Consider the following 72,089-nt stretch of genomic DNA (forward strand, 5'->3'; position numbering starts at 1 on the left):
TTTTAATTATCTCTGTTTAATTTATAATGAATTTCCAAAGTCGGAATAGGGAATCCAAAAACTGTTCTGGCCCTGTTTCGCGAAAACCTAAATATCTCTTAACATACAACTCATATGATAGTTTCGTTTCTTCCATATGAAAGTATATTCATCAAGGTTCGATTAAATAATTTATTCACTATTTAATTCCATTCCTACTAATTTTAGTGATTTTTCAAATTTACAACACTGCTGCTGTCAGCATTTGCCTTTAAGGTAGACTTTGACTATTTCATAGTTTCCATGATTCAACTAGCCCTTTAGCATATATAGCACAAAATATGACCATGATTAACCATTCCAATGGCTAATCGTTTCCAAACATTTCCATGCCTCTTAATGAACATATACATACAAGATGATTATAACATTATGCTCAAAATATATATAAGCCATTTTCGCATGGCTATCCAAATTTGTACAATACCGAACGGTACATGACCAACATAAAAAAGGGTAGTCCTATACATGCCATTTCAAAGTTCAACCAAAAGTGTACCAAAGGGCTTTGATAGTGTGGGCGACTTCGACTTCGACACTCCCGAGTCCGATAGCTGACGAACCAAAATCTATAAAACAGAGATTCAAAGAAACAGAGTAAGCATTTAATGCTTAGTAAGTTTTGAGCCATAAAATTTGACACAACTAAAGTGTAACATTCATAAGGCTAAACGGATAATTTCACATGCACAAATTCTCAATATCATACTTACTTTACATTACCAACCCTTATATTCATACACAAAAGATCAACTTAGCCAAAGGCCGGTAGCTCATTTATCGACTGAGCGAATACTATTTGTAAGGGATCAACTAATTCAAAGCATATACGAAACATACCTCATCACTGGGATTTTACGAGCGTATTAATTGAAACTATTACAGCAAGGTCGTTCATTCCCAGGCCAAGTACCTTCGGGATTTAACCGGATATAGCTACTCACTCAAATGCCTTCGGGACATAGCCCGGATATAGTAACTCGCACCAATGCCTTCGGGACTTAGCCCGGATATAGTAACTTGCACAAATGCCTTCGGGACTTAGCCCGAATATAGTAACTCGCACAAATGCCTTCGGGACTTAGCCCGGAACTAGTCACTAGCGCAAATGCCTTCGGGACTTAGCCCGGTTATCATCCAAATATTCATGCACATATCAATAAATCATGACACATCTATATTCCATTTTCATAATTAGAGTTCAAACACAAGTCACGTATTAAGCAATCCCATTTTCGGCTCACTAGCCACATACAAACAGCATGGTTTAGTTTGCTTTATGACACGATCTCTATGCACATACGGCTACCCGTCCTATGTATAGACTAATTAACTCAACATATAATTCAAGTAGAATCATCATATCACCGTATATTTGTTATGCTGATACGTCATGACTTAATCAAATCGTAAACTAAGTTTCGTTACTCGAAAACTTACCTCGGATGTTGTCGAACGATTTCGATGGCTATTCGACCACTTTTTCCTTTCCCTTATCCAACTTTGGTCCTCTAAGCTCTTGAGCTAATTCAAACAAATTTAACTCATTAAAGTCTCATTATGCTAGCTTATGGCCGAATACGACATGGAAATTTGATAGGTCATATGGCCACCTTTAGCTCAAATACAAAATGGTCATACACATTTTTTTTATCACATTAAGCAATTTGATACAATTAATCTAATATTCCTCATGTGCACCTTTATGACCGAATACACATATCATTAACCTAATATCAATGAACCAAGCACTTTAACAAATTCTCCTTAACTATACCCACATTCGGCAATGACAAAGACAATTTCACAAACCTTAAATTCAACTTATAACAATACATACTCAATATTCAAGGCATTCAACATCACTTCATCATATTTTTTTCATCATGGCGGAATGCTCCTTCTACACTATTTACCTTCACAAAGCATGAATTTCATCATCCAACTTACAAGCTTATAATCCCATGAAGTTTAACCTCATAGTATCTATCAAACTCTCACTCATTAGCTTCTATCATAAATCTCCAACAACACCCAATAAACATATACTTCGTGGGTCTAAGGTAGAACCAAGAAAGGAACTCATAGATATCAAGATGTAAGCAAACTACCATTGTTCATCTAGGTTTAGTATGAAACAACAATCATCACCCTTATTAATTTTTTTCATAGCCGAAAACCTTACTCACCCCAAAATCGAAATTTCAACATGGTTTACAAAAATCACTTGATATCTCACTCAATATCAACTAAAATTTCAAGAACTAGTACAACTTCCTTACCTTAATAGTGACCTAGGATAACCGAATGCTTCACTCCCTTATTCCTTTTTTCCTTTCGGCCAAGGAGAACCAAAGAACACAACTTGTTTTCTTTCTTCAATTTACGGCAATTGGGGGGCATGGATGAGACAATTTTTTTTCATCACTCCTCCCTTTGCATTACTTTAATCCTAACCCCTTTTTTTATTCTTTCTAACATAACACACTAACACAACATGTTTACAACATGTTTCCACCCATAGCATGGTCGGCCACTATGCTTTAATTTTGGGAAATTTAACATGCAAACCCATCATTTTCACAACATGCATTAATAGGCCACTTTACATTTGCCTAGCACATTTCTAAATTTTCTCACATATGTCCTATTTGATAAAATTCACTTACAATTAACAAAATTCAAACATGAAAATTTCACACATGCATATGTACATATAATGAGCATCAACTATGACGGCTAATTATTTTTATGACTCGGTTTAGTGGTCCCGAAACCACTTTCCGACTAGGGTCAATTTAGGGCTGTCACATGGTTAGCCCTTCATGATGTAACAGTGAATTGTGGTAGTAAGTATATTAAGTTAAAATGCCTAGATGGTAAGATTCTACGGGTCAAATCAAGAGAATTGGGTTCGTCGCTGGTTGTAATCACGACAATGGTGGCCCAGAGATATATAAGGAAAGTATATGAAGCCTACCTTGCATTTGTACTGAACACTAAGGAAACAAAGCTGAAAATCGAGTCCGTGCTGATAGTATGTGAGTACCCAGCTGTGTTTCCAAAGGAATTACCCGGACTACCTTCTGAAAGGGAGATAGAGTTTGGTATTGAATTGGTTCCAGGGACGACTCCCATTTCTATTGCCCCGTACAGAATGGCACCTATCGAGCTAAAGGAGTTAAAAGCACAGTTGCAAGAGCTGACGGGTAAAGGATTTGGTAGGCCAAGTTTTTCACCTTGGGGTGCCCCCGTGTTGTTTGTAAAGAAGAAAGATGGTTCGATGAGGTTATGTATTGATTATTGGCAACTGAACAAGGTGACTATCAAGAATAAGTATCCTTTACCAAGGATCAATGATTTATTTGACCAGTTGAGAGGGGCCACCGTATTCTCCAAGATAGACTTGAGGTCTGGCTATTATCAGCTACGAGTTAGAGACTCAGATGTACCCAAAACAACTTTTAGAACGAGGTATGGCCAGTATGAATTTCTTGTCATGTCGTTTGGGCTGACGAATGCACCGGCTGTGTTTATGAATCTAATGAATAGGATCTTTCAGCCATATTTGGATAAGTTTGTGGTTGTGTTTATTGATTACATTTTGATCTACTCTAAAGATGAGACAGAACATTCGAAACACCTGAGAATTGTGTTGCAAACCTTGCGGGAAAAGCAACCGTATCCTAAGTTTAGCAAGAGTGAGTTTTGGTTCCAGGAAGTTGGATTTTTGGGTCATATAGTTTCGGGTGAAGGCATCCGAGTTGATCCAAGTAAGATTTCTGCAATTGTTGAATGGAAATTGCCTAAGAATGTAACCGAGGTTAGAAGCTTTTTGGGCTTAGCCGGTTACTATCGAAGGTTTGTAAAAGGATTTTCTATGATAGCAACTCCGATGACGAAGCTGCTACAGAAAGACGTTAAATTTGAATGGAAGTTAAAGACATTGCTGACCGAAGCTCCTGTTTTAGTGCTACCTGAACCGGGAAAAGAGCTTGTGGTCTACAGTGATGCATACTTAAATGGATTGGATTGTGTACTTATGCAAGATGGCAAGGTGATAACCTATGCTTCACGACAATTGAAGCCTTACGAGAAGAATTATCCAACCCACGACCTAGAGCTTGCCGCTATTGTTTTTCCCTTGAAAATTTGGAGGCATTTTTTGTATCGCGAGAGTTGCTTTATATTCACGGACCACAAGAGTTTGAAATACTTGATGACTCAGAAAGAATTAAATTTGAGACAGCGAATAATATGGTTAGAATTAATTAACGGTTTTGATCTGATTATCGACTATCACCCGGGAAAGGCGAATGTGGTCGTTGATATATTGAGTAGAAAATACCTGTATGCTTTGAGAGCCATGGATGCTCGTTTGAAATTGTGTGATGATAATCCAGTTCTGGCTAAGCTAGAGGCTAGGCCAACATTTCTACAGGAAATTCATGATGCTCAACTTAATGATGATGACTTGCAAGCAAAAAGAGCTCAATGTGAGTCCGGTGTTGAGTTAGATTTTTGAATTAGTTCTAATGAATGTTTAATGTTTAGAGATAGGGTTTGTGTACCCAAAGATAATGAACTTATTTGGAAGATTTTGCAAGAAGCGCATAACAGTCGTCTGTCTGTTCACCCGGGAAGTACCAAGATGTACAACGATTTAAAGAAGATGTACTAGTGGAATGGCATGAAAAGAGATGTTTCTAAATTTGTATCGAAATGCTTGGTATGTCAACAAGTTAAAGCTGAAAATCAAGTGCCTTCAGGTTTGTTACAGCCTGTAATGGTCCCCGAATGAAAGTGGGACAAAGTTACCTTGGACTTCGTGACGGGATTACCTTTAACTCCGAAAAGGAAAGATGCCATATAGGTTATAGTGGACAAATTGACAAAGTCGACTCATTTCATCTCGATAAGGACGGATTATTCTCTTGATAGATTGGTCGATTTGTACATTTCTGAGATAGTAAGATTGCACGGAGTACCACTATCGATTATTTCAGACAGAGACCCAAGGTTCACTTCGAGATTCTGGAAGAAGTTACAAGAAGCCTTGGGTACAAAGTTGAGCTTTAGCACAGCTTTTCACCCTTAGACTGATTGCCAGTCTAAGCAGATGATTCAGATTCTCGAGGACATGTTGCTTTATTGCATCCTCGAATTTCAGGGTAATTGGGAAAAATATCTGTCATTGGTAGAATTTGCGTATAACAATAGTTTCCAAACAAGTTTGAAGATGGCACCTTATAAGGCCTTGTATGGCAGGAAGTGCCGAACTCCATTGTACTGGACAAAACTCAAGGAAAATTAGATTCATAGAGTTGATCTGATTAAAGAAACTGAAGAAAAATTTAAAGTGATACGGGATTGTTTAAAAGCGACATCAGATAGGCAAAAGTCTTATGCTGATCTGAAAAGAAAGGAAATTGAATTTCAAGTTGGAGATAGAGTATTCTTGAAAGCATCTCCATGGAAAAAGGTATTGAGATTTGGTTGGAAAGGTAAATTGAGTCCACGATTTATAGGACCGTACGAGATCATTGAAAGAGTTGGACCGTTAGCCTATCGGTTGGCGTTGTCACCCCAACTAGAAAAGATTCATGATGTGTTCCATGTATCCATGTTAAAGAGATACCGATCAGACCCCTCTCATGTGAAGATATTGGCTCGTGAAGTTAAACAGTTGAGAAATAAAGATGTGGCTCTAGTAAAAGTTTTATGGCATCGACATGGTGTAGAAGAGGCTACATGGGAGCCGGAAGAAACAATGAGAAGACAATATCCGAATCTATTTTCTGGTAAGACTTTCGAGGACAAAAGTCTCTTGGCTGGAGAAATGTAACATCCTAAAATAGGGCCTAGTCAGAATGGTGGTTTCGGGACCACAAATCCAACATCAAAATATTTACTTTATGATTATTATGAGGCCTAGAATATGAGTAAGGTGTTCAATTGGAAATTTGGGACTAAATTGAATAAATTTCAAAACTTGAATCCTAGATGTAATTTGTATGACATTGCTTTGGGTTATGAATTAGAAGGTCTTGGATAGAAATTTTCCAAAATTCTAAGTTTTTGGACAAAAATGGGCTTGCATGGGTGGAATTTTAAGGAAAAGACTTAAGGGCATTTTGGTCATTTGGTATTTTAATGAAATAAAATAGGAAAAATGAACCAAAATCAGCCCATTTTCTTCCTTGTCCAGCCAAATCTTCAAGGGTTTCCGTAGCTAGGGTTTTCAAGCTTTCCAAGCTTAATAGTAAGTGCTTCCAAGCCCCGTTTTTCATGCTCTTTGTATTTTTAAAATCCTAGTAGCTTGCTCTCTCCATTTCTACCCATATTTTATGCTAGGGTTCATGTTTAAAAATTTACCCATGCATGAGTTGCTTGTATTTTGATGGATTATGGAGGAATATGAAAGATGAATGTGTATTAAACATCTTTTCCTAGTTGATTTTCATGAAAAACTCTTATAGGGACTATTTTACAAAAGAGGTAAATGTGTGGTAGAAATGAGAAAATAATGGAAAATGTGGGCTACCATAAGAAGGAAAAGTTTTCGGCTAGGCTTCGGTAAGATAGAAAGTGCATGTGTTTCATTATACGAGCCTAGGGACTAAATTGTAAAAATGTGAAAGGTTAGGGGCAAAACGATCATTTGGACCGGGGTAGATATTAAACTTGAAATGTATAATGTAGTGTATTAATGAGTTAAAATTTTCTATTATAGACCTCGAGGAACAAATCCTGGAGGTCGATCGAGGTAAACGCAAGGTTTCGGAATAACCGAAACACAATTCTGAAAAGAATACCAGGTAAGTTCGGATAACTTAAATTAAACCCCTAATATGCATAATTGAATGATTTATGAATGCATGATGATTGCATTTGTTATTAGCATGAAATATCATAGAAATGCATATTTGATGGTAACATGTGAAAAATGTCTCAGATGAGGTTGACAATGGGAATTCGATGGATAAACCCTCATTGATATGTGTAAAGAGATCCTGCATGTGTTGCAGTAAGGATTTAGCCCGGACGGGTAATCCATGATCTCAACTATTAAAAGGATCTAACCTGGATGGGTGTTTCTTGAATGATCAAGCCTCCTGAAGAATATGTGTGCATTATGGATTTAGCCCGGACGGGTAATCCGATTAGGGTCTGAATTTAGCCTGGACTAGTAATTCAGATCCGAGCCCATTAAGGGTGTTTGTCGTTATAAGCGATTTACCTGGACTGGTAATCCCGCCATAAAATGTGAGCTTCGCAGGAGTGCGTATAAGGAATGATCATTCATATGAATTGACGGTTAATGGGTATTCTATTGAGATTTCCTAGAAACTCAATGAGATTAACATGAGATGTTTGTGTAAATGAGAAGTTGAATAATAAGCTCATCTAGTTAAATTATATGATGCTTGATTATGTTACTAACTTATTGATTGAGTGCATGTAATACGAAACCATTTAATGATTGTTGGTTTCCTTATCTATCATGGATTCATGTTAAATACTTGGTAAGTTTACTTTCCTGTTATTCGAGCTTACTAAGTATGTAAATGCTTACCCCTCTCTTTTTTCCTATCTTCCAGAGCTCGAGGACTCGAAAGGATTGGAAGATGATTGGAGAGTCAACACACTATCAACTAGACAAGCTTTGGTATAAAGACTTTGTTTGTTTTGTTTAGTGGCATGTATAGTATTATTGAGTATTTTGTTATATGTGTCATTTCATTTGCCAAATGAAGGCATGTAAAAATATGTTTATCTCTTTGTATATGGCCTCGAAAATCTGCTTAATTGAAATAGGTTATGACCTATGAATTTATGCATGGTTTTATTTATAAATGATGAGTCGTTACCAATTGGCAATGAGTCACATGAACGAGCCAATTTCGGATGAATTAAAGTGACATGGGAACCTATCAACACTAAATAAGAAATAACCTATCATGTATGAAACCAATTATATGAGGTTTCCATACATCTAGTTTAATCAAGATTATTTACAAGTTACTTTGAATTTGGTAACTACTAAGCACAAGTAGTAGAAATGGGTGACTAAAGGCTTGGAAAATAGCCTATTAGAGTCTACATGGTTAGACACACGGGCGTGTGTCTAGGCCATGTGTGACACATGGTTCCCTCCCATGGGCGTGTGCTATGGCCGTGTGTCCTCTGCACTTAAAATTTTAGCTCAATGTTGTACACGGGTAGGCCACACGGGCGTGCACCATGGCCGTGTTAAAAAGACAGTGTCGTCCATGAGCAGGCAGCACGGGTGTGCATCGTGGCCGTATTGATAAGTCAGTGTTTCCCACGACTGAAGGGCATGGGCGTGCCCCAATTCATATGGGCGTGTGACACTTTATGATAAGGAAAAATTTCCTAGGGAGCCCAAGGTTTATCGAACGTACCCAAATTTGTCCCACACTGCCTCTAGGTATGTTATAGGCCTCGAAGGCCTATATAAAGGACGAGTGGTTCATGGATGAAAAGCTTAAATTTTGAAGAAAACTTGGTGACCCAATTTGGTACGTTTCAAAATGTAAAGTCCTGGTAATGCCTCAAACTTGGTACTTAAGCAGTCTTAATGACTCACCTCCTCTTCTCTGGAATCCTACTTAGTGCATAGCATTTGTTCATTTTAGCCAACAAGTCCTTGTTCACGGGCCAAGGTAAGTAATAAACCCATAATACAGAGAAATTATCGAAATACCCCCAGTTTGTAAAATTATCGAAGTACCCCCAGTTTGTAAAATTACCGGAGTACCCCTAGTTTGTAAAATTACCAAAATATCCTCAATTTTTAAAATTACCAAAACACCCTCAATTTGTAAAATTATCGAAATACCCTCGATTTGTAAAATTACCGAAATACCCTTGACTTGTAAAATTACCGAAATACCCTCGATTTGTAAAATTACTGAAACACCCCCGATTTGTAAAATTATTGAAATACCCTTGTAGTGTAAAATTACCGAAATACCATTGTAGTGTAAAATGACCGACATACCCTTGTAGGGTAAAATGACTATTTTGCCCTTGAGGGTAAATGATCGACTTAGACTTCAAATTTGATTGATTTGATTATGAATGTATGACTGTGTTTTAATTGACTTAACTGTGGTTGTATGACTGATATGCTCTTAATATATGTTTAAAAGACTGCTACTGGGTATGGCCATTCTGCATACACGTGTGATGATTGAGCATGACATACACGACATATTGCATGGGTTGGGAATTATAGAACGGGGGAAGTATATGACGATCGCATGGTTGCTTGATGATCGTGGATACACCGATGGCTATTAAGCCTAATATTTAAATAGCAGCTTGTTGCAATGAAGGTAGTACCGCAACCGGGCTACCATTGATGTATATCGGATGGGTGGGTCGATATTTATATCCCCACATGATGTATACCGAGGGACGGAGTTGGTGTGTGTCGGTTGGATTATTGAGGTGGATTGCACAGCATTGCAAGTATGATATTATTTTTATATTATTGCGATGTGGGCTTCGGCCCAACTAGGGCTAAGATGGGCTAGGCCCACTTTATTCTGTTATGGGTTGTGACCCAAATGATATTGTTACGGGCTTTGGCCCACGTATGCTCTGAACTGGACTGTAATGTTACTGTAGTGGGCTCCGGCGCAGACTGATTTTGAATTCTATCTGTTTACTGACTATTACTCTTGTAAGGGGATTACACACTGAGTTTTCGTAAACTCATCCCATTTATTAACTGTGCAGGTAATCCACAGTGTTAAGTGGATCGGTGTCGCAAAGGGACTCAGAGACGACCACACAACTGCACATATTTTTCTATTTCGTTTATTTAGTTAAGCATTTTGGTTTTTGATTTGGGTTGTATTAAGGCCTCTTTATTTTCTTAACTTTTTATTTGTGAAATTTATTTAGTATGCTAAATATCTGTTAGAAGTAGGGTACTGTTTTCCAAAACAACAACTAGTTACAAAATATCACGTTTCCACAACTGTTTAAAAGTAAGCTTCCGCAACAAGTAAGGTTTTAAGGGAATTAACGTTTCACAAGTTTTAGCATGGCCAAAGGTTTTGGGTAGTAAGAAGGGTTTTCAATGAGAACATGGTTTTCGAAAAACACTTCAATGTGACACGCCAGATTTGAGCCTAACTTCTAGGCCGGGTTTGGGGTGTTACACCTCTGCCAAAGTATCAATTTTTCTACCCTGAGTATCGATCCATGTGATAGAGTATTAATACCAAATTATAATTTTGATTTCACACACATTTCAAATCACAGACGTATCTTTTTTGTAAAAAGAATATCGATACCTCTACTTCAGACCAAAAAAACAACAACATACATAACCATATAAGTCATTCCAACATGTAACAAATCATCATGCTATCATATCATCATCAAATAAATGTCAATAATCTCAAACATCGAAAGTACATCCGAGCAATAATCAATATAATACGAAACAAATCTCATAAACTTAGGAACAAATAATCTATGGAAACATCCAAAACATCATGGTAAATACCAATAAAGGTCTACAACATTGCCTTATATAAACAAATAACAATAACACCTACGAAATCATGGAAATGGACTTGCTTGGATCACCCCTTGACAACCACACTGCTCACACGGTTAGACTACTAACCTGCAATGGTTTAAGAAGGGAGCGGGTGAGCTTAACAAGCTCAGTGAATGCCTAGAACAACTATCATGCAGACAATTCATCAAGCATCAACAAAACAACCATATAGCATAACCTCAACAATTCCAACTCTAGTGTCATATTATACTTACTCGTGCATTATGTTCTAGTTCTTTTACATGGTAAACATATTGACTTTTAAGCATATATAACAAAACACATGTAATTACATAATGTTCATGCATACATCAACAGTTCCAACTCTAGTGTCATATTATACTTACTCGTGCATTATTTTCTAGTTCATTTACATTGTAAATATATTGACTTTTAAGCATATATAACAAAACTCATGTAATTACATAACGTCAATGCATATATCACAATACTCAAAAACATGTTTATAGATAACTTGCATAATGGTCACATGTCATACAACACATATCACAATACACACATATTCATAATTTATGATAATTTGGCACTTAAGCTATGAAATATAAAAGTGAGCTCTATCATCACTCATCGGATACACGAATCTCGAACAGACCACATAGACTGATAGAGTTAAACATGTCCCAAAACTGAAGCATAAAGCTAATACTTTCCTTATTTACCCTCTCATGTCCCATTGAATGGAGCTTAGCTCACATTCCCTTATCCCTCTAACATGTCCCAGGGTCTCAATGCCCAAAATCACTATACATATAGGTGAGTGCTCACAATCCTATGGCATGCTCCAACGGTTTCAAGATCACAATACCAAAATATATGAAATAAAAAATGTATCATTTGTCAATAATCCTTGTACTATCACTGCAGATTAGCATCCTTTAAAAAACACTGTCACTAACATTTAAAATATACATAACATGTACACATTTGTTGTAACAGCCTGTTTATAGTGAAATCAGAACAGTGGTTTCGGGACCACAAATCTAAAGACAAAAAAATTATTTTATTATTATTTTATTACCTACGACATGATAGTAATACCATATAAAAATTTCATCAAGAAAATTTATCGTTTACATGCTCAATTTGATAAAAAGGACTAAATTGCATAAAGTGCAAAAATTAAGTTCTAATAGCTAAGGTATTAAAGTGAAAGTCCTTATATGTTAATTAGACAACTAATGAAGATAGTGGAATGTGATGGATGGCTTGGCAATTGTGTAGATTTTGATTTTTTATAAGGTTAAGTAAGTAATTATTATATTAAAGATAAATTAAGTAAAACAAATTAAGGTTATCATCTATCATTCATCTTCATCAACCAAAATTTAGGGGTTTGGAAACCATTTTTGAGTTAAGCATTCGGCAATCCTAACCTTTCTCATGGGCAAGTGATTTTTATGTTTCTGAGATTGTTGTAGCTTAATCTAGCTAGCCCTGGGACTTACTTGTGAAACTATCAAACTATTAAGGTTTTACCATTGATCCATGTATGTGAGTTTTGAAGTTTGATCTTAGAAAATGAATGGTTGTTGTTAGATAAACAACTTTTGTAAAGATATTTTTGATGAAATTATCAATTAGGGGTTAAATTGAAAAATGTGATAAATTCATGGTATAATTTGTGAAATTATGAAATTTGTGGGCTATTATAAGTTTGTAATAATCAAATAGGCTTGGGTAGGGGTAAAATTGCATGAATTTCATTTTTCAAGCCTAGGGATTAAATTGTAAAAAAATTAAAAGTACAAGGGAAAAATGGTAATTTTGTTAAAAATATGGTTTGGATTAAATTGAGTGAATTATATGTTGAATTGAGTTAAATTTATCCATATAGATCCAGTTAGACCTCGTACGGAGTTAGATCGGGGCAAACAGAAAGTCTTGGATTAATCGCCTCTGTATTTACGAATACTCGTCAAGGTAAGTTCTTTTGATTAAAATATGTTTATATGTTTTATATTGAATTAATTATGAATTGTGAATTGTTATAAATCTACATAGTTGCATGTCCAATGAAGTTCGACAAATATCGAGTCTCGTTTGAACCTTAGGAATCCATAGGATACAAATGACATGTCATTAGGGTTACCTATTTATAGCTCGTAAGAGCATACTGATTTATAGCTCGTAAAAGCATACCTATTTATAGCTCGCGAGAGCATACCGATCTTCATCTCGAATGAGCATACCGATTCACATCTCATATGAGCATACATGTACACAGATTGATGGATTACAGTTATATGAGCTAGCACACTATGTGTGAGCAATCCCTGGTATCCAACGGTATTCTAAATGGTTCAATGGGCAATGTTTTGTTACGGAACGATATGAGTTCGATACGAACTATTATGTCTATACACATGAAATACATAGAAATGATGTTATATGATATATAGATTAAGAAATGGATGATACATGTATATGGAACTTGATTAATTGTTGAGCTCATCCATGATTATTGGTTCGTATATGTATTTACATGACTAATATGGTTGGTGTATATGTGCTTAGGCATTTGGCTAAAATGTGTTAGGATAAGTTTTTTTACTTAACTATTACTTGATCAAATGGTAAGTTAAAATCTATGTTATACAAACTTACTAATCTTAAAAGCTTATTGTAACAATCTGATTTTGGGCCTAGTCGGAACAGTGGTTTCGGGACAACAAATTCAACGTAAGAAAATTTATTTTTATTATATTCATATGGTCTACGATTTCACGAAATGATTTCGTGAAAATTTCATTCAAAAATTTTGACGTTTGGGCACTCAATTTAGTCAAAAGGACTAAATTGTAAAAAAATGCAAAAGTTGAGTTCTACACTCTAGAGTTGTCTAATTGTTATGAAAATTTAAATTGGAGGTTCTTATATGGTAATTAGACCAACAAAAATGGACATGGTTAGGCATGTTTCCAAAGATTTTCATTAAGGGCATTTTGGTCATTTAGTTATTAAAATGAATTAAAAACAAAATTAAAAGCCAATTTTTGTCCATCTTCATCCCCTTGGCCGAAAGTTGCATGGAGAAATCATGGCTAGGGTTTTCAAGCTTCCAAACTCGATTGTAAGTCTGTTCTAGCCCCATTTTTAATGATTTTTACGTTTTTAAAATCCTCGTACAAGATCTATATATTTCTACCACTAATTTGAGATATGGTTAAAGTCTAGGGTTTTGACCCATGATGAATATGTGTGTATTTTGATGTTTAATGGTAGGGAATGCATATTTATGGTTAGAGAAACGACTTTTACTAAGTGATTTTAGTGAAAATGCCAAAAAGGACTAATTTGTAAAAGTTATAAAATATATCATAAAAGTATGTTTTAATGGAAATTGTGGGCTATTGTAGTTATGAAAATGGTTCGGGTAGGCTTAAAGTACAAATAAATTGAATAAAAATCATTTTACGAGCCTAAGGGCAAAAGTGTAAATATGATAAAGTTTAGGGGTAAAAATGTAATTTTTTCCAAATATTTTTTTGGACTGATTTGAATAGTATATTGATAAAATAAGTTAAATGTGATGTTATAGATCAAGAAAACGAGGTTCAGACCTAAATCGGGAAAAAACAAGTATTTGACGAATAAGTCATTGTTCACTGATTTTGCTTATGAGGTAAGTTTGTATGTAAATAATGCATCAGTTTTACTTACATTATCACATTTTATTATGTTTTATGAAATGTGGCTGAATATTGAATGAAATTGACAAGTATCAAAAAGTGAGAAATTTCTTGGTTGAACATTAGGAACAGAATAGGATACAAGTGACATGTCACTAGTGACTCAAGTGTGGTACTATGTGAAGGCCACTTTGAGAAGTGATATTGGTCAGAAGTGTGGTACTATGTGGAGGCCACTTTGTAAAGAAAGATAGCTTTGGTCACATGTGTGGTACTATGTGAAGGCCACTTTGTGAAGAAGGTAGCTTTGAATACAAGGGTGGTACTATGTGCAGGCCACCAGGTATCAGTTATTACTCCGATGTGTTCAACGGGAAATGACTAAGTGTAATTGAATATGACTATGTGATGAATAAGTGCAGGTGCGTGTGTGTAAACTTATGAGCAATGTGCTCGATATGTGATCGAACTTTGGTAAGATTGATACGGAGTAAGTGTTACAATGAAAGTTACTATAAAGAAAACATGAAAGAGTGAAATTAGTAATAAAATAGTTTTGGACAGTAGCAGGTGTGACTTTGAAAAATAACCAAAAATGGTGAAAATCGAATTAGAGGCTGAATAAGATATGACATTAAATATTATTGAGTCTATTTTCATATAAAGGAAATTGTATAAGCAAAAAAATTTCATATTATGAGATATTTGAATTTTGGTGAGGCAGAGTCGGAATGATTTTAGAATCCCCTATTCTGATTTGGGAAAATTATTAACAATTGTAAAAAAATAATTATGGGTTATAATTTATATGCTTAAAATCCTTAATGAGTCTATTTTCAAAAGAAACAAACAGGAACATCATCCGAATTCAATATGAAGAGATAATTAATTTTTAGTAAAGAGGGGTTAGAATTGTCGGACAGCAAAATAGGGGTGATTAAAGAATAAACTATAATAATTGGCTAAACCAAAAAATTTTGAAAATTTTATGGTAAGAATTTGCAAGTCTAGTTTCTGGAAAAATTAGTGGATCTTAATTTGGAGCTCCATAGCTCCAGATATAAATAATTTAATGACTATGACTCACGTAGACAGCTTGATACTAACATGAGTGAATAGTGGAATTATGTGCAATTATGATTGTATTACCTTGAGAACATGTTGTGAGAATTGGTGAAAACATGTTAATAAATTGCTTATTATTTTCATACGGGCTTACTACCCTTTTCCTTATTTTATAAGGTCACTAAGCTCTTGGGTCGGAGATTGTCGGAGATTCTACCACACTATCAAGCTATCATTTGGGTATAAGTGAATGCAAGTATTTTAAGTCTATGGCATGTATAGGGACTTAGTCATTTTGTGTATGTGTTATTATGTTTTGGCCAAATGTATTGGCTTGTAATGGTTAAAGGTTAATGTAGTATGTAGCCATTCTAATTGGCTTATATTGGCTAATTGATTGTAAGCCTATATATTCATATGCATATGCCAATATCTTATGATGGGAGTTATGTTTGCATGATACATGATGAATTATGGTTTATGGCCCAAAGACCTAATGGCTGACTGTGCTAATAGTCTTGATGTTGAATGTCAAAGTTTGGCTCAATGGTATGGTATGATAATTAGATATAACTATGCATGTATAAGAGTTATTGATGATGCATATTGAATGTGGCTAAGTGTGACTATGTATGATGGTTTTTAAATGACAAGTCTAAGGCTAAATTGTTGATGCATGAAATGTGCCATTAAAGTTGTGTTTAAGTATGTACGAATGAGGGTGGCAAATGGCTTGGTAAATAGCCATTTTATTGACCACACGGGCAGAGACACAGCCGTGTGTCTCAGCCGTGTACTGGAAACGACCCCGGGACATGGGTGTGTGCCTAGGCTATGTGAAGTCTGCACCTGATTTTTGAGAATTTAATTCACCACACGGCCTACTCACACGGGCATGTGACCCTCCAAAACTTGAAAATTTTCTAAGTGTTGAAAAAATTCTGAAAGTTCTCATTTAGTCCCGAACCACTCCCAATGTATGTTTTGGGCTTCGTAGGCCCGTATAAGGGACAATATGCATGTGTATAAATGGTTTTAAATTGAATAAAATTTTATAACCCAGTTTTGTATGAATGTTTATGTTTAAGTCTGATAATGCCTCGAACCTTTTCCCGACATTAGACACGGGTAAAAGGTGTTACACTTACTCTGTGTTATTTTCTGTGTTTTATAGTGAATCGGAAGCTCGTTCGGGCTGGATGCTTGTCAAAGCTATACCACACTATCCACAGTCTCTTTTGCTACTTTTGGATATTTAATTTTGGTTATAATGGCCTATATAGATATTTTGGCTAGTGTTTGCCTATATGTTTGGTTATGAATATGGCCATTTGGCTTGGCTTGTGATTTGGCACTTGATGATGTTATGGACTTAGTTTTGGGCATGTAAATATTATTCTTAGTATGGTTGATAAATTGCTTAATGTGTTTGATTGATGCAAGGGGAAATAATAGTTGAACGTGGATGATATATATGTCTTATAACTTGTTGTGAATTGGTATTTTACTATAGAAGACATATATGTATGTTAAGGCTAGTAATTAAGTGGTTATTTATGTAATAGCCCGGTTTAGACCCTAGTCAGAATAGTGGTTTTGGAACCACAAATTTGAGTCAGAAAAATATTTAATATTATTTTCTGTGCTTATTATATGTGAATTAGTATGTGTGAAAATTTCGTATGAAAATTTAATCATTTGTGTGCTCAATTTGATAAAAGAACCTAATCGCGTAAAATTTAAAAGATCTGTTCTATTTGTTAAAGTGCCTATTTGCTATGTCTTTTTAAATGAGAGGTCCTTATGTTGTTATTTGACCATTGAACTTATGAGTGGACATTAATGGACTTAATATAAGTGATTTTATAATGTTTTATTATAAGGGCAAATTGGTAAAATGAATAATTATGTTAATAAAAATAAACTAAAAGCATGAAATAAGCCATTATGTGTTCATCCATAGCCAGAATTAGCATAGAAAAAGAAGAAGAAAAAGCTTTTAGGGTTCAGCTAAATAATTTGAGAATTAAGGTATGTGTTTGATCTGTTTTTTTATAATTTCTACGTTTTTGTGATCGCTGCTTAGTAATCTTTCAAGCCCATGCTTCAATTTTCGATTTTGATGATGATTTTAAGTTGAGCCATTGATGAAACTATGATTTTTATGAAGTTTGATGATAGTAAATGGAAGATATGTGTTAGATTACTAAGCTTTGTCTTTGAATTTTTTATGAATTTGAGTAATTTGGACTAAATTGTAGAAAGGAGATTTTGAGGGGCTAAAATGTGAAATAAATGGAACATATGGACTTATACGAATACTATGAGAATTCGGCCTAACATGGGTATATGAAACTTATGTGTATTTTGTGATTTTTTTAATTAAGGACTAAAGTGTTAAATTGTGTAAATGTGAGGGCTAATTTGTAAAATTCCCTAAAATGTGTTTTTGGATTGATTTGAATGAATATGAGTTTGAATAAGTTAAATTTGAATTGATTTAGATCAAGAACCAAAGAAAATGGAATTAGACCGGAGAAAGTCGAAAGTCATTGAATAGTTGACTCCGTTCGTTCAAATTCATACCAGGTAAGTCGATATACAAATAAATGTGTTTGAATCAATTTAGTTATGTTTATATGCTATTGAAATGAATTAATAACTTTGGAATATGAATATGTGTAATTGTGAAAGCATCAATAGTGTTTCGACGTCCGAAAAGCCCCGTACGAACCATAAGAATAGTTAGGATACATATGTCATGACATACGATCTGATATTTGATTTCGTGTAAGACCACGTCTAGGACGTTGGCATCAACTTATGATTTACGTGTGAGACCATGTCTAAGACATCGGCATTGTGTTTGATTTCATGTAAGACCCTGTCTGGGATAGTGGCATCGATATTTGATTACATGTAAGACCACGTCTGGGACGTTGTCATTGTACTAGCTTTCCGAGCTATTCGAGTATCCTTATTGATTCCGAACGGTTAAGGGAATTCTGAGAAAATGGATGACTATGTGAATTTTTATTCAATCCAGGTACGTTTGAATTGTATACCATGTTTGAGAATGAAAGGTAAGTATATGTACCTTGGTGAACATATGATATAAGTATAAGTTGCTACGAGAAAGAGTTATGATATGTATATGTGAATCAAGTTCAAATGAACATATGGTTATGTGAATGTATTTTGCGTTCAATTATATGAATGAATTGATCTAGATTGATGTTATTTGTTAAATTTATTTGTATATGGCTTACTAAGCTTTTGAAAGCTTACTTTGTGTGTGTTTGCATTGTTTTATAGACATCAAAGCTACTGGGAGCTCAGGGATCGTCAAGGATCATCACCACACTAGCGAACTCTATTTTGGTACAATTTGAAAGTGTAAATATTGGAGTATGGCATGTATAGGCTAAAGGTATTTGGATATGTTTTGTTAAGTGTATATTTAGCCATGTGATGTGGCTTGGTTTTGGTTGTGTATGTGAATGAGTTTTTGGTATGAATTATGCGATGCAATAATGCTAATATGATGTGATCATGAATGGCCAAGAGAATTGGTTAATTTGGTAAGTTTTTGGTATGTGCTTATTTGTGAAATTTGGTAAGTATTGGCATGAGAATGAATGAAATGAATTAAGAAAATGAAATATATTTTTTCTTATGTCTTTGGCTTATGATTTATCATGTTTTGGTATGGATTATAAGCATAAAATTAGTTCATCATAATATGGTATGATTGGTATATGTTTTAGTTGTGAAATAATTGAGAATTTGGTATAAAATGATGTGGTTTTGATGCTTGTAGATATGGCCTAAAATGGGTGGCAAATTGGCTTTTCAAATGCCCTATTTTTGTCCACACGGGCAGAGACACGGGCGTGTGTCTCAGCCGTGTGTGACACATGGTCATGTTACATGGCCGTGTGTCCCCTAGGGTAGTTCTACAATTTAAAGTCAGTCTTGAGCATAGGCAAGACACACGGGTGTGTGGCTAGCCGTGTGTCCCAAGTCAGTTTCAACCACGGCCTGGGACACATGCGTGTCATGTGGCCATGTGGACAAGTTAGTATGTATGCCCTGTTTTGCCACGGCCTAGACACACATGCATCTCTAAAGCCGTATGAGGCACATCGCCTGTTCACACGGGCGTATGACCTGTACAACTTTGAAAAATGTTTAAAGTTTTGAAAAATTTTGTATGAGCTCGGTTTAGTCCTGACCCCTTTGTAATGCATGTTTAAGGTCTTGATGACCTATATAAGGGGCTCTATGATAATGTTTGACTGTGATTGTGGATGATGTATACGAATTGTGCGTAAAATGTTTTGGTTTGTCTGTGACGCCTTTAACCCTAGTCCGGCGACGGATACAAGTTAGGGGTGTTACAATTTGGTACCATTTGGTATGCTTTGGTAAGGTAACCAAATGTCATGTATTGATGCTAATGTGTCTATAATTTAGTTGGGTATTTTGGACAAATAGAGTGCATGATTGAACATGTTTATATATTATTATTTGAGGTGCCTAAGGGCATATTGGTTGTATGAATTTATACCATATGTAAATGACTTGTTTATGCTTGATTTGAATGCCTTTGTATGGCTTGTAAGTATGTGCAATTTTGTGAGTAGGTACATGCCAATTGTGGGTTAAAAAAAATGGCCTATTTTTGTCCACACAGGTAGAGACACGGTTGTGTGTCTCAGCGTGTGTGACACATGGCTAGGCGAGGTGTGTGTTCCCTATAGCTTTCAACGGGTTGCAAGTTAGGCAGTTACACGGCCTAGCACACGGCCTAGCACACGGCCTGTAACACGAGCGTGTCAAGTTATTTTGAAGGGTACACGTCCTAGCACAATGGCATGTGGCTTCGTCATGTAGCCCAAGTCAGTGGGTTACATGGGACACGTCTGTGTGTCCCCTTTTCGAATGCCCACACTGCCTTGCCACCGGGCTGTGTGACCCCTATGTGATGAAAATTTTCAATGTTTTCCAAAAAACTCTTTGAGTTTCTGATTTAGTCCCGACTATTTTCTAATGCATATTTTAGGCCTCGAGGGCTCGTATATGGGATAATACAAATGATTTTGATTGGTTTTTGATATGTTTATTGCTATGATTTGAAATGTTTGAAATTTTTGTCCGATTGATTTATAAACTCCGGTAATACTCTGTAACCCTATTTTGGCGATGGATTCAGGTTAGGGTTTTATATTTATTGGTATCATAGCTATGGTTTAGTCGATTCTCGGACTAAATGTAGTGTGTACGAGTCTAGCTATACATGCCATTATATAACTTGTGATAATGTGATATCTCCTGACTGTTTAAAAACATTTTCATATAGCAATGACATTCAACCGAGATGACTCCGATGAAGAAGAGAGTAACGTTCAAGCCTCTGTTCATAAAGTAGCATCGAGTGGTACAAGGCTCATACCTGAAGGTGGGTGAGGAGAGGCTAAAGAAGACTTCTTCCAGATGATGAACGAATGGTTTACTGGGTTTGTACGGACGAACCTAGCTACTCAACAACCTCCACCTCCTCTTGCTCCCCAACCAGTTCCCGTTATTCCTCAAGGTTTGGAACCAATCCAAGTTAATAAACAACTTATTCTGTAAGTATGGGGCTGAAGAATTCCAAGCTACTACAGAAGATGATATCGAGAGAGCTGAATTCTAGTTAGAGAATACAATCAGGGTTTTGATGAGCTATCCTATTCACCAGCTGAGTGTGCTAAATGTGCAGTATCGTTATTGAAAGGTTCAGCTTACCAATGGTGGAACACGTTAATTTTTGTTGTGCCTAAAGAGAAAATTAACTGGGAATTCTTTCAAACCGAGTTTCGAAAGAAATATATTAATCAAAGGTTTTTGGATTAGAAACGTAAAGAATTTCTTGAGCTTAAATAGGGTCGTATGACTATGTCAGAGTATGAGGGGGAATTTGTTAGACTGAGTAAATATGCCCGGGAGTGTATTCTGTCTGAGACTGCTATGTGTAAAAGATCCGAAGAAGGGATAAATGAGGACATTAATCTTCTAGTTGGAATTCTTGAATTGAAAGAATTTGTTGTATTGGTCGATCGAGCACATAAAGTCGAGGAGCTGAGTAAAGAGAAAAGACGTGATGGTTTTGAAGCTAAAGACTCGAGAAAGAGATCGACTGGGAAGTCATATCAGTCAGCATTAAAGAAATCAAAAGAATATCATAATTGTTCTATAGCTTCTGTGGGTTATTATAGTAGAGGTTGAGGTACCTGATGCTCTAGTTCAAAATCGCAAGCTACATCTATAGCAAGTGTTGGTAGTGTTAGAGATGTTTGGCCCGAGTTCAAGCACTGTAATAAACCACATTATGGTGAGTGTTGATTAATAAACGAAGCATTCAAGTGTGGTTCCTTAGAGCACTATCTTAGAGATTGCCCAGAGAAATCCAAGAAAGAGAAAGCTCAGAACATAAGGCCGAGCAATACTACTGCGAGAGGTAGACTACCTCGTAACATTAGAAATTTTAGTGGTAGACGTGGTGTTACTAAAGATTCTACTGTGAGATCTGAGGCGCGAGGACCAGCTAAGGCTGATGCTATTCGCGCACGAGAGGATGCTTCTGTGCCAGATGTTATTACTGGTACTTTCTCAAATTTTGATACTGATATTACGACACATTCATATGTGTGCATGAATTTAGTATCTAGTAAGAATTTACATGTTGAGTCCACTGAATCCATGGTTAAGGTATCAAACCCCCTAGGTCAGTATGTGGTAGTTGATAAAGCCTGAAAGAATTGTCCTTTAATGACTCGGGGTTACATTTTTTTGGCTGATTTGATGCTATTACTGTTTGACGAATTTGACGTGATTTTGGGCATGGATTGGCTAAATCTTCATGACGCTGTTGTAAAATGTAGACAAAAACTTGTTGCATTGAAATTGTCAGAGCAAGGAGACACTTCATATTGATTCAGATAGTCCGAGTGGGTTGCCTGTTGTTATATCAGCTATGTTAGCATAGAAATATGTGAGAAAAGGTTGCAGTCATATGTGTTGGATACTAAAGTGTTTTAATCGAAGCTTGAATCAGTGCCAGTGGTTTACAACTATCTTGATGTCTTTCTAGATGGGTTACCTGGATTACTACTAATCAGAGAGGTTCAGTTTGCTATTGAATTAGTACCGGAGACATCACTGATATCGATAGCACCTTATAGAATGACTTCTACTGAGTCCAAAGAGTTGAAAGCACAGCTACAAGAATTGATAGATACGGGTTTTGATCGACCCAGTTTTTCACCTTAGGTCGTACTGGTTCTATTCGTTAAGAAAAAGAATGGATCGATGAGATTGTGTATAGATTACCGTCAGCTAAATAAAGTTACAATCAAGAATATATTTCCATTGCCTCGAATTGACAATTTGTTCGATCAGTTGAAAGGTGGCACAGTATTTTCGAAGATTGATTTTTGTTCTGGTTATTATCAGCTATGAGTGAAAGATTCGGATGTGCCGAAAACTAAATTTAGAACCAGGTACAGACACTATGAATCTCTTGTGATGATGTTTGGTTTAACTAATGCACCTACAGTAGTAATGGTTTTGATGAATAAAATCTTCAGACCGTATTTAGACAGATTTGTTGTGGTATTTATTGATGATATTCTGACCTATTCTAGAGACAAGTTCGAGCATGCTGAACACTTGAGGACTATGTTACAAACTCTGCAAGATAGTTTTTTTTTTGTTAAATTTAGAAAATGTGAGTTTTGACTCCAAGAAGTCAATTTTCTAGGACATATAGTATCGACTGAATGCATCAAAGTTGACCTGAGTAAAATTTCAACAGTTGTTGATTGGAAACCACCGAGAAACGTATCTAAGGTCAGAAGTTTTCTGGGACTGGCTAGTTATTACCCAAGGTTCGTTAAAGGGTTTTAAATGATAGATACACTGGTGACACGACTATTATAGGAGGATGTGAAATTTGAATGGTCTGAGAAATGTCAGCAAAGTTTCAATCAGTTGAAAGCACTGTTGACCGAGACACCAGTTTTGGTAAAACTTGAATCGGGTAAAGAAACCGAGATACATACATTCAATGGCATTTAAAAAAATCACTAAAACATAAAGAAATAAATTCATTCTTAATTTCTTTGCTGCAGCGTTTGGGAAAATAAACACCAAAAAATATTAAGGCTAGTGGCATTTTCTAAACAACACAAAAACCGCTGCTGCGTTAGTGGCATTTCTAGCATAAAATGCCGCCACTTTTCTCGATGAAGGATTCTATGGCATTTCAACTAGAGGTGAGTATGGGCTGGGTTCGGGTCGGGCTCGACTAAAAATCCAGGCCTGTTTGCTAGGCTCGAGTTGGCCCGACCCAAAAAACGGGCTTAAAATTTTGTTCAAGCCCTACCCAAAAGAAACTATTAAAACCCGAACCCGACCCAGTCCACCTATATTAATTTTTATATTATGATAAATAATAACAATTACAAGAAAAATTCTAATTCCCTTCCTCGGCTAATGGTGCAGGAGTGGCGGTATGCTCTAAGGCTTCTTCCTCGTGGCCAATTCCTTCTACGAGAGTAGGGCTAGTTACCTCAAGTTCTTGGGGGAAGAATTGTTTGCCTGACTCTTTCCATTCTTTCCAGAATTCTTCTCATTCCATGTCTGAAGCGTTGAGAACGTCAAAGCTAAGGTTTGCGTTGGTAAATCTCCGCATGGAGTTGAAGTTAACCTGACTCATGTAACACCCCTCACCTGTATCCGTCGCCAAAATAGGGTTACGGAGCATTATCAGACTTAAAACACAATTAAACATACATTTCTCATACATTTTTCATTTTCAAATATAAAACATTCACAATCATACATCAAGTCCCTAATACGAGCCTACGAGGCCTATAACATGCTTTAGAAGTGGTTCAGGACTAAACTGATATCTAAAAAAAATTTCAATATACAGAGGACACACACTTATGTGGGCCGGCCGTGTGTCTCACACGGCCAAAGATACGTCCGTGTTACAGGCCATGTAGACATCTGAAATGGGATCACATGGCCGTGTCCCAGCCCGTGTTCGATGTCATGTAATATGCCGGTTTGACCAGCCCGTGTGCCCATTGAAATAGCCTCACACGCCCATGTGCTAGGCTGTGTCTTGGGCCATGCTAAACCTGTCAAGTATACTAACTTATGCCACACGTCTAAGTCACATGCCTATGTTCTGGGCCGTGTAGAGCATACTGACTTGGTTTCTAATTAAACACCAGGTGACACACGACCATGTCACCTGACCGTGTGTCACACATGGCTAAGACACATGCCCGTGTCTCTGCACGTGTGGACAAAAATAGGCTATTTATCAAGCCATCTTTCTCACCCAAATTTACATACACCCATACAATCCAAATGGCACATAATATGGCATAAATAGGCATTCAACTAATCTCAACCAAGCAGAATTCATACCATTTCCATACCAAAACAACGAGGCACATATGTACCACAATATGCTATTATTCATGCCAATTTCACATTCTCAATTCACTTAAATGGTCACTTTCATTTATGCACCATTTTACCTAAATTACAAGTATACCAATTCTCAATTTTCAACTATATGATACTCAAATTACCAATTGACAAACAACCATTCACCATAAGCATTTACATAACAATTACAAAATGCATAACAAAGGCCATTTGCACAAATATATATACATCACCAAATATACCAAAATAAGCCAACTCTCATGGCTATACATAAAACCAAACACTTAACATTTACAAGCCAACTCAAATGGCTAAATTCATTACTAACATATACCAAAATGACTATAACTCCTATACATGCCATATAACCAAATACATAAGCTCAAAAGTAAAAGCTCGATAGTGTGATGCAATCTCCGATGACTCCCAATCTAAGCTAGCTTCAATATTCACTATAAAACACGAAAAAGTAAACAGAGTGAGCTATAAAGCTTAGTAAGTTCGTATAGTAATAAACTCAACTTGCCATAAATACATAATTCATACAATTGAATATATCAATATACAACTCATATTAATCCATAGACTATCACATAATCATTCATAAGGCTAGATGTGAAATTTACAAGTTTCTTCGATTCAAAGTTTATACAGTTCATGTACATACCTGTACCATCTCATACCAATCTCATACTCATCCAAATCTTTGACATATCCATTGAACCATTTGGAATACTATCGGATACTCAGGAATCTCACACCCTAAGTGCCAATACATAGTCGAAGCTATCTCAATCTCATATCACATATAAAGCTCACTCTCGAGTAATCAACGAGTCTGCTGACACAAGCCGATGGTCATGACATAGCTACACGGTGCTGCTCACACAAGTTGATGAGAATCTGTAACACATGTTGGATAACTCAACCATGGGTAGGACGTACGGACCAGCACCCAAATCACATAACCCCTAATGACATGTCATTCGTATCTTAATCTATTCCTAAGGTTCAACCGGATTTCGCATTTGCCAAATCGTCGTCGAACATATCCGCAAGGTCATATTAACAAATAATTCAATACTAAAGCATTTAAAACATAATTATATTAATGCTTATTAACATACGAACTTACCTCGATTGCAAAAACGATGAAATGGGTTGATTAGTCCAACACTTTGCTTTCCCTCGATCTAAATCAGAACTTCGCTTTTCTTGATCTATATGTAATCAAATTTAGCTTATTTAATTATAATTCTATTCAATTTAGCCCAAAATGCATATTATGGAAACTTTAAACTTTTGTCCCTTATATTTCAACATTTTTACAATTTAGTCCTTATCTCATAAAAGCACAAATTCATGCAAGTAGGTCCCTGCCCATGCTTGCAAAATTTTATATAGACCCATGGAAGCCTATATTTTCGTTTATTTTACATTTCTTCCACAAAATTTACACATTTCTCAATTTAATCCCTAATTGATAATTTTACCAAAAATTACTTTACAAATGTTGTTTATCTAACAACAACCATACATTTTCTATCATTAAACATCAAAATACAATTATATTAATCAATGGAAAAACCCTAAACCTTTAACAGTCTTGCAAATTAGTCCTTGGGCTAGCTAGATTAAGTTGCAATGATCTCAGAAACATAGAAATCAGTAAAAACGGGACAAAAATGAACTTACATGCATTAGATGAACTTGGCCGAACCTTCAAACACCTCCCATGGAGTTCCTTCGGTTTAATTTCAGTCAAAGATGAAAAAAATAAAGATGATCGACTTTTTGTTTTGTTATTTTACTTATCTTATTAATTAAATTACCTATATAACCTTATACATTAACTTTTAAAATCATTTAAAAGATGTCCATAAAAGTCCACTCATAATAAAAATAGTTTAATTACAACATAAGGACCTCTACTTTAAGGTTCCATAGCTATTAGACACCTTTAAATATTATAACTCGAGTTTTACACTTTATACGATTTAGTCCTTTTTATCAAATTAATCACTCAAACGATAAAATTTCTTAACGAAATTTTCACACAATCATTCTATCATACTGGAGATATTAAAATAATAAAAAAATAAATATTTCAACCTCAGATTTGTGGTCCCAAAACCACTATTCTGATTTGACTAAAAATAGGTTGTTACAACTCACTCATATGGACCCATGGGGACTTGGGCTTTCAACATAAGGGAGACCTCAACTTAGGTAGATATGCTTTCATTTTTTCCTTTGTATCTGCCTTGTAGTTCTCCAGGGCCTCATTGCTTTCATTCCACAACTACTCTAGATTTGCGAGGCATTGTCCCTCAAGGGCTTTCATCTTCCCCTCCCATTCAATCTTCTTAGAGAGCCCAGTCATGAAGTCCGCACTCCACTGCCATCATCATATATGAACCTACCAATTTCTCCAACAAAGGCTTATAAAAACCAAAGAAGGTGGAATAAGGATAGCCAATCTCTTTTAACCCTTGGGACAAATCCTCATCTTGCTTTTGTTTGACAGCGGATGGAGAGAGAGTATTTCCCCGCATGAAGGTGATTCTGCTAAGAGAAGAAGGTATTCACCTCGCCAGAAGAGAAGTATAGTTGAGGGAGGAGAGAAGAGAGGTGTGTAGAATAGTGTGGGTAGTGTCAAGGCTTGACCCCATGAGAGAAGACGCCAAAACTAGGGCAGGAATATCTGTAAGATTTGTAGGTGTAGAGGAAGATTCGGGTATGGTAGGTACAGTTGGAGGAGAAACTTCTTTGTGAGGATTCACTGGTACCTTTTCATGTCCACGAGGTATTAGCTCAACCCCACTATTGTCTTCAGCAATTTGGGACCTTTCTTCCACCCTTGGCCTCTTACGACCACTGTTGCTAGCCATTTCTCTCTAGGTTGTCGTCTCTTCATTTTCCTGAATACTATCTGTTAAAACATTTACATCTATATTGTGTTGAAAACTGTAAGAACTAGAGGAATTAGAAAAGCTTGCAGTAGCAACAACAACAATGTCAACCCTATTAGGAACTAGAGCTCTACTAGATGACTCACGTCTATCACCTGCTAGTGAGGAATACCAACTGTAAGGACGTATGTTACAGGTGGTGTAAAAAAATTTGGTGGGTTCCTTCCTATTCCCTACCAATGCCAAGGCTAAGTCATTATTAACTAAAGGCCACACTTCTTTGGCAGATTATACTCTTCAGGGATCTACACCTAACATCAAATTAGCTGCCCGAAAGCCATTAGGGCTTTTCCCATCTGATAGTATCAAAATATGTTCCTAACTATTAGGATCTTCTCTAGCTGCAATGTACAACCCAATTTCAACCGATTGTATTACTCTATGGCAATTTTAGAATCAAATACTTGCCACTGAAGATAGGTGTTTTCTTGAGGAATGGACCACTTAGTGGGGAAACCCAAATCACCTTCAAGCTTTCTCCTTACCTGAATGTACTTATGCGGGTTTCGGTAAAGATTGGAAGGTTAATTCTTGACAATAGGCTTGCAGCCCATGCGGGCACTAAGTGGACCATTCCAGCTAAGGCCTATTAGGTGATGACCTTCAACTAATATATGTGTTGGAAAATGCCAATAAAGGGTAGCTCCCCTCGAATGTTTCAATCTATGGAGTAGGCCACTAGTGACCACCACAAGAGGCCTACAAGTTTCCCCGATGCAATTCTATGGTCATTCAGCACTGCAAAAAAGAAGAGATGTATTGAAAGATGGAAACCAACCTCTAGCAGATAAAGAGAGAGAATGAACCCATCGTCGTAGTAGCTTAATTGAAACTCCTTTTTAACAATTTTAAAATCGCTCTCAAAGTTAGGCAAATTCATTCACTTAGCATTAAAGTAAAAGGAAAAGTAAAGTACGATGGAGAAGGAATGAATACCTTTATAATTGATTGTGTTCTAAGAAAGAAGGAGTTAATGCTTGATGATGAGAATCAGAAGAATAAAAGAAAAAGTTGAATCTAGAGAAAAGAGATTAAGGTTTAGAAGAACTCAAGAGATAAGAAATTTAAGGGAAAACAAATTGAGAATGTAATGATTTCCATTTCTCTATGATTGGTTATATAAGCTAAACGTCCACTGGAAGTTTCAAGTTTAAAAGAAATTATAATAAACTATTGAAATCCTCCAATCCGTACTTAACACCTATTAATGTCTTATAAGGGTTTTTCTTAAACCTTTTGTATTAAGAAAAACATGAATATCCGCCAGTATAGATCATATAAACAAGTATCTACCCATTTGGATTTGTGTATCCGCAAAAATGAATACCTCAAGGCAACCATCCATTAAGGTGATATACTTTGACACTCTGCAAGACTATATCTTATGGCTCTTCGATAAGACTATCCATAAAAGCATTTATATGCAAAATCTATTTATAACGCAACTGTTCACTTGATGGTTCGAAGAAACATTTTGTACAAGAACTACGTAATGCTAGCCATATTTTATTATGTATGGAGTAATCTGCCAGGTATTAGGGTACGAAGATTATTCAAAGTATCTCAAATGAGATTATTCATTAGTATGCACTACCCTAATGTGGTTTATCTAATTCTCGTTTATCATCAGCCATCTGAATCGATCTACAAGAAAATTGATACAAGTGAAAATGATGCTAAGTACTCAATTCAAGTAAAAAAGAAAGAAGGTATATTTACCAATTTGAAAAGGGGACCTCTGGGAAAGAAGAATTTCATAAAGATTCCACCTCATTCCTGATTAAGTAAGAAATTTTAGGGACGAAATTTTCTTTAAGGGTGGGAGAGTTGTCACACCTGAAAAAGTAAAAGAATAATTTGTAATAGTGACTTTGGGTATTAAATTGAAAAGCATTTTATTTGATTGGGATCTAATGTAAATAAGAGCAATTGGCATACTATATAATGAAATATTGGATTTCAACCTTTAGTTCCGTTACTTTTGAACTTGAAACCTCTTAGTGAGAGACATGATGATTAAGAATATCTCTAATTGGCTATTGAATTGATATTGGTGAAGGAAGTGCGGGAGTATTATTTAAAGGAGAGACATTATTCTATGGTGTTATTCTTTCATTTTTCTAATCTTTCTTCATCCTTCTCTTTGGTCTGCACTAGAAGAGAAAAGGGTTAGTAAGAGTTATGCATTGATGAATTGACTGAAGTTTGAGTCTAAGAAACTAAAAAAATTTCGTGCCTGGTAAACTTCCTAACCTCTTTATATTAATCGATTTAAGAAAATGGAAGAAATTTAAGGATGTCAGTTAATCCATTGATTTTAGACAATCATTAAATTGCCTCTGTATGTAAAACAAATTATGGTTTTTATAACTGTAAATTGTCTTCGTTAGATTTCTGGAATGGTTGTTATGCTTAGTTGGCTAAAGAGGCTCAAGAAATAAAGGAAAAAGTTAAGTAGACGGATTTGGTTCAACTTCCAACTGACTTCCAAAACTCAAGTCTTAAATGGTTGTTCATTTATTTTCATACCGTGTGTTGGATATGTCTAATTGAACGTTGTGCAAATGATGAGTTATCTCATGGTTGAATGTTGTGCAAATAATGAGTTATTATACAGTTGAATGTTCATGTATTGTGATGCATGTTGTGCTGATATGCAAATGCATGAATGTTTAGCGTAATGTGTGTTGTGCATGAAGAATAGTATTGGTTGAGTGCTTGTGTATGAAATGCATGTATATAAATGATATAAGGAGTAAGGAGAGATGTATTAGCGAAAAATAGAGGGTGACATATGATATGTCACATTGTGCACTCTATGCCACATGTTATTTGACTTTACAGAGGTTCAAGCGGATTGTATGGAGAATATGTGCACATAGTATGAAAGCCTTTTAAGGGTAGTATGAGACTTCATGGAGTCTAAGGCTTTAAGTCGTATGAATGGAAACATGTTTGTGGCCATGGCATGACCCAAGCTACATGCCATCTTCATATTTTCCATCTATCTATTTTTTTCTCCTTATTGTAGTTTGTTCCTATTTAAAATTTCAAATCATTGATCTATTTAGTTGTTGTTTTTCCTACCTTAATTATCGATTTTAATTACTTCCTTTAAATTTTTAAATTCTACGATCTGACTTTGATTTGTTTGCATTTCAAGTTATGTTAAAATCCAAGTTTCTTTCCGAACATCTAGAGCTCTTAGTCAAATCTACGACTTTGACAAACTTACGATCCTCTTCCACACTCATTCTTATCACATTATGGTAACATAAAGTCTGCAAAAACAGTAAACATGGAAGCCATTGGAACAAAGATATATAAACCGCATTACAAGTTGTAGGATGAAAAGTTCTTTATGACAGTGTTGGTGTATAGAGGAGCATTGGTAAACATGCAGACAAGAGGCCTCTCCAAGATGCAAAGGCAAGTAGGGTACAAGAAAGTATTTGGTATGCAAATATACATGGAGAAAAGGGGGTTTTTCTCTCCAAGTAATTGCGGGTATGTATTTGCCATTAAGAGTCCACTAGAGATAGCGAATAAGCCAACATTGGTTGTGAGAAAGTGAGACGGTTCAGCATATTTTAATCCCAAATACATGTTGGCAAAGCGGTCGCCAGATATAGGATATTATGGACTATCTTAGATGGAATGTCTGCTAAGGGTTATTTACTTCGTAAAGTCCGCCAGGGACTAATGAATGAAGAGGATGTCCAATAGGACTATCTAGTGTTGGAAAATCTATTAAGAATTAGCTTATTAGTGAGAAGTTTTCCTTCTATGATCTAATCAGGAGATTGTTCACTAGGGGACTACCTATTGTTGGGAATATCTATTCAAATTGTCTAAAAAGGGAAAGCCTAGTGAGACTGCCTTACAAGTACAATTTTCGCAAGGGAAGTGTGTTTCTCAACTATCAACCAAATCTTATATTCATAGGCCACATATAAGGATGTTAGTAAATGGGTATTCCTCTAAAAACAGTATATGCACAAGCTAAGTTGTAAATAAGTGGAGATCTGGATAGCTCGGTAAGTTGAATTTTGAATTCAATGTAGAATGCAAGAACCAGGATGAGGCTTCCCCTTCCTAGTAAACCTCCTACAAGTTCACCAGAGTTATTCCAAAGTGGTCTGTACATCTATTTGCGCGGATATTTTTAATAAGATAAACCAGCAAGATAAAGTAAGATGCAAAAATGGAGCTTGACGAAGTACAATATCAAAAAGCGGTTGACAGAGAGGATACTATTGCTTCCAATTTTGCTACTGACACATCCGCCAATGATTAGTTCAAGAGGAATGTATAAGCACCATCCACACCATAAAAAATACGAAACCTTCTATGTTACTAGGGAGTTAAATCACGTGTAAAAATTCCTTATTACTTGAGATTACAATAGTCATTTGTGAACACTATTGAACAGATACCACTAAGTTCATTCAAGCTCATGAGTGTTTTGCCTTGATTACAGGATCAATGGATGATTTAAGGATTGTGTAGAGGGGCTCAACTAGACATCGCCAAGTACATGCGAATGGCATTTTAGTAATAGCATGCACTACCTTAGAGGCTACGCCTTGGGGTTTGACTAATTGTAATAATTTAAAATTTAAAAACCCAAGTCATAGTGAATATACATATACCTGCTCAATAAAGAAAATGTATGTAAGAACCATAACACTTATATAATAGAAAACTTATTTGGAGTGTAACATCCCGATTTTGGGCCTAGTCGAAACAGTGGTTTCGGGACCACAAATCTGATAAGGAAAATTTTATTTTTATTATAATTTTATGGTCTACAATTTCACAGAATGATTTCTTGAAATTTTTGTTCAAAAATTTTGACGTTTGGGCACTCAATTTAGTCAAAAGGACTAAATCATAAAAAGTGTAAAAGTCGAATTCTACATGCTAGATATGTCCAATTGTTATGAAATTTTAAATTGGAGATCCTTATATGGTAATTAGACCATTGGTTAAGTTGGTGGACAAAAAATGGACATGGTTGGACATGTTTCCAAAGTTTTTCATTAAGGGCATTTTGGTTATTTAGTTATTAAAAAGAATTAAAATTAAAATTAAAAGCCAATTTTTGTCCATCTTCAACCTTTTGGTTGAAACTTGCTTGGAGAAACCATGGCTAGGGTTTTTCGAGCTTCCAAGCTCGATTGTAAGTCCGTTCTAGCCCATTTTTAATGATTTTTGCGTTTTTGCAATCCCCGTAACAAGATCTATCTATTTCTACCATTAATTTGAGCTAGGGTTCATGTTTAAAAATTAACCCATATGCATGCATTTGATGTTTAATGGTAGAAAATGAGTGCTGGGTGATAAATAAATGACTTTTACTAAGCGATTTTCGATGAAAACGTCTGAATGGACCATTTTGCAAAAGTTGTAAAAAAGGTATAAAAGGGTGTTCTGATGAGAATTGTAGTTTGATATAATTATGAAAATGTTTCGGCTAGGACTATAGAGTGAGAAAATTGAATAAAATTCACTTTACAAGCCTAGGGCAAAAGTGTAATTTTGACAAATTTTAGGGGAAAAATTGTAATTTTTCCAAAATGTGATTTTTGGATCATATTAAATAATGTGACTAATAATTGGACAAAATGTGATATTATAGATCAAGGAAAATGAGGATTGGACCTAGATCGGGTGAAAAATGAAAAATCGACGGTTAAGTTCCTTTTTGTTTTTTTAGTGCCGAGGTAAGCTCGTGTGTCAATAATATTAGAATGCCATATTTGAATTGAAAATTATATATTATTATTGCACGAATGGCGTGATTTAATATATTGAAAAGTGATGAAAGAATGGTATATAAAATTTGGGAGAACAATGATATATGACTAGTAGCACATGAAATGTTTGATGGTTCAATCATTGATGGCTTTTTATATAATAGCTGAATTGAGAATTTGATATAACATGATGCTTTATTAAGTTGGATAACTTGTGAAAGAGTGAAAAGGAAGGTAAGTTTGTATGTAAATAATATATCGTTTTTAATTATGTTATAATATTTTATTATTATATGAGAGGTGGTTGCATATTAAAGTATCACTTGATGTAAATTATGAATCAAAACTGATTACAGATGAATTGGTAAAATGTTGAAAAGTGAAGAATTTCCAGTTGGACCTTCGGAATATAAAAGATACAAATGATCCGTTGTGAGAACACATGTGTAGTACTATGTGTAGGCTACTATGTGTTTAAAATGGTCTTAGGTCACGTGTGTAGTACTAAGTGCAAGCTACTATGTGTACCAGATGGTTAGGTCGCATGTGTAGTACAAAGTACAGGCTACTATGCATACCCGATAGCTTCGATCACATGTGTGGTACTAAGTGCAGGCCACTATGTGTAAAAGATAGCTTTGGTCACAAGTGTGGTACTATGTGAAGGAAACTTTGTGAAGAAGGTAGCTTTGACTACAAGGGTGGTACTATGTGCAGGCCACCGAGCATCCGTTATTATTCCGATGTGTTCAACAAGAAATGACTAGGTGTAATTGAATATAACTATGTGATGAATAAGTGAAGGTTAGTGTGTGTAAACTTATGAGCATCATGCTCGATATGTGATCGAACTTTAGTAAGATTGACATGGAGTAAGTGTTACAATGAAAGTTACTACAAAGAAAACATGAAAGAGTGAAATTTAGTAATAAAATAGTTTTGGACAGCAGCGGTTATGTGAATTTCAAAAATCACCGAAATTGATGGAAATCAAATTAGAAGTTGAATAAGATATGAAATAAAAGCTTATTGAGTCTATTTTCATATAAAGGAAACGGTGTAAACAAAATAATTTCATATTATGAGATATTTGAATTTTTGTGAGATAGAGTTAGAATGGTTTCGGAATCCCCTGTTCTGATTTGGGAAATCAATAAAAATTGTAAAAAAATAATTATGGGTTATAATTTATATTCTTAAAATCCTTAAAGTCTATTTTCGAAAGAAACAAACGGGAACATTATCAAAATCTTTTACGAAGAGATAATCAATTTTTATTGCAGAGGGGTTGAAACTGTTGGATAGCGAAACAGGGGTGAATTTAAAAAATAAACTGTACTTATTGGCTAGAAAAAAAAATTCTGGAAATTTTATGGTAAGAATACATGTAAGTCTAGTTTCTGGGAAAATTAGCGATTCTCAAATTGGAGTCCCGTAGCTTTGGATATAAATAATTTAGTGACCGTGACTCAAGAAAATAGCTTAACTGGACTTTGAATAAATAGAGAGGAATTGAAAAATAGCATGTTAATACATTGCTTATTATTTTTCCATGCGAGCTTATTAAGCGTAAAGCTTATTCCCTCCTTTCCATTTCTTTTAGCGTTGTCAGGTCGGCTCGGGGTTGGAGATCGTCAGAGGCAGCATCACACTATCAAGCTAATACCTTTGGAGAATTGATACATATGTTAGAAATATCAAGTGAGTGGCGTGTATAGGGACCTAGTTCTATGACATGTGTTATTATGATTTAGCTAAATGTATTTGCCCATATTGAGCTATTGTATATAGCCATGAGAGGTGGCTCATATTGATTATGGTTTGCAAGTCTATCTAGTCATGTTATGTTTTAATGCATATGATGTGATCATATAATTATGTTTGTTTGCCATGCATGGTTGGTAATATGTCATGTGTGTTCAATGCATGTTTTATGAACAATCGAGGTGGTCATGACAATGAATTAAACGTGTAATATGGTAATAAGATGATAGTGCCTTGAACATGAATGTTTGATGTATAAGTTAGTAACCATAGTTTAATGGTATAAGTGATTAATGAGATGACAAGGTCAAATGAATGTGTAATAATGTGGCTAGACTAGTTTATCATGAGTAGGTGGAACATATGTATAATGACGAGCTAATGTTGAATGTGTCTTAATAAAGGGTGTTTAGTAACTAAAATGATGCCATGATTTGTGCGTTTGATGTGTATAAGGCTGTAAGGGTTTACAGGAAACATGAAGGCTTGGAAAATAACCTAAGTGTTAGCCACAAGGCCAGAGACACAGCCATGTGTCTCAGCCGTGTGGAGAACACGACCTAGCACACGGGTGTATGGCTTGGCCATGTGATTCAAATTGTTTTGCTAATGTCACAAATAGAGAGTTACATGGGCTGAGGACACAGGCGTGTCCCAAGCCACACGGGCGTTTGTGGCCACACAGTTCGACACACACGGGCGTGTGACTCTCCAAAGCAAGAAATTTTCTGAGTTGTCCAAAGTTTATCGAAAGTTCTCGTTTAGTACCAAACCACCTTGACGTATGTTTTAGGCCTCAAAGGCCTATATAAGGGATGATATACATGTGTTTGAAAATTTTTAATTTGGACGAAAATTTTATGGCCCGATTTTTGCATGAATGGCTGAGTATGTGTTCGATAATGCCTCGTATCCTATCTCGGTCTCGAGTACGGGTAAGGGGTGTTACATTTAGTGGTATCAGAGCTATAGTTTAGTCAGTTCTTGGACTAACCTAGCATATGTATAAGAGTCTAGCTATACATGCCACCGATCTGAAATAGTGTGATGTTTCCCAACGCGTATGATAGCCACTTTGTTTAGACAAAGGTACCCTCCAACTGAGCTATATCCGACCATATTGATTGTGGTAAAGTGGTATTTAAGTAAAGTACAATCATAATGAGTTGAAACTTGGAAAGGTACGAATGAGATTCATAATATCCTGTTGCGGATAAAATGTCATTGTCCCGTTTGGATATTAAAATTTGATGGATTGAAATGAATTATTGAAATAAGATAAAGGATTATATGGCATAATGAACTTACTTATGATTGACTGATAATTCCATGATGTATGTAACTAAATTGCTCGAGTAAATCCATGTGTTTAGATAACTTATCAAAGATATTAATGGGATGAATCTTCATGTATATCTGTTTGGATGATCATGATTGGCAAGCTCGTATAATTTGAGTAAATGTGTTAATTTCTTTGACCAATTTATATGATTGTAATGATATGTCTAAATGATGATGTACGAGGTAAAAGTATAGATTGTGATAAACTTATCTATGTTTGCTGGCCCTTGTATGATATCATGTACATGACTTGTATGATTAAATGAATGGATAAGTAAAGTTATCCAGAAAATATAAAATACATGCATAAGTATACTTGTTAAAATGAGATAACTGGAAAGTGGGCGTAAAATCAATATAAAAGTTAGTTTACCCGAAATGAATGACATGATTATGATGATGTTGCTATGATGATGAAAATTGTGTTACATGTATGTGTATATGAGAGTCGAGTCAGAGGCCCTACAACTCCCTCCCCCTTACCAAAGTGGTGTTTTATAATGGAAATTCCTGAGATTTGTGTTGAATGAGTTCTCGGGTGACAAACCAAAGAGTTCAGTGATAGAATTGTTACAAGCATGATTACAGATTGAGAATGGGTTGATAAGTACAGACATAAGCTAGAAACATATCGGATTGACTGAAAGATTGTTTAATTTTTGCAACATCACAGTTAGTGAAAAAGGTTAATTTTGGTAAAACGACCTATCTTGGTATGACGTCGAGAAATGTATTGATTGAAATTCCCTCATGAGTTGATCTCCTTTAGTGAAAAGAATAATATGGAAATTCTGATGCATAAAATAGTTAAAAGAATAATGTTCGAATGTGAGATGTTTGGGTATGGTAATTACAGTGAGTATATGATGGCTGTCTCTAGTAAGGCACTCTAGGAGTCCATTTATTTCTAGAAATTTGTTGTACTGGTTGTATATTCTGTGATAAATTTTTGTAATATGGAAATGTTCCCTGATCTTAGTGATAGACAAAGGCATTGTCAGTCTGATTGGATTTTCTTGTTTTGGATTTCTTTATGTTGGATTTCTATATTCTGGAATTCTCCGTTAGGGACTTCCTTATCTTGAATTCTTGGTCATCTTTATCTTGCAACTTGTCGAACATGGCTTATAGTTAAAGTATGACTTTTAGCTTGCGATATATATATATCAAGTATGATTATGCTTCTAATTTGATCATGGTGATCTAGTGATCTTAGTATTTGGATGTTTCTAAATTTTTGTTTAAGGATTTAACATTGGCAAAGGCTTAAGTGGTAAAATTTTCGTCTTGTGAAATTAATGGCTTAATTCATGATTGGCAAAGCTTGGACGATGAGAACATTGTTAACCGAAGCCTTTGAACTGGTCTAGTCTGGGTTGAGCAAAGACTTCCTAATTTTCAGTGATGTATTGTTGTTTGAATGGTGATGTGCTTTAAGACAACAAGACAAGTGAGAGCTTAAAGTATCTGATGTCAAAGAAAGACTTGAGTTTGCTATAGTGTAAATGACTTAGTTATTAAAAGATGATGAGATGGTTATTATATGATCCTTGTGTAAGAATATTGCATCAAGTTCTACTAGAGTTATCTCTACCAGTATTGATATTAGGATGGAAAATGAGAAAGGATTATCCTCAAGGCCCTATCAAGATCATCCCTGTCTTTGGAAGAGAAAAATGTCATGTAGCTTTTTGTTAAATATTTGACAAGATATGTAAATCATGCTGATATGTACTGAATTTTCACTCATCGGGTTCGAGGAATTTCATGTTTTTATGAATGTTGTACATCTTGAGATTCTAGTCTCCACTAATCAAATTTAGATTTGGGTTTCATATCATGATTTCTTGGGAAAACCAGAGGAGGCTTTGAAATGAAAGGTAACTAAAAGTTGAATTGGCAAATAATCGGACTGTGTGGAATTATAAAGAGTATGAGGCCAAGATGAACTATCTAGTTTCACTATTCAAATTAAAAAAAGATCCAGGTATGAATGTATATGTAACATGATAGTATAGATTGGACTTTTGAGTACATGAACTTTCTGATAGAGATTAAGTTTCAGTGAAAGTGTTGTAAAGCGAAAACCACTCATTATTGTATGTGGAATTTAAGAGATTGGGAGAAAAACCTCAACTTGAGTGAAATTTCTTTGAAATTGATTATAGGATTGAGGAAAATAAGTGAAAATCCAAAACCACATTTCTGGTAAGATTTTCGGGGACAAAAATCCCTAAAGGGGGAGAAATATAACATTCTGATTTTGGGCCTAGTCGGAATAGTGGTTTCGGGACCACAAATTTGATGAGGAAAATTTTTTATTATATTTTTAGGGTCTACAATTTCACAGAATGATTTCGTGAAAAATTCGTTCAAAAATTTTGACGTTTGGGCACTCAATTTAGTCAAAACGACTAAATCGTAAAAAGTGCAAAAGTTGAGTTCGACATGCTAGATGTAACGCCCCTAACCCATACCTGTCGCCGGAGGGTTAAAAAGTATTACCATACAAGCACGAAATTTCAGTTAACTATTTTTGAATAACTTCCGTTAGCACACTAAAAAAAATCATCTCAAAATAATAGGTATATTGATTCATTCTTAAGTTCAATTCACCTCAACATTGAAAACATTAATCAAATTTCAACTATACATTCACATTAACCATTTGGAACGTATATAGTAACTTATCAAGCCATTTTCACATGGCTATACATATATATATACATCATCAAAAGATAATTATTTAACAACAAAAAGTCAAGCCTATACATGCCATTATCGAAATTTAACTACTAGAGTACCAAAAAGGTTTAGATAGTGTGGACGACTTCGACTTTGAGATCCCAGAATCCGTAGCTGACGAACAAGATCTATAAAACAGAGAATTAAGGCAACAAAGTTAGCCTTACTATGCTTAGTAAGTTTTAAGCATTTCAAACAATCAAAATGTGTTATATAAAATGAACATTAAATATCACAAAACTTGTATTTTAATTACAATCACTCGGCTGAATATACATAAGTATAACACCTATAAAGCCTATTGGCCGAATATAAATACACAAAGAAATTTTGTTTTTTCAGCACATGCTTCACTTCATTTTATGGCTCATACAACTAATTTAATTTACATATTTTCATATAATGACAAACATCGACCGAATAGGTCAATTCTCTTATTCATAGATATATTAATCATCTTCACAATTATATAGTTATTTGATACTAATGACTCACCTTGGAATCAATTCACATATAAGTACATAATACGTACCTGGTCATTACCATGTATCATAAATAATCAATAATAGCTTGCTTGGAACATTTGAATTTGTGATCTCATTTGAATCACCGGCGTTAAGCCTGCTAGGTTTCAAAACCCGAGTCCAGTTACTAGCACAAAGCCTGCGGGACTTTAGGCCTGGATATATTTCCAGCACATAGCCTGCGGACCTCAAGTCCGGATATGTTCCAGCATGTAGCCTGCGGACCTCAAGTCTGGATATGTTCCAGCACTAGCCTATGGACCTCAAGTCCGGATATGTTCCAGCACGTAGCCTGCGGACCTCAAGTCCGGATATGTTCCAAATACCATGCATACTTAGTCATTTACTACATTCGGATATAAGCTCAATATGCACATCATCATTCACATTTCAGCTCAAGAGTTAAAACTAATACCACACATTCATTTCACTATTCAAGCTTAATCCCAAAGTGACCCTTATACTATAAATCATATACATACACTATTTATTATACGGCTATAATCAAAAACATCCCAAAGATTTCAATTCACTTAATCTACTATTATAAAAGCATCAACAATTTCATACTAAAAGAAACTACTCAAAACTTACCTCGGATATTTTTGAACAGTTGCGGATAGACTATTCGTTCGCTTTCTCCTTTCCCTTATCTGGTCTAGTTCCTCTTTGCTCTTGAGCTTAATTTAAAACAAATAGATTTATTCAATTACTTATCAATTAAGCAATTTAATTTAATATGTGTATATCATATATTTAAGGTACAAATGACCTTACTAACTAGCTATTTAAACATCATACATATGCCCTACTCATACACAATCGAACATATTACTAGGCTACAACCAACCACTACATTTTTCCCATATAATAGATTAAAACTATCAAGGAAAATTTTACTAAATTTTTACCTTGCATATTCGAATTTCATAAACTAGTTTACTAACTCAATGTATAATAAATTTTAACTTATCAATTTCATAACCACACATGATTATCATATCTACCAATTTGGCCGAATACTTATAAGATTAGCATTTTGCAAATTTTCATACCACTTCCAAAGCCAAATATCATTATAAATTAAAATATACTTTCACACATCTATACAAGCTTACCAAATTACATTTGACTTCATATACCATCATCACTTATTTAGTAGAATATGCAAGATCAAACATATCTTTACAAATATATATTTATATATATATACCTATGTGGTCGAAATTACAAGTTCAATTAGAACACTCCATAAATACTTACCTATATAACCGAATATACCAGATTCATTATATCATTACATAAGTACATACCTATAAGACCGAATATACAAGGCTTAATATAATCATCACATATGGCCAAATATTACTAAACTCAAGCCACCATATTTTATCCCTTAAGTCACACCTAAAAATCACATTCGGCATATTCAACAAACCAAAAATACTAACCTCAACTTTTAAGTAAAACAAATAACAAGCACTTAACACATCCAACATAATTATCCAAGCTAATGACATCAAAGTATCAACTAAAATTTCAAGCTTCTTAGCCGAATTTCAAACTTCCTAATAACCTAAATTTAAACCATGGATAGGCAGAATTCAACTTATTATCTCAATTTATGCATAAATTTTCAAAAATGGCATAGTACTTGCCTCAATCTAACCATCATCTAAGCCGAAAAATTAAATAAAAATCTTTTCTTCTTCCTTGCTTCAAGCTACGGCAATGGAGGGCAAAATGAACCTACTTTGGTTTCTCCTCCCACTAACCCCATAATATTATTCTTTATTCATTATTTCATTTTGTGAATTAAATTGTTATTATAAAAATTACATAATATATATATTAATCATATCATGGCCGGCCACTAACCAAAAAAATGAGTAATTGACATGCAAGTCCACCTTTTTGACATCATGCATTAATAGATCACTTTAAAATTTACCTATTATAATTCAGAATTGTCTCACTTAAGTCCCTTTTTAAAATTTCACATACAAATGACAAAATTAAAGCATGAAACTTTCACACATGCATTTACACATATAATAGGCATAGAATTTAATAGTTACTTATTTTTAAGACTCGGTTTTGTGGTCCCGAAACCACTTTTTGAGTAGGGTCAAATTAGGGCTGTCACACTAGAAGTGTCCAGTTGTTATAAAATTTTAAATTGGAGGTCCTTATATGGTAATTATACCATTGGTTAAGTTGGTGGACAAAAATGGACATGGTTAGGCATGTTTCCAAAGTTTTTTATTAAGGGCATTTTGGTCATTTAGTTATTAAAATGAATTAAAAACAAAATTAAAAACTAATTTTTGTCCATCTTCAACCTTTTGGCCAAAATATGCATGGAGAAACCATGGCTTGGGTTCTTCAAGCTTCCAAGCTCGATTGTAAGTTCGTTCTAGCCTCGTTTTTAACTATTTTTACATTTGTACAATCCCTGTAACAAGATCTATCATTTCTACCATTAATTTGAGCTAGGGTTCATGTTTAAAAATTGATCCATATGTGACATGCATGCATTTTGATGTCTAATGGTAGAAAATGAGTGTTGGGTGATAAATAAATGACTTTTACTTTCGATGAAAACGTCAGAATGGACCCTTTTGTAAAAGTTGTAAAAATGGTATAAAAGGGTGTTTTGATGAGAATTTAAGTTTGGTATAGTTATGAAAATGGTTTAGCTAGGCCTATAGAGTGTGAAAATTGAATAAAAATCACTTTACGAGCCTAGGGGAAAAAGTGTAATTTTGACAAAGTTTAGGGGCAAAAAAGTAATTTTTTTGAAATGTGATTTTTGGATCACATTAAGTAATGTGACTAATAATTGGACGAAATGTGATATTATAGATCAGGAAAATGAGGATTGCTGGATCGAGTAAAAATGAAAAATCGACGATCGTGTGTCAATAATATTGCAATGCTATATTTGAATAGAAAATTCTATATTATTATTGCACGAATGGCATGATTTAATATAATGAAATGTGATGAAAGAATGGTATATAAAATTTTTGAGAACAATGATATATGACTAGTAGCACATGAAATGTTTGATGGTTCAATCATTGATGGCTTGTATATAATAGTTGAATATATTGAGAATTTGATATAACATGATGTTTTATTAAGTTGGATAACTTGTGAAAGAGTGAAAAGGAAGGTAAGTTTGTATGTAAATAATATATCATTTTTACTTATGTTATAATATTTTGTTATTATTGAGAGGTGTTGCATATTGAAGGATTACTTGATGTAAATTATGAATTGAAATTGATTATGCATGAATTGGTAAAATGTTGAAAAGTAAGGAATTTCCCGGTTGGACCTTCGGAATAGAAAAGATACAAATGAACCGTTGTGAGAACACATGTGTAGTACTATGTGCAAGCTACTATGTGTGTAAAATGGTTTTAGGTCACGTGTGTAGTACTAAGTGTAGGCTACTACGTGTACCAGTTGGTTAGGTCGCATGTGTAGTACAAAGTGCAGGCTACTATGCATACCCGATAGCTTCGATCACATGTGTGGTACTAAGTGCAGGCTACTATGTGTAAAAGATAGCTTTGGTCACAAGTGTGGTACTATATGAAGGACACTTTTTGAGGATGGTAGCTTTGACTACAAGGGTGGTACTATGTGCAGGCCACCGAGCATCCGTTATTATTCCGATGTGTTCAACGAAAAATGACTAGGTGTAATTGAATATGACTATGTGATGAATACATGGAGATTCGTGTGTGTAAACTTATGAGCAATGTGCTCGATATGTGATCAAACATTGGTAAGATTGATACGGAGTAAGTGTTACAATGAAAGTTACTACAAAGAAAACATGAAAGAGTGAAATTTAGGAATAAAACAGTTTTGGACAGCAGTAGTTGTGTGAATTTAAAAAATCACCAAAAATGATGTAAATTGAATTAAAAGTTGAATAAGATATGAAATAAAAGCTTATTGAGTCTATTTTCATATAAAGGAAACAGTGTAAGCAAAATAAATTTATATTATGAGATATTTGAATTTTTGTGAGACAGAGTCAGAATGGTTTTGGAATCTCTTGTTCTGATTTGGGAAAATCATTAAAAATTGTAAAAAAAATTATGGGTTATAATTTATATGTTTAAAATTCGTAATGAGTCTATTCTTGAAAGAAATAAATAGGAACATTATCCAAATCTCGTAGGAAGAGATAATTGATGTTTAGTGTAGAGGGGTCAGAACTATCGGACAAAAAAGCATAGGTGAATTTAAAAAATAAATTGTACCAGCTTCTGGTAAAATTAGTTGTTCTCAATTTGGTGTCCCGTAGCTTCGGATATAAATAATTTAGTGACCATGACTCGAGAAAACAACTTAACTGGACTTTGAATAAATGGAGAGGAATTGGAAAATAGCATGTTAATACATTGCTTATTATTTTTCATGCGAGCTTACTAAGCGTAAAGCTTATTCCCTCCTTTCCATTTCTTTTAGTGTTGTCAGGTTGGCTCGGGGTTGGAGATCGTCGAAGGCAGCATCACACTATCAAGCCAATACCTTTGGAGAATTGATACATATGTTAGAAATATCAAGTGAGTGGCATGTATAGGGACCTAGTTCTATGACATGTGTTATTATGATTTAGCTAAATGTATTTGCCCATATTGAGCTATTGTATATGGCCATGAGAGGTGGCTCATATTGATTATTGTTTGCAAGTCCAGCTAGTCATGTTATGTTTTAATGCATATGATGTGATCATATAATTATGTTTGTTTGCCATGCATGATTGGTAATATGTCATGTGTGTTGAATGCATGTTTTATGACCAATCGAGGTGGTCATGACCATGAATTAAACGTGTAATATGGTAATAAGATGATAGTGCCTTGAACATGAATGTTTTATGTATAAGTTAGTAACCATAGTTTAATGGTATAAGTGATTAATAAGATGACAAGGTCAAATGAATCTGTAATAATGTGGCTAGACTAGTTTATCATGAGTAGGTGGAACATATGTATAATGACGAGCCAATGTTGAATGTGTCTTAATAAAGGGTGTTTAATCACTAAAATGATGCCATGATTTGTGAGTTTGATGTGTATAAGGTTGTAAGGGTTTATGGGAAACATGAAGGCTTGGAAAATAGCCTAAGTGTTAGCCACATGGGCAGAGACACAGCTATGTGTCTCAGCCATGTGGAGAACACGACCTAGCACACGGGTGTATGGCTTGGCCATGTGATTCAAATTGTTTTGCTAATGTCACAAATAGAGAGTTACATGGGCTGAGGACACAAGCGTGTCCCAAGCCATACAGGCGTGTGTGACCACACTATTCAACACGCACGGGCGTGTGACTCTCCAAAGCAAGAAATTTGCTAAATTGTCCAAAGCTTATCGAAATTTCTCAATTTAGTCCCAAACCACCCCAATGTATGTTTTAGGCCTCGAAGGTCCGTATAAGGGACGATATAAATGTGTTTGAAAAGTTTTAATTTGGACAAAAATTTTATGGCCCGATTTTTGCATGAATGACTGTGTATGTGTTCCAATGCCTCGTATCGTATCCCGGTCTTGGGTACGGGTAAGGGGTGTTACATGGAGTTTATTTTAGAATCATGTTAGAATAAATTTTAAAGGGTAGGCACGCTTTAAACATGGTGATGTTTAGTTGTAAATAAGTCAAGTCAGAAATGTTGTTAAGTAATATGGTTTAATTGTGACATTTGGTACTTGGCCTCGGCAATCGGATCGGGTATAGTGTGTAAAAATGTAGCATGGGGTATTAGGTTTTAGTGCCTTAACTTTAGTTTATTCATCATTTGTACTTGTAAAATTTCAAACAGATTAGTTTAAATAAAATTCCATTATTTCACATTAATATTGTTTGTATTAGTCCTCAATTTTTTTTTGCTAGCAAAGGAAAATGTAAGCAAATATTGGCTTTCTAATTACCTAACATTTAACTAATACTAAGTTAAATTATGTGTTCATATAATAATAGAGAAGACAAGTTATATTTGTAGTTAATCTAAAAGATTCAAAGACTGATGAATGAAAATTGAGCAAATTGGCTCAATATGTCATCTATCAAGAGAGATACATTGTCTTGATGATCGAAACGGTTGACTCCTAGAAGATAGAGACATAAATGTGATAGTTTGGGTTGACAATACATCAAATAAAACCCAATTTGAGTACATCCTAAATTGATGAGCCCATTAATACTCTGTCAAAAATAGTTGCAATTTATTTAAAGAGTAAATTATACTTCTTGAATGTGAAAGCTTTTAGTTTTCCATAGAGAGAATTAATTTTCCTACTAAAAATTAATTAAAAATTTCATTTGGCGTGATAAGTTCATGAAGTTAAAGCCCACATCTAAACAACTTGGGGTTTGAGGATAGAAGAGAAGATCGTTTTGTAGAAACTCAAGAAATTTCCTAGATCACTAACCGCCTATAAATGAGTTATCATTTATAGTAAAATATAACACCAAAAATATTAGAGATAGAATGGCGACGTCTGCAAGTGCATGGGTCAAATTGTAATATGTTTAGTACAACAAAATACTTGGAAGTATTCCGAGGAACGTATCCAGAAGAGGGTGGAATAAATTATGAAAACCTTTTTACAATAACAAGTCTAAGTAGTAGTAATTAATTCCTATATTACAATAACCCATAAAATAGATTAAAGAGAGAACTTACATAACTAAAATAAATAAACAAGAAAAATAAATAGATGACTTAAACCAAATATACCAATTAGGAAGATTAACTCGCCTCAGGGTTTATAATTAACTTTGGATTAGGGTTTTAGGCTAGATTAGCTACCAATTAACCAATCATTACCTTCTATCCTCTAATTAACTAATAGATTGATTGATACTCGCTTATCTCTAGAGCTCACTTTCTCAATTAGGATAAATTACGATTTACTCGGTTCGACTTATCTCCTGACCTCGTATAGCCCATGATAACTTCCTAAGGTTATAACACCCAAAAATAGGGCCAAATATTTTTAGGTGTATTTTAGGAATTTTTCCCTTAGAGCGTTCATAATTTTGCGACATGATTTATCTGTAATATAATAGCTCGATTTTAGGTCTAGTCGAAATAGTGGTTTCGGGACCACAAATCTAATGAAAAAAATTTCATTTTTCTTATATTTTTATGGTCTACAGTTTTATGGAATGATTTTCTAAAAATTTTGTTTGAAAATTTTGACGTTTGAGCACTCAATTTAGCAAAAAGGACTAAATTGCAAAAAGTACAAAACTTGAGTTCTAGAAGCTAGAGGTGTCTACTTGCTATGAAATTTTAAATTAAAGGTCTTTATATGGTAATTAGACCATTTGTTAAGTTAGTGGACAAAAATGGACATGAAGTAAGAGAATTTTTATGTTTTAAGTTAGGGGCATTTTGGTCATTTGGTTAATAAATGAATTAATAAGCAAAATAAAGCCAAAATGTTGTCCATCTTCTACTCCCATGGTCAAATAGCACTAGGAAGACATATATAGGGTTTGTTCATCTCCCAAGCTCGATTGTAAGTCCGTCCTTGCCCCGTTTTTAATGCTCCTTACATTTTTAAAGTCATTGTAACCCGATCTATCTATTTCTACCACAAATCTAAGAAATAATCAAAGTCTAAATTTTTAATAGATATTTGTATATTTTGATGTTTAATGGTAGAAAATGTATGTTAGATGTAAGAAAAACAACTTTGCTAGGTGATTTTTGGTGGAAATGTTAAAAAGGACTTATTTGTAAAAGTTACAAAAAGTGTAGTAAAAGTGTGATTAAGTGGAAAATGTGGGCTAGTATAAGTATGAAAATGGCTCGGCTAGGTTGGGTAATGAAGAAATTGGATGAAAATCATTTTACGAGCCTAGGGACTAAATTGTAAGAATGTGAAACATTAGGGGCAAAAATGTAATTTTTTCATAATATGATTTTTCGGCTGGATTGAACAATGTGAATATTAAACGAGTTAAATTTGTCATTATAGATCAAGAAAAACAAGGTTCGGACCTAGATCAGAAGAAAAACAAAGTGTTTGACGATTAGGTCCAATTCTACTATTTTTGTACCGAGGTAAGTTCATATGTAAATAATGCATTGGTATAGTTATGTTTTAAATGCTTTAATATTGTATGAATTGTGATTGACTCTTTAGACGTATTCAACAAAGTTTCGACAAGCGAGAATTCCCAGTTGAGCCTTAGGAATAGAATAGGATACGGGTGACATGACACTAGGAACCCATGTATTTATGTGATTTAGGTGCTGGTCCCGTACATCCTACCAGTGGTTGGGTAGTCCAGCATGAATTGCGGATACCTAACAGCTTGTGTGAGCAGTACTATGTAGCTACGTCCTAACTGACAGCTTGTGTGAGCAAGCCTGTGAATAGCTCGAAAATGAGCTTATATGTATTATGAGATATGAGGTAGCTTTGGATACATATATGGCACTTATGTGTAAGATTTCTAAGTATCCGTCAATGTTCTGAGTGTTCAACGAGAATGTCAAAGTTGTGAAAGACTATGGTTATGTTGCGAGTTGGTACAGGTATGTACGTAAAACCCATACGTAATAAGCTCGAAATGTGATGAAACCTTGGTAAGGTTGTGATTGAGTAAGTTATCACTATAAGATTTTAATAACATTGATGCTAATTTTCATCATGTTAATTGCATGTTAAATCTGTGGTTATGATATTTAATATTTGCATAGGAACTTACTAAGCTTCATAGCTTACTCCCCTTCCTTTTCCTTGTTCATAGTGTCACCAAGCCAGCTTAGGGATCGAAGACCATCGGAGATCCACTCACACTATCAACAATTATTTTGGTGTCAATGATTTCAACATTTTGAGTTATGGCATGTATGGGGGACTTGGTCATTTTGTTATGTGTCATAATTTAGTTGGCCAAATGTGTTGGCTCATATTGGTTGAAAGTTCATTTTATATAAGGCCATTTGAAATTGGCCACTGTTGGTATAAGTAATTTATATGATGATTCCTTTCATGGATGTGGGAATTTACATGATTTGAGTTGATGAGTATGTGATGTTTGTGTATGATAGATGGTAGCATTTGAATAATGTGTTGATGTCTTGGTTATGGATGATTTGGTTGTATGTATATGTTTGGATTGGTGTTATGTTTTGTTGTGTAGGTGTGTACATAAAAGGGTGGCAAAAAGGCTTGGTAAATAGCTTTATTTTTGTCCACACGGGTAGACACACGTGGGCGTGTCTTGACCATGTATGACACACGATCTACCCCTTGGGCAGGTGTTCAGGCCCCGTGTCCCTTTCACCTTAATTTTGAGAAATAGAATGCTTAGAATTGAGCACATGGGCAAAGACACAGGCGTGTGTCTCAGCCGTGTGGATGACACGGCCTCAGGCACGGGCGTGTGTCCTAGATGTGTGAAGTCTGCACCTATTTAATGAAAAATCATAAATTTTAAATCGACCACATGGCCTAGCACATGGGCGTGTGACTTGGCTGTGTATCTTCAATTTGTTCTTGGGTGACAAACAAAGAGTTACATGGGTTCGGGACACGAGCGTGTGTGACCACATGGCCTACCCACATGATCGTGTCCTATATCCACACGGGCATGTGACCCTTGTTTAGTGAAAAATTTTCTAAGTTTTGTAAAAATTTTTTTAAAGTTCTCGGTTAGTCCCAAACCACTTCCAATGTATGTTTTGGGCATCAGAGGTTTATATTAAGGACTTTATGATTGAATAGAAATGGTTTTAATTTGATTGAAAGTTACAATTCAAAATTGTATGATTGTTTGCGATGTAAGTTGGTAACACCTCGTAACCCTATTCCGGTGTTGAATACAGGTGAGGGATGTTACATTTAGTGGTATCAGAGCTATGGTTTAGTCGATTCTCAGACTAAAGTAGCGTGTGTAAGAGTCTAGCTATACATGCCATATATGAACTGTGATAGTGTGATGACTCCTAACAATTTTAAACTGTGTTTTTATAAATATAATAAATGGATCCCGACTAAGCTGTAGCTGATGATGTAGAAAGTAATGCATTGGCTCCCACTCAAGAGGCAGCGTAATCTAAAAATAACCTCCCACGGTCAGTCAGGGAGGAAGGGCTAAGGAAGCCTTCCTCCATATGATGAACGACTGGTATTTGGAGTTTGTTCGAACAAATCCGAATGCTCAACGTCCTCCACCCCCTCCTTATCCCTAACTGATTCTCGTAGTTCCCCAATTTGTTCATTTGGTAAGATAGAATAAGCCTCCGGTTGATAAGATTCGAAAGCAAGGGGCTAAGGAATTCAGGGCTAATGTAGATGATGACTCTGAGAGAGCCGATTTTTGGCTTGAGAATACTATTAGGGTATTTGATGAGTTATCATGTACACCCGAAGAATGCTTGAAATGTGCTATATCATTAATAAGGGACATAACATATCACTAGTGGAAGACACTAGTATCTATGGTAATGAGAGAGAGGGTTACATGGGAATTCTTTCAAGAGGAAATCCAAAATAAATATATCAGTCAGTTGTTTATCGATCAGAAACTTAAAGAATTTCTTGAGCTAAAAGAGCACTGAATGTCGGTGACAGAGTATGAGCGAGAATTTGTCAGGCTCAGTAAGTATGCCTGAAAATGTGTTTCCCCTGAGGCTATTATGTGTAAAAGGTTCTAGGATGGGCTGAATGAGGACATCAGACTATTTGTTGGAATCATGGAACTAAAAGAATTTTTTGTATTGGTTGAACGAGCTTGCAAAGCCAAATAGCTAAGAAAAGAGAAAACAAAGGTCGAGAGTGAGGTTAGAGATGCAAGAAAACGGCCGACGAGTCATTTCAATCTTAGTCAAATAAATCTAGAGAAATGAATTCTCGTTCGAATGTATCAGCTGGGTATTCACACAGAGACCGTGGGAAGAAATATTCAAGTTTTAAATCTCAAGCTACTTCAATGGCAAGTGTTGGTAATGTTAGGTCTAACAGACCCGAATGCCAACATTATGGAAGAAGACATCTCGGCGAGTGTAGGATTAATGACCAAGCTTGTTTCAAGTGTGGCTCTCAAGAGTATTTTATCTTAGATTGCCCTGAGATGGCTGAGAAAGAACATGTAACACCCCGTACCCGAGACCGCTGCCGAAGTCGAACACGAGGTGCTAACCGACTTAATTCACTTATTATTTTTTTTGTCCATTTAAAAATTTCCAGACAAGCTGGTTACTGCACCACTGTCACCTTAAAAATCATATCTTGAGTTTCAAAACTCGAAAACCAGTTTCGTAAATTTTTCCTGAAACTATACTCATATATCCATCTACAATTTTTTTTTTAGAATTTTTGGTCAAGCCAATTAGTACAGTTTATTAGTTAAACCCTCCCCTGTTACAGGGTGCGACTACACTGACCTTCATGCATTACGACTTGGATATATCCCTGTACAGGGCTTCAACACTGATGCCGTTTGTTTCTAATGAAACTAGACTCAAAAAGGAATTTATAAATATAGGGAATGACTTCTAATTATCTCTGGTTAATTTATAATGAATTTCCAAAGTCAGATCAGGGGATCCAAAAACCGTTCTGGTCCTGTCTCACAAAAACTTTAACATCTCATAATATACTGTTCATATGAACGTTTCGTTACTTTCCTATAAAAATAGATTCATCAAGGTTCGATTACAGAATTTATTCACTATTTAAATCCATTCCTACTATTTTTAGTGATTTTTCATATCCACATCACTGCTGCTTCTAGCGTCTATTTTTAAGGTAAACTTTACCTATTTCATGATCCTCCATGGATCAACTAGAGTTTGTCATACATATACCAAAAGTGATCATGAATAACCATTCCCATGGCTAACCATTACCAACATTTCCATACCTCTCGATGGACAACATACAAAACGATTATAATACTATGATCAAAGTATATTTAAGCCATTTTCGCATGGCTATCCAAATTTACACAAAACCGAAGGGTTCATGACCAACAACAAAAGGGTAGTCCTATACTTGCCATTTCAAAGTTCAACCAAAAGTATACCAAAAGGAGCTTTGATAGTGTGGGCGACTTCGACTTCAAAATCCCAAGTCCGATAGCTGAAGAACCAAAATCTATAAAACAGAGAATCAAAGAAACGGAGTAAGCATTAAATGCTTAGTAAGTTTTGAGCAAAGAATTTAAGCACATCAGAAGTATAGCATTCATACAACTAAACGGATAATTCCATATATACATTTTCTCAAATCATTCCTACTTCACATTCCAACCCCTATATTCATACAGAAGGGATCATCTTAGCCAAATACCGGAAGCTCATTACTCGACTGAGCGAATATTATTCGAAGGGAATCAACGATTCCAATGCACATACGAAACATACCTCATTGTTGGGATTTTACAAGCGTATTAACTGAAATTTTTATAGCAAGATCGCTCGTTCCCGAATCACGTACCTTTGGATTTAACCGGATACAACTACTCGTTCAAATGCCTTCAGGACATAGCCCGGTTATAGTAACTCGCACAAATGCCTTCGGGACTTAACCCGGATTTAGTGACTCGTACCAATGCCTTCGGGCTTAGCCCGGAATTAGTAACTCACACAAATGCCTTCGGATCTTAGTCCGGATATAGTCACTTAGCACAAAGCCTTTGGGACTTAGCCCGAACATCATTCGAATAACCATGTACATTTATCAATAGATCATCACACATCCGTATTTCATTTTCATTACCAAAGCTCAAACACAAGACACTTATCACACTTGAAATTTCGGCTCAATAGCCACATACAAAGAGCATGATTTTGATTTGCTTAAAACATGATCTAATCAAATCATAATCTAAGTTCCATTACTCGAAAACTTACCTCGGATGTGGTCGAACGATTTCGGCGGCTATTCGATAACTTTTTCCTTCCCCTTATCTAACTGTGGTCCTCTAAGCTCTTGAGCTAATTCAAACAAATTTAACTTATTAAAGTCTCATTATGCTAGCTTATGGCCGAATATTACAAGGAGTTTAATAGGTCATATGGCCACCCTTTAGCTCAAATACACAATGGTCATGCGCATTTTTAATCACATTAAGCAATTTAACACAATTCATTTGAACATCAAAAGAGAACCTCAAGGTACTTAGTCCATATATACATTAGACATTAGAGTCACATATGTACGAAATCACGAATCGAATTCAACATATTGGCTAATATTCCCCTTACCCGAATTTTCTAAGTCAAGATAAAGCCATCAATATGCTTACCTATGGCCGAACATACACATCAACTTATGTACTCATTCATGTGGCCGAACATACATGTCTATGTTGAGGCCGATTGCAACACTCAATACATTCTACAAGTATGGTCACTTGTATTGACTAAACACCATTTTGTTTCAAGTTCAAAACTCGGCCCATACACATATATACACTAGTAAAGCATCCTCTCCCTTTCCATCAATTCAACACATGCATTACTCATTAATATACAAAAATTATATTCGGCCTTAGCACACAACTTGCTAGCCGATTCTTCTCCATCTAGCAACTAATGCACATATGTGCTCATTTGTTAGACTCTACTTTATCTAACAACAACCATATTTTCCCTTCTACTTCCTACCATGGCCGAATGCATCACAACACCATACCATTTCAATTTTTGGTCATGGTTAAACAAAGAACTTAATGTCTCACCCAAAAATGCTAAAAAGAAGATTCAAGAATCATTAATCCACCATCACATGCACCATTACAAAGCTTCACTTTTAGCATGCAAATGATATCAACACAAATCCACCTTAGCCGAATATCATCTCCATGACATAGTAAAGATTTGAACCATGGGCTAGTTAGAACTCAAGCTAACTACTAAAATATACATGAATCTCATGGAGCAACCTCAAACATACCTTAGCCTAGTTACATGCATGGCCGAACCTCTTCAACATTTCCTCCTTTCTTTCCTTTTGAATTTCGGTCAAAGATGTTCAAGGATGAACACACATTTTTTTTCTTTGTTTTCTTTCTTCCATTCACGGCAAAGGGGGGGCATGGATGAGACCATTTTTTTTCATCACTCCTCCCTTTCATTATTTAATTACCATGCTCATTATTTTATTTTTCCTAACATACATCACTAACCTAACATGTTTGTGACTTGTTTCCACCCATAGCATGGCCGGCCACTATGCTTCAATTTGGCTAATTTGACATGCAAGGACAAGCACTTTCCCACATATATTAATAGGCCATTTTAACACTTGCCTAGCATATTTCTAAATTGTCTCACATAAGTCCCTACTAATAAATTTCACATACACTGACCAAATTAAAGTATGGAACTATCACACAAGCATTTACGCACATCATAAACACAGAATATAACCTTTAATTATTTATAAGACTCGGTTTCGTGGTCCCGAAACCACTTTCCGACTAGGGTCAATTTAGGGCTGTCACAACTCTCCCCCACTTAAGAAATTTTTGTCCCCGAAAATCTTACCGGTAAATAGGTTTGGGTATCGTTCTCTCATAGAGTTCTCGGTTTCCCAAGTAGCTTCTTCGACTCCGTGTTTGAGCCATAACACCTTTACTAACGGAACCCTTTTGTTTCGCAACTCTTTCACTTCACGAGCTAGGATACGAATCGGTTCTTCTTCATAACTCATATCGGCTTGAATTTCGACCTCGGAGGGGTTTATTATGTGCGAAGGATCTGATCTGTAACGTCGAAGCATCGAAACATGAAAAACGTTGTGGATCCTTTCGAGTTCAGGGGGTAAAAGCAACCTATACGCAACTGGGCCAACTCGTTCGGAGATCTCATACAGCCCAATGAATCTCGGACTCAATTTGCCCTTACGGCCAAATCTGAGTATCTTCTTCCAAGGCGATACCTTAAGAAACACTTTGTCTCCCACCTGATACTCAATATCTCTTCGTTTTAAATCCGCGTACGACTTCTGACGATCTGATGCTGCCTTCAGACTTTCACGAATTATTTTTACTTTCTGTTCAGCATCTTTAATCAAATCCACTCCGAAAATTTTGCTTTCACTGAGCTCGGTCCAAAACAATGGCGTACGGCATTTACGCCCGTACAAAGCCTCGTAAGGTGCCATCTTAATACTTGATTGAAAACTATTGTTGTAAGCGAATTCAATCAAAGGTAAATACCGCTCCCACGAACCACTAAACTCGAGGATGCAACATCTCAACATATCCTCAAGTATCTGAATTATCCGCTCGGATTGACCATCGGTTTGTGGATGAAAAGCGGTGCTAAAATGCAGCTTGGTACCCAAAGCTTCTTGAAATTTCTTCCAAAATCGCGAGGTGAACCTCGGATCTCTATCTGACACAATAGAAATCGGTACCCTGTGTAATCTTACAATCTGAGAAACATACAATTCAGCTAGTTTATCCAATGAAAGATCCGTGCGTACGGGGATAAAGTGAGCCGACTTAGTCAATCTATCCACAACAACCTAAATCGCATCTTTCTTACTTGCCGACACTGGCAACCCAGATACAAAATCCATCGTGACTCGTTCCCATTTCCATTCAGGTATCATGATCGGCTGAAGCAAACCCGTAGGCACTTGATGTTCTGCCTTCACTTGCTGACATACTAAGCACTTCGAAACAAAATCAGAAATGTCTCGTTTCATACCATGCCACCAAAACTGGCGTCTCAGATCGTTGTACATTTTCGTACTCCCCGGGTGAATTGACATTTGGCTATAATGAGCTTCGTTCAGAATCATCGAAATGAGTTTCGAATTTCTTGGAACGCACAAACGACTTCTGAACCTCAAACAATCGTCATCATCAATTTGAAACTCTGATTCCACATTCAGAACACATTCAGCCTGTTTTGCAACCAATTCATCATCAACTTTCTGAGCTTCACGAATTTGATGAATCAACAATGGTTTGGCCTTTAATTCTGCCACTAACACATTGTCGGGTAGAACAGACAAGTGTACATTCATCACTCGTAAAGCAAATAGTGATTTCCGGCTTAAGGCGTCTGCAACCATATTAGCCTTTCCCGGGTGATAATCAATGGCAAGCTCATAATCTTTCAACAATTCAAGCCAACGCCTTTGTCGCAGATTCAAGTCTCTTTGAGTCATCAAATATTTGAGACTTTTGTGATCCGAAAATACATGGCACTTCTCACCAAATAAGTAATGTCGCCATATTTTCAAGGCGAATACGATTGCAGCTAATTCGAGGTCATGGGTCGGATAATTTTTCTCATGTGGCTTTAATTGTCTCGACGCATAGGCCACAACTCGACCTTCTTGCATCAATACGCAACCCAACCCAAGTAGGGAGGCATCACTATAAATGACAAACTCTTTGCCTGATTCGGGTTGCACTAGAATTGGAGCTTCAGTCAAATAAGTTTTCAGTTGATCAAAACTTTTCTGACATTTTTCCGTCCATTCGAACTTAACATCTTTTTGAAGTAGCTTCGTCATGGGTGTGGCTATCATCGAGAAACCTTTTACAAACCGTCGGTAGTAACCGGCAAGTCCCAAAAAGCTCCGAACCTCAGTAATATCTCTCAGAGGCTTCCAATTAAGTATGGCCGAAATCTTGTTCGGGTCAACTCGAATACCCGATGCGGATACCACATGGCCCAAGAAGCTAACCTCTCTTAACCAGAACTCACACTTACTAAACTTAGCATATAACTGCTTATCCCGTAAAATTTGCAACACTAATCCCAGGTGTTCAGCATGATCGGTTTCATTTCTCGAATAGACCAAAATATCATCAATAAACACAACTACAAACCGATCCAAATACGGTCTAAAGATCTGATTCATCAAATCCATAAATATCGCAGGGGCATTAGAGAGCCCAAACGACATCACTAAGAATTCGTAGTGACCGTATCTCGTTCTGAAAGCAGTTTTGGGTATATCCGAATCTCGAATTCGCAACTGGTAATAACCCGATCTCAAATCTATCTTTGAAAACACTGAGGCTCCCTTTAGTTGATCAAACAAATCATCAATACGCGGTAACAGATATTTATTCTTTATTGTCACTTTATTCAACTGACGATAGTCGATGCACAACCTCATGGTTTCGTCCTTCTTTTTCACAAACAATACTGGTGCACCCCAAGGTGAGAAACTTGGTCGAGCGAAACCTCTATCCGTCAAATCTTGCAACTGAGCTTTCAACTCTTTTAACTCGGTTGGTGCCATACGATACGGAGCTATCGAAATCGGCGTAGTCCCAGGCACAAGCTCAATACCAAACTCTACCTCCCGAACAGGTGGTAAACCCGGTAATTCTTCAGGAAAAACATCTGGGTATTCACAAACCACCGGCACAGATTCGGGTTTCCTTTCTAACTCTTTGTCATCAAGTACATACGCAAGGTATGCTTCGCACCCCTTTCTTACATATTTTTGAGCCATCATTGATGATATTACAGCTGGCAACGCCTTTAAGCCCGTAGACTCAACTCGGATTATCTCATTATTTGCGCACCTCAAATCAATAGTCTTGCTTTTGCAATTCACAACCGCATCATGCACAGTCAACCAATCTAAACCGAGGATAACATCAAATTCATCAAACGGAAAAAGCATCAAGTCCGCCGGAAAACAGGAACCTCGAATTACTAGGGGACATTTCTTACACACTTTGTCGACAAGCACGTAACGACCCAAGGGATTTGACACACGAATTACGAACTCAGTAGACTCAATAGGTAAAGTCTTACTGGATGCTAAGGTTTCACATATATAAGAATGGGTAGAACCAGGGTCAATCAAAGCAATCACATTAGTATCAAAGAGAGTAAAAGTACCGGTAATAACATTTGGCGAGGAAGCATCCTCGCGTGCGCGAATAGCATAAGCCCTAGCAGGAGCACGAGCCTCAGATCTGGTCGTAGCATCTCTAGATCCTTTCTGACCACCACTAGCATTTCCCGTGTTTCTAGATGGTCTACCTCGAGCAGTGGTAGCACTCGGTTTCCCACTCTAATTTACATTCTGTTCAAACAATCTCGGGCAATCTTTGATAAAGTGGTCAACTGACCCGCACTTGTAACAGGAGCGGTCATGGAATCTACAACTTCCAGAATGCCATTTGCCACAATACTGGCACTCCGTTCTGTGTCGACGAACATTTCCAACACTGGCGATCGAAGTGACTCGTGTGCTCACAGGGGGTCGATCGCAATCTCGTCTAGAAAAGCCTGAAGTGTCTCTAGACCGGCCTAAGCCATCTCTAAATTTCTTCGATGACTGTGGGAAGGGCTTCCCCGAAGACCTCTTACGAAACTCCTTTGCTTCCACCTTAGCTTTTCTTTTCTCCATACTGAGCTCTTCGGCTTTGCAAGCTCGCTCGACAAGTGCCACAAATTCTCGGATTTCCAAAATGCCAACATACAGCTTTATATCATCATTCAGCCCATCCTCGAAACGTTTACACATCACGGCTTCTGAAGAAATGCATTCTCGCGCGTACCGGCTAAGCCTTACAAATTTTCGTTCATAGTCACCGACATGGAACCTTGTTTGAGTTGAAGAAATTCCTTCCGTTTTTGGTCAATGAATCTCTGACTGATATACTTCTTTCGAAACTCGGTTTGGAAGAACTCCCAAGTTACTTGCTCTCTGGGCACGACAGAAGTCAACGTGTTCCACCAATAGTAGGCAGACTCACGTAGCAAGGAGATGGTACACTTTAGGCACTCATCGGGTGTGCAAGATAGCTCATCGAGTACCCGGATAGTGTTGTCCAGCCAAAATTCCGCTTGCTCGGCATCATCGCTGTCCGTAGCTTTAAATTCAGTAGCCCCATGTTTTCGGATTCTGTCAACTAGGGGCTTATTTGACCTTATTTGGTCAGTTACCGGAGGTATTGTAGGTGCGGGGGTGGTATTTGTCGGGAATGGAGGTTGTGGAACAGCCGTATTAGTTCGAATGTATTGGTTGAACCAATCATTCATCACGCTATAGAAAGCTTGTCTAGCTTCATCGTTCGGATTACTAGCATTAGGTTGAGAGTCCGCCCGCGCCGTCCCTTGTGCGGGAGCAGGCGCTACACTCTCAAGATCATCAGCTACCGCTCGGTCGGGATCGGGATCCATTACTATAAATAAACACATTTGCAAATGTCAGAAATCACCACACTATCAAATAATCACATAAAATGGCATGTATAGCTAAACCCAACGCATTACGGTAGTCCTAGAATCGACTAAACCGTAGCTCTGATACCAATTTAATTGTAACACCCCTTACCCAAGACCGTTTCTGTAACACCCCGAACCCGAGACCGACACCGGAGTCGAACACGAGGTGTTAACAGACTTTAAACCCCTTATAAAAAAAATTTTCCTGACACTGCCAATCTGCGTACTAGTCGCTTTAAAAAATCATATCTTGAGTTTCACAACTCGAAAATCAGTTTCGTGATTTTTCCCTGAAACTAGACTCATATGCCCATCTACATATTTTTTTCTAGAATTTTTGGTCGGGCCAATTAGTACAGTTTATTAGTCAAAGTCTCCCATGTTACAGGGATCGACTACACTGACCTTTGTGCATTACGACTTGGATATCTCCCTGCACAGAGCTTCAATACTGATGCCGTTTGTTTCTATAGAAACTATACTCAGAGAGGAATCTATACATATATGGTATGACTCCTAATTATCTCTGGTTAATTTATAATGAATTTCCAAAGTCGGAACAGGGAATCCAGAAACCGTTCTGGCCCTGTCTCACAAGAACCTGAATATCTCTTAACATACTGTCCATATGATATTTTCGTTGCTTCTATATGAAAATAGACTCATCGTGCTTCGAATACATAATTTATTCATCAATTAATTCCACTCCTACTATTTTTTTTGTGATTTTTCAATCTCATGTCACTGCTGCTGCCAGCATCTGTTACGAAAGTAACTAGGTCCATTTCATGCCTACTCCTTGATCCAACTCAATCGAACATTCATCCCATTTTCGCATGGCTTAAAGTTTACATACTAAAGTTCAAACACAACATAATAGCCTATACATGCCGAAATATTCTCCTAAGCCGACTAAGAAGAAAGTACCAAAACTTGCTATCCGGTGTGATGACTTCGATGACGGCCCGACCACGCAAAAAGAGATGTGTCCAAGAAACCTAGAATAGGTGACAAGGAAACACCGAGTGAGTTTATAACTCAGTAAGTCATAAGCTATGCACTACCATCCATCAATAACATTATCACAAGAGAAAACAAAATGGAACGAGGCTAATTACTCCATCCATTCCGAACCATACCATAGTTCCTCCGACCTATCGGTTTAATTTCATACCAATTTATGCATTCACAATCCACATACTCATCAATAGGATATTCGAGGCATTTTCATAAATCATTTTATTTTCGTTACAAACATACAACTAAACGGCCTTTCACCCATTCTACGATAAATTTCATGTATGTGACTTCAAGTATATTTGTCACATAGGTTCAAACTTACCAAGCTCAACACCGAGTATAGACATAGCACCTATTAGCCATGAACTCAAGACACTTGCCCGATCCGCTGTCCGTGATCGACTCAATAGCGTCGCACACTTAGTGTCCATAATGATTCAATAATATATATTAAGTCCGCACACTCAGTGCTATATAATCAACTCGCACACTTAGTGCTACATAATCAAACTCGCACACTTAGTGCTACATAGTCAACTCGCACACTTAGTGCTACATAGTCAAACTCGCACACTTAGTGCTACATAGTCAATTCGCACACTTAGTGCTACATAGTCAAACTCGCACACTTAGTGCTACATAGTCAATTCGCACACTTAGTGCTGCACAATTTAAACCCGCACACGTAGCGCCAATCTCGTGGTCATAAATGTTTATACTCGCACATTTAGTGCCGAGATCAACAACTCAATACATTTCACCTCTTTTCTTTTCATTCAACACTTTCATCATCACATACGTACATGCATATATATATTTATTCATTCCATTCAGCATCATTACATAAACGTTATGACCATTTGAATTAATACCAACTATATGCTTAATGACTTACCTCGTGTTGGGTAAGACGGTTCCAACTCGGCTACTCGATGACCTTTTCTTTGCCTTTGCTCGATTCACCTCCTTTAACTCCTTGAGCTTAATCTATAAACTCACTTGGCCGAATGTCCTAGCTTCCATTTTTCTTTTCTTTTCCTTATGGTTTCGGCAAGATGATAGAAAAGATGATGGAACTTTGTTTTTATCACCACTTACTAATATAAATTTATTATACATAATTCCCACCAAATATAAAAAAATGAAGACAAGGGAACACCATAATGCATGCGCATGTTGGCTGGCCATTCACATTCAAAAATGGTCTATTTGACATGAAAGTCCACTCTTTTTGGTACATGCACTAATAGACCATTTTAAATTAGCCTATCATATTTTCACCATGTCTCATATCGATCCCTATTTAATAATTTCTCATACAATTGGCAAAATTGGAGAATGAAACTTCCACATACTCATGTACACACATAATAAGCATAGAATATGGAAATTAATTATTTTTATGACTCGGTTTTGTGGTCTCGAAACCACTTCCCGACTAGGGTAAATTTTGGGCTGTTACAACTCTCCCCCACTTAAGAAATTTTCGTCCCCGAAAATCTTACCGGTAAATAGGTTTGGGTATCGTTCTTTCATCGAACTCTCGTTTTCCCAAGTAGCTTCCTCGATCCCGTGTTTGAGCCATAACACCTTTACTAACGGAACCCTTTTGTTCCGCAACTCCTTCACTTCACGAGCTAGGATACACATCGGCTCTTCTTCATAACTCATATCGGCTTGAATTTCAACCTCTGACAGACTAATTATGTGCGAAGGATCAGATCTATAGCGTCGAAGCATCGAAACATGAAAGACATCGTGTATCCTTTCAAGTTCAGGGGGCAAAATCAATCTATATGCAACCGGACCAACTCGTTCGGAGATTTCGTACGGCCCAATGAATCTCGGGCTCAACTTGCCCTTACGGCCAAACCTGAGTACCTTTTTCCAAGGCGAAACTTTAAGGAACACTTTATCTCCCACCTGATATTCAATGTCCTTTCGTTTCAAGTCCGCATACGATTTCTGACGATCTGTGGCTGCCTTCAGACTTTCACGGATTACCTTTACTTTCTGTTCGGCATCTTTAATCAAATCAACTCCGAAAATTTTACTTTCACCGAGCTCGGTCCAAAACAATGGTGTACGGCATTTACGACCGTACAAAGCCTCGTAAGGTGCCATCTTAATACTTTATTGAAAACTATTGTTGTAAGCGAATTCAATCAAAGATAAATACCGTTCCCATGAACCACTAAACTCGAGGATGCAACATCTCAACATATCCTCAAGTATCTGAATCATCCGCTCGGATTGACCATCGGTTTGTGGATGAAAAGCGGTGCTAAAATGCAGCTTGGTACCCAACGCTTCTTGCAATTTCTTCCAAAATCGCAAGGTGAATCTCGGATCTCTATCCGACACGATAGAAATAGGTACTCCATGTAATCTCACAATCTGAGAAACATACAATTCGGCTAGTTTATCCAATGAAAAATCCGTACGCACAGGGATAAAGTGAGCCGACTTAGTCAGTCTATGAACAACAACCCAAATCGCATCCTTCTTACTTGTTGACAATGGTAGTCCGGACACAAAGTCCATTGTGACTCGATCCCATTTCCACTCGGGTATCATGATCGGCTGAAGTAATCCTGAAGGCACTTGATGTTCCGCTTTCACTTGTTGACATATTAAACATCTCGAAACAAAGTCGAAGATGTCCCGTTTCATACCATGCCACCCAAACCGTCGTTTCAAATCATTGTACATTTTCGTACTCCCCGGGTGAATTGACATTCGGCTACAATGAGCTTCGTTCAGAATCATTGAAATGAGTTCTGAATTTCTTGGAACACACAACTGACTTCTGAACCTCAAACAATCGTCATCATCAATTTGAAATTCGGATTCCATATTCGGAATATATTCAGCCCGTTTTGCAACCAATTCATCGTCGACTTTCTGAGCTTCACGAATTTGATGAATCAATGATGGTTTGGCCTTTAATTCAGCTACTAACACATTGTCGGGTAGAACAGACAAGTGCACATTCATCGCTCGTAAAGCAAACAGCGATTTTCGGCTTAAGGCGTCCGCAACCACATTAGCCTTTCCCGGGTGGTAATCAATGACAAGCTCATAATCTTTCAACAACTCAAGCCAACGTCTTTGTCGCAGATTTAAGTCTCTTTGAGTCATCAAATATTTGAGACTTTGGTGATCCGAAAATACATGGCACTTTTCGCCAAACAAATAATGTCACCATATTTTCAAAGCAAATACGATGGCGGCTAGCTCGAGATCATGGGTTGGATAATTTCTCTCGTGTGGCTTCAATTGTCTCGACGCATAAGCCACAACTCGACCTTCTTGCATCAATACGCAACCCAACCCGACTAGGGATGCGTCACTATAAATGACAAACTCTTTGCCTGATTCGGGTTGCACTAAAATTGGAGCTTCAGTCAAATGAGTTTTCAGTTGATCGAAGCCTTTCTGACATTTCTCCGTCCATTCAAACTTAGCATCCTTTTGAAGTAGCTTCGTCATTGGTGTGGCTATCATCAAGAAACCTTTGACAAATCGTCGGTAATAACCGGCGAGTCCCAAAAAGCTCCGAACCTCAGTAATACTTCTCAGAGGTTTCCAGTTAAGTATGGCTGAGATTTTGTTCGGGTCAACTCGAATACCCGATGCGGATACCACATGACCCAAGAAGCTAACCTCTCTTAACCAGAACTCACACTTACTGAACTTAGCATATAACTTCTTATCCCGCAAAACTTGCAACACTAATCTCAAGTGTTCAGCATGTTCGATCTCATCTCTTGAATAGACCAAGATGTCATCAATGAACACAACTACGAACCGATCCAAATATGGTCTGAAGATCCGATTCATCAAATCCATAAATACCGCAGGGGCATTAGTGAGCCCAAACGGCATCACTAAGAACTCGTAGTGACCATATCTCGTCCTGAAGGCAGTTTTGGGTATGTCCGATTCTCGAATTCGCAACTGATAATAGCCCGATCTCATATCTATTTTGAGAACATTGAGGCTCCCTTCAGTTGGTCGAACAAATCATCGGTACGCGGTAACGGATACTTATTCTTTATCGTCACTTTATTCAGTTGACGATAGTCAATGCACAACCTCATGGTTCCGTCCTTCTTTTTCACGAACAATACTGGTGCACCCCAAGGTGAGAAACTCGGTCGAGCGAAACCTCTATCCGTCAACTCTTGCAATTGAGCTTTCAATTCTTTTAACTCGGTTAGTGCCATACGATACGAAGCTATCGAAATTGGCGTAGTTCCAGGTACAAGCTCAATACCAAACTCTATCTCCCGAACAGGTGGCAAACCCGGTAACTCTTCAGGAAACACATTCGGGTATTCACAAACCACCGACACAGATTCGGGTTTCTTTTCTAACTCTTTGTCATCAAGTACATACGCAAGGTATGCTTCGCACCCTTTTCTTACATATTTCTGGGCCAACATTGCTGATATTACAGCTGGCAACCCCTTAAGTCCACAGACTCAACTCGGATTATCTCGTTATTTGCGCACCTCAAATCAATAGTCTTACTTTTGCAATTCACAACCGCATCATGCGCGGTCAACCAATCCAAACCAAGAATAACATCAAATTCATCAAACGGCAAAAGCATCAAGTCCGCCGGAAAACAAGAACCTCGAATTACTAGGGGACATTTCTTACACACTTTGTCGACAAGCACGTAACGACCCAAGGGATTTGACACCCGAATTACGAACTCAGTAGACTCAACAGGTAGAGTCTTACTGGATGCTAAGGTTTCACATACATATGAATGAGTAGAGCCAGGGTCAATCAATGCAATCACATTAGTATCAAAGAGAGTAAAGGTACCAGTGATGACGTCAGGGGAGGATGCCTCCTCTCGTGCGCGAATGGCATATGCTCTAGCAGGAGTATGGTTCTCAGCTCGAACAGCCGTATCAGAGGTCCCTCTCTGACTACCACCCCTACCTCCTAAAATTCTCGGTGGTCTACCTCTAGTTGTCACTCCACTAGGTCTTGCACCTTGAATCTTATTCTTCTCATCAAGCTCCGTGCAATCTCTAATGAAGTGGTCCTTCGAACCGCATCCGTAACAGGCCCTGTTAATAGTCTTACCCCAACATTCACCTATGTGTCGTCTTCCACATTGGGGACATTCAGGTTTCTCTAGACGATTATTGCCCACACTAGCTACCGAAGTAGCTCGGGAGTCCGTCGATGGTCTTGCTCTGATGGAAATTCCCGCAGTCGTCCTCGACTTATTAGTGTCCTCCCTGAACTTCTTTACGGCTGAGAATGGAGCTTTACCCGTCGATCTTTTACGATAGTCTCTAGCCTCAAATTTAGCCTTCTTCTTCTCCTTTCCAAGTTCTTCCGCCTTGCAGGCTCGTTCGACTAGTGTTACGAATTCTTTTATTTCCAAAATACCCATTAGTAGCTTTAAATCTTCATTCAATCCTTCTTCGAATCTTTTGCACATAGAAACCTCATCAGCTACACACTCCCGGGCATACCTACTGAGTCTTACGAATTCATGTTCGTATTCAGATACTGTCATACGGCCTTGATTAAGTTCCAAGAATTCCTTACGCTTTTGATCAATGAACCGTTGACTAATATATTTCTTTCAAAATTCCGTCTGAAAGAAGTCCCAAGTTACTCGTTCGTTTGGGACTATGGAAATCAGGGTCCTCCACCAATAGTAGGCTGAGTCCCGCAACAAGGATATAGCACACTTTAGACATTCATCGGGTGTGCATGACAGTTCATCAAACACCCGAATGGTGTTATCAAGCCAGAACTCGGCCCTTTCAGCATCATCAGTAACTATGGCCCTGAACTCCTCAGCCCCGCGCTTCCTAATCAAGTCTACAGGTGGCTTACTCAGCCTCACAGGATCAGTAACTGATGGCATTACTGGCTCCGGGGGTGGATTATTCAAATTCGGGAATTGTTGGACAGCCGGATTGGTTCGGGCATACTGCGCGACCCATTCATTCATCATGGTAAAGAAGGCTTGTTTAGCCCCCTCACCTTGATTATTCGCAGATGACTGAGGTTCAACAGGCGGCGTCCCTTGTGCAGGAGCAGCCGCTACACTTTCAATGTCATCCGCCAAGGTTCTCTCTACACCGGGATCCATTTACTAATCAAAACATAAATTTTAACCGTCAGAAGTCATCACACAGTTAAACATTAACATTCGGCATGTATAGCTAGACTCATACGTGCTATGGTAGTACTAGAACCGACTAAACCATAGCTCTGATACCAATCAAATGTAACACCCCGAACCCGAGACCGACACCGGAGTCGAACACGAGGTGTTAACAGACTTTAAACCCCTTATAAAAAAAATTTCCCAGACACTGCCAATCTGCGTACTAGTCGCTTTAAAAAATCATATCTTGAGTTTCACAACTCGAAAATTAGTTTCGTGATTTTTCCCTGAAACTAGACTCATATGCCCATCTACATATGTTTTTCTAGAATTTTTGGTCGGGCCAATTAGTACAGTTTATTAGTCAAAGTCTCCCATGTTACAGGGATCGACTACACTGACCTTTGTGCATTACGACTTGGATATCTCCCTGCACAGAGCTTCAATACTGATGCCGTTTGTTTCTATAGAAACTAGACTCAGAGAGGAATCTATACATATATGGTATGACTCCTAATTAGCTCTGGTTAATTTATAATGAATTTCCAAAGTCGGAACAGGGAATCCAGAAACCGTTCTGGCCCTGTCTCGCGAGAACCTGAATATCTCTTCACATACTGTCCATATGATCTTTTCGTTGCTTCTATATGAAAATAGACTCATCGAGCTTCGAATACATAATTTATTCATCAATTAATTCCACTCCTACTATTTTTTTTGTGATTTTTCAATCTCATGTCACTGCTGCTGCCAGCATCTGTTACGAAAGTAACTAGGTCCATTTCATGCCTACTCCTTGATCCAACTCAATCGAACATTCATGCCATTTTCGCATGGCTTAAAGTTTACATACTAAAGTTCAAACACAACATAATAGCCTATACATGCCGAAATATTCTCCTAAGCCGACTAAGAAGAAAGTACCAAAACTTGCTATCCGGTGTGATGACTTCGATGACGGCCCGACCACGCAAAAAGAGATGTGTCCAAGAAACCTAGAATAGGTGACAAGGAAACACCGAGTGAGTTTATAACTCAGTAAGTCATAAGCTATGCACTACCATCCATCAATAACATTATCACAAGAGAAAACAAAATGGAACGAGGCTAATTACTCCATCCATTCCGAACCATACCATAGTTCCTCCGACCTATCGGTTTAATTTCATACCAATTTATGCATTCACAATCCACATACTCATCAATAGGATATTCGAGGCATTTTCATAAATCATTTTATTTTCGTTACAAACATACAACTAAACGGCCTTTCACCCATTCTACGATAAATTTCATGTACGTGACTTCAAGTATATTTGTCACATAGGTTCAAACTTACCAAGCTCAACACCGAGTATAGACATAGCACCTATTAGCCATGAACTCAAGACACTTACCCGATCCGCTGTCCGTGATCGACTCAATAGCGTCACACACTTAGTGTCCATAATGATTCAAGAATATATATTAAGTCCGCACACTCAGTGCTATATAATCAACTCGCACACTTAGTGCTACATAATCAAACTCGCACACTTAGTGCTACATAGTCAACTCGCACACTTAGTGCTACATAGTCAATTCGCACACTTAGTGCTACATAGTCAAACTCGCACACTTAGTGCTACATAGTCAATTCGCACACTTAGTGCTGCACAATTTAAACCCGCACACGTAGCGCCAATCTCGTGGTCATAAATGTTTATACTCGCACATTTAGTGCCGAGATCAACAACTCAATACATCTCACCTCTTTTCTTTTCATTCAACACTTTCATCATCACATACGTACATGCATATATATATTTATTCATTCCATTCAGCATCATTACATAAACGTTATGACCATTTGAATTAATACCAACTATATGCTTAATGACTTACCTCGTGTTGGGTAAGACGGTTCCAACTCGGCTACTCAATGACCTTTTCTTTGCCTTTGCTCGATTCACCTCCTTTAACTCCTTGAGCTTAATCTATAAACTCACTTGGCCAAATGTCCTAGCTTCCATTTTTCTTTTCTTTTCCTTATGGTTTCGGCAAGATGATAGAAAAGATGATGGAACTTTGTTTTTATCACCACTTACTAATATAAATTTATTATACATAATTCCCACCAAATATAAAAAAATGAAGACAAGGGAACACCATAATGCATGCGCATGTTGGCCGGCCATTCACATTCAAAAATGGTCTATTTGACATGCAAGTCCACTCTTTTTGGTACATGCACTAATAGACCATTTTAAATTAGCCTATCATATTTTCACCATGTCTCATATCGATCCCTATTTAATAATTTCTCATACAATTGGCAAAATTGGAGAATGAAACTTCCACATACTCATGTACACACATAATAAGCATAGAATATGGAAATTAATTATTTTTATGACTCGGTTTTGTGGTCTCGAAACCACTTCCCGACTAGGGTAAATTTTGGGCTGTTACAGTTTCTGGAGTCGAACACGAGGTGCTAACCGACTTAATTCACTTATTATTATTTTTTTTGTCCATTTAAAAATTTCCAGACAAGCTGGTTACTGCATCACTGTCGCCTTAAAAATCATATCTTGAGTTTCAAAACTTGAAAACCAGTTTCGTAAATTTTTCCTGAAACTAGACTCATATATCCATCTACAATTTTTTTTTTTTAGAATTTTTGGTCGAGCCAATTAGTACAGTTTATTAGTTAAAGCCTCCCCTGTTACAGGGTGCAACTACACTGACCTTCATGCATTACGACTTGGATATCTCCCTGTACAGGGCTTCAACATTGATGCCGTTTATTTCTAATGAAACAAGACTCAAAAAGGAATCTATACATATAAGGCATGACTTATAATTATCTCTGGTTAATTTATAATGAATTTCCAAAGTCAGATCAGGGGATCCAGAAACCGTTCTGCCCTATCTCACGAAAACTTTAACATCTCATAATATACTGTTCATATGAACGTTTCGTTACTTTCTTATGAAAATAGATTCATCAAGGTTCGATTACATAATTTATTCACTATTTAACTCCATTCCTACTATTTTTAGTAATTTTTCACATCCACATCACTGCTGCTGCCAGCATCTATTTTTAAGGTAAACTTTACCTATTTCATGATCCTCCATGGATCAACTAGAGTTTGTCATACATATACCAAAAGTGATCATGAATAACCATTCCCATGGCTAACCGTTACCAACATTTCCATACCTCTCGACGGACAACATACAAAACGATTATAATGCTATGATCAATGTATATTTAAGCCATTTTCACATGGTTATCCAAATTTACACAAAACCGAAGGGTTCATGACCAACAACAAAAGGGTAGTCCTATACATGCCATTTCAAAGTTCAACCAAAAGTATACCAAAAGGAGCTTTGATAGTGTGGGCGACTTCGACTTCAAAATCCCGAGTTCGATAGCTGAAGAACCAAAATCTATAAAACAGAGAATCAAAGAAACGGAGTAAGCATTAAATGCTTAGTAAGTTTTGAGCAAAGAATTTAAGCACATCAGAAGTATAGCATTCATATAACTAAACGGATAATTCCATATATACATTTTCTCAAATCATTCCTACTTCACATTCCAACCCCTATATTCATACATAAGGGATCATCTTAGCCAAATACCGGAAGCTCATTACTTGACTGAGCGAATATTATTCGAAGGGAATCAACTATTCCAATGCACATACGAAACATTCCTCATTGTTGGGATTTTACAAGCGTATTAACTGAAATTTTTACAGCAAGATCGCTCGTTCCCGAATCATGTACCTTCGGAATTTAACCGGATACATCTACTCGTTCAAATGCCTTCGGGACATAGCCCGGTTATAGTAACTCGCACAAATGCCTTCGGGACTTAACTCGGATTTAGTGACTCGCACCAATGCCTTCGAGCTTAGCCCGGAATTAGTAACTCGCACAAATGCCTTCGGATCTTAGTCCGGATATAGTCACTTAGCACAAAGCCTTCAGGACTTAGCCCGGACATCATTCGAATAACCATGTACATTTATCAATAGATCATGACACATCCGTATTTCATTTTCATTACCAAAGCTCAAACACAAGACACTTATCACACTTGAAATTTCGGCTCAATAGCCACATACAAAGAGCATGATTTTGATTTGCTTAAAACATGATCTAATCAAATCATAATCTAAGTTCCATTACTCGAAAACTTACCTCGGATGTGGTCGAACGATTTCGGCGGCTATTCGATAACTTTTTCCTTCCCTTTATCTAACTGTGGTCCTCTAAGCTCTTGAGCTAATTCAAACAAATTTAACTTATTAAAGTCTCATTATGCTAGCTTATGGCCAAATATGACAAGGAGTTTAATAGGTCATATGGCCACCCTTTAGCTCAAATACACAATGGTCATGCGCATTTTTAATCACATTAAGCAATTTAACACAATTCATTTGAACATCAAAAGAGAACCTCAAGGTACTTAGTCCATATATACATTAGACATTAGAGTCACATATGTAAGAAATCACGAATCGAATTCAACATATTAGCTAATATTCCCCTTACCCGAATTTTCTAAGTCAAGATAAAGCCATCAATATGCTTACCTATGGCCGAACATACACATCAACTTATGTACTCATTCATGTGGCCGAACATACATGTCTATGTTGAGGCCGATTGCAACACTCAATACATTCTACAAGTATGGTCACTTGTATTGGCTAAACACCATTTTGTTTCAAGTTCAAAACTTGGCCCATACACATATATACACTAGTAAAGCATCCTCTCCCTTTCCATCAATTCAACACATGCATTACTCATTAATATACAAAAATTATATTCGGCCTTAGCACACAACTTGCTAGCCGATTCTTCTCCATCTAGCAACTAATGCACATATGTGCTCATTTGTTAGACTCTACTTCATCTAACAACAACCATATTTTCCCTTCTACTTTCTACCATGGCCGAATGCATCACAACACCATACCATTTCAATTTTTGGTCATGGTTAAACAAAGAACTTAATGTCTCACTCAAAAATGCTAAAAAGAAGATTCAAGAATCATCAATCCACCATCACATGCACCATTACGAAGCTTCACTTTTAGCATTCAAATGATATCAACACAAATCCACCTTAGCCGAATATCATCTCCATGACATAGTAAAGATTTGAACCATGGGCTAGTTAGAACTCAAGCTAACTACTAAAATATACATGAATCTCATGGAGCAACCTCAAACATACCTTAGCCTAGTTACATGCATGGCCGAACCTCTTCAACATTTCCTCCTTTCTTTCCTTTTGAATTTCGGTCAAAGATGTTCAAGGATGAACACACATTTTTTTTCTTTGTTTTCTTTCTTCCATTCACGGCAAAGGGGGGGCATGGATGAGACCATTTTTTTTCATCACTCCTCCCTTTCATTATTTAATTACCGTGCTCATTATTTTATTTTTCCTAACATACATCACTAACCTAACATGTTTGTGACATGTTTCCACCCATAGCATGGCCGGCCACTATGCTTCAATTTGGCTAATTTGACATGCAAGGACAAGCACTTTCCCACATATATTAATAGGCCATTTTAACACTTGCCTAGCATATTTCTAAATTGTCTCACATAAGTCCCTACTAATAAATTTCACATACACTGACCAAATTAAAGTATGGAACTATCACACAAGCATTTACGCACATCATAAACACAGAATATAACCTTTAATTATTT

Source organism: Gossypium hirsutum, chromosome A11, assembly GCF_007990345.1.
Source record: "Gossypium hirsutum isolate 1008001.06 chromosome A11, Gossypium_hirsutum_v2.1, whole genome shotgun sequence".
Lineage (NCBI taxonomy): Eukaryota > Viridiplantae > Streptophyta > Magnoliopsida > Malvales > Malvaceae > Gossypium > Gossypium hirsutum.